The 52,354-nt window shown below is 32.5% G+C and overlaps 8 protein-coding genes and 1 pseudogene across 9 annotated transcripts; 1 reads left to right on the forward strand and 8 right to left on the reverse strand.

Annotated features, from left to right (window-relative positions):
* Positions 1 to 1,872: 1,872 nt before the first annotated feature.
* On the reverse strand, positions 1,873 to 3,353 carry LOC114401175 (heat stress transcription factor B-4b-like). Its single transcript, XM_028363623.1, has 2 exons — positions 2,966 to 3,353; positions 1,873 to 2,663 (listed from the first exon to the last, which is right to left on the reverse strand). Exons 1-2 carry the CDS (start codon positions 3,215 to 3,217, stop codon positions 2,094 to 2,096), a joined length of 822 nt encoding a protein of 273 aa, XP_028219424.1. The 5' UTR covers positions 3,218 to 3,353; the 3' UTR covers positions 1,873 to 2,093.
* Positions 3,354 to 9,844: 6,491 nt separating this feature from the next.
* LOC114401183 lies at positions 9,845 to 15,142 on the reverse strand. Of its 2 annotated transcripts, XM_028363635.1 has the most exons (9): positions 14,862 to 15,142; positions 14,686 to 14,777; positions 14,284 to 14,355; positions 14,067 to 14,173; positions 13,846 to 13,901; positions 13,144 to 13,318; positions 12,213 to 12,296; positions 11,288 to 11,578; positions 9,845 to 10,916 (listed from the first exon to the last, which is right to left on the reverse strand). In XM_028363635.1, exons 1-9 carry the CDS (start codon positions 15,045 to 15,047, stop codon positions 10,066 to 10,068), a joined length of 1,914 nt encoding a protein of 637 aa, XP_028219436.1. In that variant the 5' UTR covers positions 15,048 to 15,142; the 3' UTR covers positions 9,845 to 10,065. The 2 variants fall into 2 exon arrangements, with proteins under 2 accessions (XP_028219436.1, XP_028219446.1); XM_028363645.1 differs by lacking the exon at positions 12,213 to 12,296 and having other exon boundaries at positions 10,066 to 10,916; positions 14,862 to 15,062.
* A 1,185-nt stretch (positions 15,143 to 16,327) lies between these two features.
* Positions 16,328 to 21,199, reverse strand: LOC114401193 (dihydropyrimidinase-like). Its single transcript, XM_028363657.1, has 13 exons — positions 20,938 to 21,199; positions 20,445 to 20,582; positions 20,289 to 20,340; positions 19,543 to 19,812; positions 19,252 to 19,463; positions 18,704 to 18,824; positions 17,935 to 18,022; positions 17,758 to 17,836; positions 17,469 to 17,556; positions 17,336 to 17,376; positions 17,174 to 17,226; positions 16,882 to 17,038; positions 16,328 to 16,728 (listed from the first exon to the last, which is right to left on the reverse strand). Exons 1-13 carry the CDS (start codon positions 21,025 to 21,027, stop codon positions 16,537 to 16,539), a joined length of 1,581 nt encoding a protein of 526 aa, XP_028219458.1. The 5' UTR covers positions 21,028 to 21,199; the 3' UTR covers positions 16,328 to 16,536.
* A 1,201-nt stretch (positions 21,200 to 22,400) lies between these two features.
* On the reverse strand, positions 22,401 to 23,804 carry LOC114372081. The gene is made up of 3 exons (XM_028329473.1): positions 23,661 to 23,804; positions 22,961 to 23,212; positions 22,401 to 22,777 (listed from the first exon to the last, which is right to left on the reverse strand). Exons 1-3 carry the CDS (start codon positions 23,673 to 23,675, stop codon positions 22,715 to 22,717), a joined length of 330 nt encoding a protein of 109 aa, XP_028185274.1. The 5' UTR covers positions 23,676 to 23,804; the 3' UTR covers positions 22,401 to 22,714.
* A 1,266-nt stretch (positions 23,805 to 25,070) lies between these two features.
* Positions 25,071 to 25,815, forward strand: LOC114401231 (splicing factor 3B subunit 6-like protein). Its single transcript, XM_028363698.1, has one exon. It carries the CDS (start codon positions 25,157 to 25,159, stop codon positions 25,529 to 25,531), a length of 375 nt encoding a protein of 124 aa, XP_028219499.1. The 5' UTR covers positions 25,071 to 25,156; the 3' UTR covers positions 25,532 to 25,815.
* Positions 25,816 to 26,467: 652 nt separating this feature from the next.
* On the reverse strand, positions 26,468 to 33,679 carry LOC114401201 (calcium-dependent protein kinase 34-like). The gene is made up of 8 exons (XM_028363668.1): positions 32,844 to 33,679; positions 28,532 to 28,675; positions 28,257 to 28,409; positions 28,007 to 28,122; positions 27,665 to 27,832; positions 27,424 to 27,551; positions 27,231 to 27,330; positions 26,468 to 26,903 (listed from the first exon to the last, which is right to left on the reverse strand). Exons 1-8 carry the CDS (start codon positions 33,520 to 33,522, stop codon positions 26,808 to 26,810), a joined length of 1,584 nt encoding a protein of 527 aa, XP_028219469.1. The 5' UTR covers positions 33,523 to 33,679; the 3' UTR covers positions 26,468 to 26,807.
* Positions 33,680 to 35,989: 2,310 nt separating this feature from the next.
* On the reverse strand, positions 35,990 to 39,688 carry LOC114401212 (rhodanese-like/PpiC domain-containing protein 12, chloroplastic). The gene is made up of 8 exons (XM_028363678.1): positions 39,387 to 39,688; positions 38,922 to 39,050; positions 38,711 to 38,802; positions 38,220 to 38,320; positions 37,893 to 38,003; positions 37,385 to 37,493; positions 36,951 to 37,001; positions 35,990 to 36,422 (listed from the first exon to the last, which is right to left on the reverse strand). Exons 1-8 carry the CDS (start codon positions 39,589 to 39,591, stop codon positions 36,342 to 36,344), a joined length of 879 nt encoding a protein of 292 aa, XP_028219479.1. The 5' UTR covers positions 39,592 to 39,688; the 3' UTR covers positions 35,990 to 36,341.
* Positions 39,689 to 40,833: 1,145 nt separating this feature from the next.
* LOC114401222 lies at positions 40,834 to 46,358 on the reverse strand (annotated as a pseudogene).
* A 921-nt stretch (positions 46,359 to 47,279) lies between these two features.
* LOC114401241 (vesicle-associated membrane protein 711) lies at positions 47,280 to 50,824 on the reverse strand. The gene is made up of 4 exons (XM_028363710.1): positions 50,484 to 50,824; positions 50,189 to 50,379; positions 49,072 to 49,235; positions 47,280 to 47,981 (listed from the first exon to the last, which is right to left on the reverse strand). The coding sequence occupies exons 1-4, from the start codon at positions 50,698 to 50,700 to the stop codon at positions 47,894 to 47,896; spliced, it is 660 nt and encodes a 219-aa protein (XP_028219511.1). The 5' UTR covers positions 50,701 to 50,824; the 3' UTR covers positions 47,280 to 47,893.
* Positions 50,825 to 52,354: the final 1,530 nt, after the last annotated feature.

Consider the following 52,354-nt stretch of genomic DNA (forward strand, 5'->3'; position numbering starts at 1 on the left):
TTTCATAGTTTTTTAAAATCTATTTTTAAATATTCTTGCCTTTTTTATTTTTTTTTTAAATTTTAGACAAGTCAGCATAAATTAGTCATAAAAAATATTTTATCTAAAATATAAATAACTCATAAGCAGACTAAATTTGCATTAGAAAAATTTTCCTATTGAAGACGCAGACGATCTTAAAAAAATTCTGATGAATTTTAAAGAATCGAATGAGTTAACGCATTTTATTTTAAAGGTAGTTTATTTATAAATTTAATTGTGGGTTCTAACTTGGTAGTCGCACACAATGTTTTTTTAACGAATTCAAAAGGCTTCTTTATATTTTCTTTTTTTTTTTTTCTCCAGCGAGAGGGTTAAGCCAATTAACCAATATGAGCTAATCCCAGATTTTTATTTGAAAAAAATAGCCTTAATACTAAGTTTTAGACGTAGTTGTCAAAAGAAGAAAAAAAAAAGAATCTACAAAATTACTCCACAGATTCGAACTCGAAAATTCAGTATGAGAATTTAACCAGGTGAGCTACTGCGGATGTTATGATAAGCATTTGCAAATACTTTTATGTTTTCAAGTGTTAAATTCGAATCACCACACAGTACCTTTTTTAATATATCTCACACTCTTCTGGTTTTCTTTTCTCTTTATTTGATTCGCTTGCCTGATGAAGGATATATTTATTTGGTTTGGGGAATGAAATACATATAATTACTTGAGTTTAAAATATTAGCAATACAAAGCCGTTCTCACTCTCAGTGTAATTATATACAGATGTAAATACGTAAAAATTGCGCAAGTCATCAAACACTAGTTGTGGGTGTTATATATATATATAATGAGATGAATATATTATTCATAAAAAAATTTGTCTAAAACAAAGAAATTATCAATATATTTATCCATAAATATTAGTGTAGAGTGTTAACATATTTTAGCATGTGAATAAATTAGCAATCCACGTGTGTGTATATATATATATTTGCAAATTAAGAGACTAACTTTGCTACTTGACAAGCCATACACTGTTTACAACGGTTGAAAGAAGTATTGCCCCCCGTTAAGATTCCAAGATACAAATGCACCCCAATGAAGGAAGTCGGGTTCAAACAATTTTTTTTAAACATAAGAAAATTTAAATAGCATTATATCGTTAAATACTTAAATATGTTAGAATTAGAGTTTAATTTATTTATTTTTCGTGAAAGATTTTAATTTTTATACATAATTATTGTAAAATTTTATACTGGCAATTAATTAGAAAATATCATTATATAAATTTTAATTTATTAACTATTATAAAAAACAACAAACTTATTATATATTATAATTTAAGATTGAATAATAATAAAATATATTTTAGATGATCAATACGTATATTATTTACTCAATATATTATTCTTTTTCGTTTTTTTATTTCTTTTCTTATATATAAAAGATGTTGTGAGAAGATGTTATAAAAATAATATTACTTTATATAATTATTTGATCTTTCACTTTATCCTCATCTTCATATACACATGTCTCAAAAATTACACTTCAAAATCAAAGTGGAAAAATATTGTCGTCCATTTTTAATCATTTCCCCGGTTCAAATGTCTTTTCTTTTCTATCAGAGGAGCGTACTATAAAATCAGCATTGAAGTATTGGTATGATTAGTTGTCATTTTGTGGTCACTACTTTGGATCCTTTCTTCATGGAAGTGTTAGAATTGGTTCCCCGCTAAATTAATAATGTAACATGTTACATAAAAGGGGCAGCAACCTTAACATGTTGGTGGTTGTTATTATAGTAATTTTTTTTAATCAAGTACCAAGACTTATTCAAAAGAAAGAAGAAAATGTAGAGAAACTAAAAACAACAATGATGACAAAAAAGGTAAATAATTAGCTAGCTATTTTATTTTTAACTCCAAAATAAGCAAACAACTGCTTCTTCTAATAGAAAATTCCAAGGAAACAACAGTCTAGTTAATTAATCTGAATACAAGCCTCTTCTATACAATGCTTCTCTTCAAATGTCAACAAAATCATGAATAAGATCTATCCAATACAATAAGCTAATAATCATCATGTGAAGTTCTTCTAAGACTATCAAGTACTATTCTTGTTGAACAAGGTTACCTGGGTGCAATCTCTTTTTGCCACAAAGAGGAACACCAAAGAGCTTCACAGAACTATTATTAGGCTCATCACTAGAATTAGTCACCAAAGACTTCTCCATAATACGGCTCTTAGTTGGTCTTATAACATTTGGTGATGAATCCAATTCCACCATCTTCAGAATAGCACTTCTGCTTCTTTGTTCATCATAGGAAGCAGCAGGACTTACATGGTTTTGGATGAAGTATATGATGTCATTGTATAGGTTCTTCATGTGAGTGAGTTCTGATAAGAGCATGAAGTTCTTTCTCCTCAGTCTTTGGTTGTCCTCAGAAAGTGCTGCTAAGATGTCAGTGCCTGGCTTAGGAGATGGTAATGGAGGAGCATCAATCCAACACATGTTTTCATCTGGCTGAAGAAGCTGTGGTGGTTGGTCATGCATGTGGTAGTGTTGTTGATAGTGGTGAGGGGTTTTCCTCCTGTGGATTTCACATAGAAGGTGCTTTGCTCCTTTTCTGAAGTATTCATTTGCAAACTCCCACCTATCAGCAGCTACCTTCTTGAATCCCTGAGAAAAAAAAGAAAAGGAAAGGTATATATATATGTGTGTGTGTGTATGCTGTTTTACAAACATGAGTCAATCATGAAGCTTGTGTAGCTAGCTAGGTAATCATAAGTTAGCCTTATGGTTCAAATAGTGAAGGAAAATACTTTTCAAGTTTTTATACTACAGAGGATTCCTTTTCCTAACTCTTCTGAATTAGTAATATGATTAGGCTATAACTCTGTCAAGAAGTGTAGCACAAAAACAATAATGAAGGATAGATCAGAACAAAAAAAGTTATATATATAGAAGAGATGGATTCTCACATAGGTATTTAGCTGCCTAACAAAGCTTGAGAAGTTATTGTGCTTGAAATAGTTGGGAAGAAGATCTCTAGCAAACTCTGGGGGCCTCCTCACAACAAATGTAGTTTCATCATCACCCCAAGACACAATGTGGTCAGTGTGAGGGTCATCAACAAGTTGGTATGTCTTTGTCAGAAAGGGAGCAGGCACTGACTTGTGAGACTCCATAGTGAACACCATGCTATCTTCACACCTGTCTAGTGTGAAAGCCATCACTGAATTACTCAAGAGTGCTGCTAGCTGCTTCCAATATTATGCTTTGATATGGTACTCTCATCTTCATTCACTTTTTGCACACCACCAACTTTTAAAGAACCTCTCTCACTCTCTATCATATTATAATTTGAAAAATGATGCATGGACACTTATGTGCTACTAGACAACTAATTAAATAGTTAGAGAAAAAAGAGAGAAAAGTAAATATAATAGTTAATATTATATGATAAGAAAAGAAAATGAAAAAAATTAAAATTGTTAATTAAGTATATACACTAAGCAGATATGCATGCATCATTACTCTTATAATCTTACAACTTTTTGAAACAGAAACATATGACATATTACTTGAATAACTATTCTTTGTCCGACCCCGTCTATTATGTCTGTTGTTTACTAACTTTAAGAAGCATATGACCATGTCAGTAAAAACAATGTATTTTTCTAGGATAAGATATATGATAAGATTCAATGAGCTATTAATTAGCTATTGATTGTTCTTTCGGATGCAATAGTGATGGGTTGTGATGCCTCTAGAGATGTGAGCTACTTTCTATTTTATTTTGGAGGAAAAACAGGGGGATATATTTTTATAGGGGTAAATACTTATATTCTTCCTAAAAAGTGTAAGAGAGTGATAGATTGATTCTTAAAAGATAAAATAATTAAATTTAGGTTTTAAATGTGAAAAAATGTAACAAAATTTGTGAGATAATTTATTATTAAGTTATAATGTTTTAGGATCAATTTAATAATAAGTTGTATTTTTTAGAATCAATTTTATATTAAATTGTAAATTTTAGAAATCAATTTGTCATATTAATTTATTCGACTAATCTTTTACACTTTTTTTCATTCAAAGATTAAATTTAAATTTTTCATCTTTTTAAAACTAATTTATTACTGTGCCACACTTTCATGAATATTTACCTTTTATAGGATATTCTCCAAAGTTTGGAGAGGTGTATGGGGGTATATTAATCAAAACTTAAAATGTACTGAGATGGGGTTGTTAGATCATTTTCATTTGAGTTTGAAAGTTAAAAAAAATGTAAAGACTGCATAATGCAGTGATTTTTTACGGATACAAAGATCTCACGTCCTCCGCAAATTCCTAGAACAATAATTAAATTAAAAGGTGATATTTTAAGTATTTGTTTCTGTATACACATACTATTGTGTGGAACTGAAACTTGGAAGGTTGCGATAGTCCTCAAACTTAAAAAGAAAATACTTACTTTTATGTGTATTCATTTGCCCACTATTATATATGAATGTCAGAAGTTGTTCAATTTGTTGGTCCCTCCCTCTCCTCCACCCTCGTCTTTACTTGGAAACTAGAACCAAAGCCTGCTTTGCTACATATTTTTTTGTCCAATAAAAGAGGAGATATTCTCAACTCCTCATGCTTTTTGGCATCTGCAATAGAGAATTATTTTTTTAATTGGACTGATTTGTTTTGTATTAAATTTTAATCATATATACAAGTTCCCCTGAATGATACCTTTGTCAAATTTCCATCCAAAATGAATACCTAGAAGAAAGTACATGACTATATGGAAATTAACAAGCCATTTTATTTTTGAATAATGATTAATCTTTTTCATATGTTACTTGAATGTTGAACCACATTTATAACTCTACATTATAGATAGAAAAAAGAAGATAAACTCAGCTATAATAAAATAACACTAAAAGTTATATGAAACTAATTGTATGCATATAACACTATTTTTTAGTTTTCATAATCAAATATTCATATCTAGCAAGAACTCAAGATTATCATTTACACATAAGTGATGCTCAGTAGTACTGTTCTTGTTGGTTTAATCTCATCCATGCTTCAACAATCTCATTCAAATAAAGTACTAATAAGGATTGATGGGATAGAAACTTTCTTAGATCACCCAAATCATGACTTTTTGATTTCCAGCTTGAGAAAAGTAGTGTCTCAGAAACCAGAAAAGATAAACACTGTTGAAGAATTATGTGGTAGTAGTTTTTCTTTTTTTCCAGCTATCATGTGTATCCCGCCCTTTATTTTCTGAAGAAATACCTTTTCTTCTTTTATAGGGATATTTGTGGGGATCACTGTTGGGTTGTGATCACGAGGATCACCATTTTAAATCTTTTCCCACTACAGCTATATGTCAAAGTTTGCCTCCTGTACATAACTATAGAACATATAATAGAAATTAATAAGACTATTATATAGTAATTGTAAACACTCAAAGTGCTTTGTACCTAGTTTTCAAGGTAGAACATTCTGACCTTTATTCATTTTTGTACAATCCAAAGCACACCCGTGACCTAGACATATAGAAGATGTAGCTCCTTCTAGTCATCAATCATGGAATAATGTATTTATATATACACTGCACAATTATTATATAAGTGAATCTTCTGGCATTTGACTATAGATAAGGTATATATATTTAAATTTTCAATGCTATGCCTAATTACATTAGAGAAGGAAGAAAATGATGTTGTGCACAACCTTCTAGCTCTAGATTCCATTGTTGGAGGGGTCACATTCATCACTTTCTTTCTAGTTTGCTAATTTCTTTCTCTTCACACTCTTCTCTTCTTTCTCACTTTTGCTTTGAAAATGTATGTGTTGAAATTAAGTGGCACACTTTAGCTAGCTAGCTCCATCTTCTCATTTTAGCATCTCTTTTGAGTCTTGAATGAATTTTTGCATACTGTTTGGTGGTCAAAGTATAGCTAGGAAGCCTCTAAAATCTCTGCATCACACTGCTAAGAATCTGAAAGGTCCAAATAGAAATCTCAATAACGAGAAGATTCTATTCCAAGTTAATATTACCAACACCTACAGTTTCCAGTAAAAATGGGCAATATATGTTGTTGCATCACATGATCTATCTCCATCCATGTGACCCACTGCATGCCTTTTTAGAGAGAAAGAGAGAGAGTTTTGTCTTTTATGTATCATGCACAAATCTAAATGCATAACATGTGAAGATCAGCATGTGGTAACTAATTAAATTTTAAAAAATTAAAATAGAAAAGAAGATGCCTCCAAAAGCGACTATTATTGGATTAATTAACAAAAAGGGAAGGTTTGAAAGCTTAGTGGTTTTTGTAAAAGTTAACACCAATTGCATGATTTCTCCTTTGAAATTTGAAGAACAGAAACTGTGGCTCTTCTTAAATATATGTTCTTTGAAAGTTGAAGAGTTTTGAAGACCAACAACCATACTTTTTTGTTTGTTATTTTACACCGAGAATATCTCTCCAAAATATAGTCATAGACTAATTCCTTCAAGGTGTAAAAGTCACCGACGTGAATATTGTCTCTCCAAACATTTTATATATATATATATATATATATATATATATACTTGAGGAATTGAACCACTTATAACATGCACCAACAACTGACTTTTAACGGAGGGAATAAACAAATCCCTACAAAGAAAAATGGTAACTAGCTATAACCATCAACTTAATGCATAAAAAACCTTTGAAGTATATTTGCCCAAAATATGATTTGTTGAACAGGCTCGTTTGCATCAGTATAGTATTTGTACTTGTAGACACATGCATAATTAATTCTACTGAACTCAGCTTCATTATTTTTTCAAATTTTCAGTTAATAAACAAGACAAATTAGAAACTAATGATTTTAAGTTATTTATGATGTGGACGATGAAATCAAACGTTTGCTGAGGAAGTTACATCCATTTTTTTTCCCTTTGTTGTAACAAAATTAAGGAACTAAAAGAATAAAGATTAGTAGTTTACAGTATAGTTAAGAGGCTTCGAGTTATATATTCTTTGATATTATGAAATTTTGAATAATCAATTTTCTTTTCTGGTGAAGTTACTAAGGTAATTAACCATTCGCAAGAAGTGCAGATAATAGAATATTCATAATAAAATAGAAATGAAAAATAATGTGTCAATACATACTCCACCGGTTTTACTTATCCTCATCCTTAGTGGACGAGAAACTATTATTTTTTTGAAAAGAAAATCTTAGTGGGGAGGGGTTATGAGTTGTTGTTTCTACCTTAATAAAGTTAAATGAATAATATGTATGTGCTTCCTGCTAAGGAGTGCCTCATCAATACATGAAGAATTCACCACCCCATCTCAGCCAAATGATGAAAATTCACATGCGAAGGACAATGCAAGCAAGCTTTAGTCTATCAACCATTTATATGTAAAGTAATTGTTCCTATTACTTGGATTTTGGCATCATTACCTCTCATGCATTTGTCTCGTCAGTGGTGTTACGTTCACACTACTATATATCTCTCTCTTTTCCCATTATAATTAGGTCCCATGTATATAAACTATTATTTTATCGTGCATAACCTTCTTTACGTTGGATAATTATCCACTGGAAAATACTATGTGATTGATTATATATCATTATTCTTTTTATTTTACTGTTTTATTTTTTTAATTACATTGTATGCACATAGTTATTACATTCTTCACGTAAAAATGATGATAAAATTGGTGTAAGGCGGTAATGTAATAAAAATAAGATGGAACTAAGATTAACATTGTTTACAATATTATTGTTCTTTAATGAAAGTGGTTTTGGTTTAGAATATGACCAAATAATTGTCAGAAGCACTAATCAACACACCAAGCATTTTCCTTTCTCTTTTTCTCTGAAGAACTTTGTTATTTAGAGGATATACAAAAGGTGAAAAAGTGATGGATAGTGGAGAGAGGAGCTATTGAAAGACAAAATGCAAAGAGAGAGGAGCATGTCATTCTTTCTACCTAGGAAAGACAACAATTTAGGTCAAGCAGTGTGCAGAAGCAAATAGCATTAGAAAAATTCAGCCATGGTCGTGTATTTAAAAGTAAATGGAAAGGGCAATTTCAAAGGCCTTTCCAACCTTTCACTCTCTTCCATGTCTGCATGCATACATTTTGTTCTCTAATCTTTAGCAACTTATTAGGTACCCTTTGCTGCCTTTATTTTTTTCCTCGTGACAGTCAAAGTAATGCCGTAATGCATTTTTGCAATGCAAAGTAGGCATGCCATTCAATTCCTCGTGATTATCAATTGTTCGAATTTAGCTCCGATGCTAAGGTTTTGATTTTTGTACGTTTTTAATTTTATATTTAACAGTTTATAACAGATAAATACTTTATGGGCTACACCATTTGGAGACTGGATAAAACACTTGACTCCTTTTTTCCTTCCGTACATTTTTTTTTCTGAAACAACATTAGAGAGAAAAAGTGAATACAGTTCATAAAAAATGAATGATAATATATTAAGATCCTTTCCTTTTTATGTATTGATTATATTCTTCGTTTTCCTTTCTATCTACACCTTGTGTATTAACATAAAGTGCTCACTCTTTAGATTAAAATAATCTAATAGTGTATTATCATTAAATTTTTTACAAACATATCAATTTGTCAAAATAATATTAAAACAGTAAAATAGAGTGTCGAATTCATACTTTACTAAGAGTTTGTATATATTAAATTTTGAGTTAATCAATGATTAAAACTAAATATTTTTTGGAGTAATAGTATAGAAATATAAACTTCAATCGTAACAAAGGATAGAAAAACATAACAAAATGCTAAGAGATAAGAAAAAACAAACACCTGAAGGTGAAAAATGATCTTTGGTGCAGATTTTTATAGTGAAATTAGGTGAATTTTTAAAGACAACAATTCTTATCTTTTTAAGTCAAAAAAAACATTAAAAAAAAATTAGATAATTGTCATGTAATTTAAATGTACAAACTAAGTTTGCATAACAATTATCCATTACCTTTATATATATGATTTCATAACAAGGTTTTTCTTCTTTCAAATAAATTATACATGTTTCGTAACAAGGTTTTTTATTATTATTTTAAGATATATTTCTTAACTTTTACCTGAATTAATTATGCATATATCATTTATAATTTTAAATATTTTTCATTTACTTTTTAAATTTTGTCTATATTTAGATTATCTGTGTAATATAATATATTAACTAGTTAGTTCCTGTTGAAACAAACGCTTACTTTATGGAAAGTAAATTTATATTCTTGCGTACCTAAACTACAACCAATATTTGAAATCAAATTACACCTTTTTTTGGCTAAATATTTTTTTTGTTACGATTCAACCTTGGTTTTTTGACAAAGTGCATCGATATTTGTATTAAGCATTGACGTGTTAGCAACGGGAAGTTGTACTGCTACATAGCGTCTTAGATTTGTGTTAAAACCAGTAGTACAAAGTTGTACTCTTAACGGAACAGAGATCCCTTCATTTCTAATACAAGTACTTCGGTGTAGTACATCTAATAAGCCTAGAAGTACCTCGCTTGCAAAGGCTATATATCCACTGAATCAAATTGGATAAACTCATCACATTGATAAAACATCATTCAAAGTTCAATGTTCCACTTTAGGCGAAGACATTTCCAAAATATGCGGAGGTAGAGGAATTCTACAGGGTCGTCCTGAGACCACATGAAACAGATTCAAAATACAAGCATATTTGCTTGTGACCTTTTGTGACTCAGTTCATGTGTTCTCAGGTCGCCCCTGCTGAACTTTTCTCTACCACAATACAGCATTGGCGACCAATTCCAATCTATTGCGAATGAACTCAGCACAAATGAAATTGGAGCAAGGGCAAAAGAATGTAGAATGAAATTCTTATTGCATGAATGTGGTTCAGGTAATTAAGCTACAGGATTCTCTTATGTTTGTGGAATTGCATATTTTAAGGCCAGGCACCTGTATCTTATAGGTACCATACCTTCTAAAATAAATCAAACAAATAAGCATAAAAATAACTAACATGAATTAAATCTTGACAAGAACTAAGCAGTAAAGTATAAATTAAACTAAAATCCTTACAGAAGACTCAATGACTAGTAGCTCTTCTTCTGTAAGTTTCTTCCAAACTCCACCTACCACGAGACATCCTTTCTCCCCTTGCAATGGCAATTCATTGTTTAATTCACCAAATTCTTTGGTCTCCCTCATCTTCTTGACAGTTGAATTATCAAGTTGAAGAAGGTCTAAAGTGGCATCTCTCTTGGCACCATGTGGGGTCAATTTCCAATTCTCTTCCTTTTCTGATACTCGATTCTGTTTTTCATCATCGATAATGTCAACAACAGGAAGACAACAAGGCGATACTTGATTCTGTTTTTCACCATCAACAATGTTAAGAACAGGAAGACAACCAGATGACCCAACAGCACGGGGCAACATGCCAATTGGACACGGGTTCCATGATTTTGCCAAAGTCCAAGTCTGTGATTTTTTAGTGTCACAATCCATTGCCATTAGTTTTTTATTTTTCATTATCTGTTGTTTAACTAACTCTAGCTTTTTAGCGGCTTCAAGCATGGATTCCTCAAATTGGAAAATGTTCTTTGAAGTCAATAAAGGGCTTTCATCATCTGCACTCTCTAAATTGGACAAACTAATAAGAGAGAACTTTTGAACTTTCTCCATCAAGTAGCTGTCATTCATCAGCTCTGCAAGCTGAAGTGCTGAATCCAGGAGCTGCTTGTTGCAAAGTTGTGATACAAGGAGACATCTACGAAGAAGTTCATGCAAAACTCTTTTTGGCATAATTGCTGTTGCAGAAGGATCTTTACTGAGAATTCCAACAAGCCATGCAAACAAAGAAGAAAGCCGAAACTCTGTCCTCGAGTGTGAAACCCCCATATTTGGGTTATCTACCAAAATTAAAAAAGAAAACACACTATGAGAACAATAATGAAGAAACCTAGCGTGCTAAAGTCACGTGACATAAAATAATCCCAAACCAAAATGAAGGACAATAATTTTAAAACTCAATATCTGACTTCACGTTAGCTCAAGGCAGAAGCAATATTAAAAGGAATTCAATCGGAAAAGAATTTCCATTAGTAGTGCATTTAAGGCCCTAGAATGTATCTGGCATTTAATGAGTAAATAAATGGGGCATCAAATGACAAAAGCACACAAGAAAGATACATCCCAAATACCCCAAAACAGATATTAAATTTCAACCAGAAACTATACATAATGAGAAGGGATAATGTAGAAGGAAAGAATTGCTACCAACCTTCTTTATACTTCATATCTTCCTGAGTCTCAATCATATCAAGGATTTCCTTAAGAAGGTTCAGAAGTAATTCTGGTTCCTTATTGCACAACTTGAGTATGATAAGCTTCCAATCGGCCAAAACATTTTGAGTGGTTAGACCAATCGAAGCACCATCTGCATTCTCTTCCAACTCTGAGGAACTTAAAGCTTTCAACAAATACTCCAATAACACAGAAACAATCTCTGAGGAAAAGGAGGAATATAACTGAAGAACATATTTCAAGATCTTTGTAATTTGTTTCTTAGATCCTGAAAGTATCATGATTCACTAGTAATTAGTACATGAATACCCTGAAACATTATTTAAACTGAAGATACTCTACAACAAATTATTTCAGTTTCACTTATTTTTCAGAGTAAAATAAAAATATCCAATATCTCATATATTAGGAATCTCTCATTTATTTGGTCAATCAGCTTTAAGGAAACCCAACACTTGCATTTTTATGAAAGAAAAAAATTCACTATGAGAAAAAATAGAAACAAAAAAATATGAAATGGCCAGGAATCCTCTTAAAGCAGAACAACGACAATAAAGAAAGAAAGAACACCCACTAAACAAGTGAACCAATCTCTTAGCATAATCAACAAAGGAACTCCCACAAACCAACCTGTGATTTAAACCCACAAAGTGGCCAAGAAAACAACAGTATCCTGTAAGAGAGGTTAAGTAGACACAATTGGTGTTGCATCCTTTCTTTTCTCTTTTATTTTTTGTTATGTAGCCTTTAGACACAATTTACTTCTCTTTTAAAGGATGCCTTGCCACTCTTCCCTCTACACACCCTCTCCCTTTTACACACACGTGTGCGCACACACACAAAGGTATACTAAACAAACACAACAAGTTTTATTGTATTAAGAAATACAAACAATACAATACCTCCAGTTCGTGGTGTTTGACTCTTGCTAACTATAAGAGACAAGAGCTTATTACGCCCAAAAAGCAATTCACTATGCTTGACCCCTTTAAAAGAGAAAAAACACAACATAAGAATTGTAGGAAAAACATGCAGTTGAAAATCATCTTACCAACAAAATAACCCATACTGTCTAGACTTGAATATATCTGAATAGGATACTACACCATTAACTCTACATCTATTAATAATTGAAAAATGACTTGGCATGTGTTACCATTACTATATACTACATAAATTCATCCTTATATTCAAAGTAAAGTATGGTTCTCATGTTAAGAGGGGTGAATGGGAAAAGATAAAATAAGCCACAGGCGGAAATATAAGTTGGTATACAGTTTTTTATTTCCTTTTTCTTATTTTGTCAGGGACGGGGGATAAAATGTGATTATATAGCAATACACAAAAAAAAGTACAATTCAATCATCAACTACATGCAAAGTATATCATATTCTGAAAAAGAAGAAAAAGAAGCATGGACACCATTGTTTCTTCAATTTTTTAAAAATATTTCTTATTTCTGATGGGGGGAGGAATTGGATCAGCATATTAGAGAGTGGAGACTAGGATGAAAGGAGGCCTAATTATTTTATCAAGAAAAAAAAAAACTAGATCCAAAAGGCCAATAATGTGCAACCTAAAGACAGAATACAGGCTCCACAATATAATGGGCCAAAGGATTTCCAACCATCAAATTTTCAAATTGGGATTTTAACATTAAATTACATGCTTTCCCACGTGCACAAGTTTCATGTACATAAATATAACAGAAAATAGGAAAACACAAAATAGAACTTAATGAATAGGTGGAAGGAAGGTATTTGACATAAAATAAGCAAGTGTAAGACAATGATTAAAGTCACAATAGGATCAAAATGAACAAAGCTTACAGACGTTTTGCTTTTAGTAGTGAAGAACTAGACTGGGCACTCCCATTGACTTTCAAGCAGATAGCTAGTTCACGAATCTTAGACTTAATTTCTTTCTTGACATTTGCTATTCCTTCACCATGAAAAGGAATGGCTTTGCTCTGAGGTTCCCAATAATAAGATTTTAACCAATCAAGTGCCTGAAAATATTAGTAAAACATCAGATGAGTGTGGGAAGTGGGTTAAACATACTCAAGTGTGACAGGAATAGCCATACATGTCAAGAAGTTATGAAGAAATTGCCCATATTCAAATAGCTAAATCCACAAAAGAAAACCAGGATGCTTTCCATTTTTCTTTCCAGATACATTTTAACAACAAACTGAAATTTCATCAGAACAAAAAACGAATGTACGACAGTACGAGAGTAATCTAAAAGTTATCACAAACAGTGATTAATAACTGTTGCAAAATGGCATAGATTTCAGTGACTACCATGCATGTACTCTGTCCTTTGATACCATTAACAGAGAAACATGATTTATATTTCATATATTAAAAAATGTTACACAGACTTTGGGAAAGAAAAATTCAGTCCAATAATTTCCTGAATGCTAAGAATGTAACCCCAACCAAGGACCACACACACTTGCTAAGAACTTAATCACAAAAAAGCATAAAGATTGTTGAGACAGATGATCAAAAAACCGAAATGAGTCATATGTACCTTAACAGAAGCACTACGAACAATCTTAAGTGACGGAAGCTCACGATGTGATCCCTCTGCAATTACAGCAATAAGTAAGACAAAAAGCAGGGCACTCTAAACATAATAAAATAAGCAACTATGTGAACTTCTTTTACTACTAATGAAGATGGTGTCCCATTCTATCAGTCAGCAGCAAAACAAAAACAATAACTAACAAGAGTCAAAGGAAACTTGTTCACCGTGGCGAATATCAATCAGCATGCGCGGAATACCAATCGCATCGGCTGCCACTGCTATTGACGTCACTTCTTTCTTGCGTGTCTTCTCAACAACACCATTCACAAGCCTTCAAAAAGTAAAACAATTAAATACCGAAGAGAAAAATTCAAAAAATAAATATTAATGGAAGAAAAAAAAAGCATAAAAAAGGAAACATATAGTGAGCACTGAGCAGACCTCATGATAGCCATGCAATACAGCATAGCAAGCATCTCCTCCGAAAGAGAAGCGTCATTTGATTCATCCTGTCTACAATTAAATCAAACAAAATTGCTTTAATTTACATACAAACATACACTGCTTTAATTAATACATTACATATATTTTCTAGACCACAGGTATCCTCTCCCACTGGAGGCAATCCTGTTTGAACCGGGTAGGACCACTATGGGCAGCAAAGCTCTCCCTCCAAGTATTTGACGCAGCTGCATACCCGGGACCTAAACCCGAGACCTCTGGTTAAGTTGGAACAATTTCACGCCAGTTACGCCAGTTGATCCACAAGCTTGGTGGTATACATTACATTGTTTTAATTAATAAATACATACACACGAAAGTACGGAAAGGAGTTAGGGTTACCTGAAAAAGGGGTCTTTGAGTTGAATTTCGATGATGGAAGCAGTGACTTCGATGAGAACTGGCAAGGAACCTCGACTTCGCCAAGCAGATATCTGAAAGCGCAGAAAATATGGTTAGGTTAGGATTGCAGTTGCAGTACTATCCATATTATGAATTTGAATGGTTAAGAAAGTTACTCGTTTGAGAGCAGAGGAAACAGAGTGAGGGGAATCGGAGAAGAGAGCGTGTTTAACGAAGAGCCACTCATCCCAATTCAACCAAGGGACTAATCTATGTGCGCTTGATGACGATGATAATGATGATGATTCTGTAACCACCACCTTCGCCTCTTCTTCCAACCCTAATAACAATGCCGGCTCCATCCCAAACGTGCTTCCACTACAGAGTCAAACGGCGCCAAATCCCCTGAGCTCGAGGGTTTTGCGCTGTTTGTAGTCGTATCGTAAAAACCTTTTCTTTTGAATTTTTTTTTCAAGTTTTTACAATTTAGAAAATTGGTTCTGTACTAATAAATTTTGGATTAAATTGTAATTTTACTTCTCTATTTTTTATTTTTTAAAATCAAGATATTTAGTTTTTAAATTTTGTAAAATAAATAAATTTGACCCATCCGTTTTTAATTAAGTATCTAAAATCAAATGTTAATTTTAATGTGATATATTGATATTGATGTTATATAGCTAGTGAAATGATATTTATGTGAAAAAAAATTAAAAGAAATATATAAGAACTTATGATATATAGAAATTTATTTATGGATAAAAGATATGAGTTCAATTCTTATAATGATATTTTTCATTTTATTTAATATTTTTTTACATAAATATTATGTCAACAATTTATATAAAATTAATATATCATATCAAAGTTAATATTTGATTTTAAATGATCAATTTATCATCAATTGGAAGAAATATCAAAATTATTGTAAATAATATAATGACCAAAATTATAAATTTAAAATTAAAAAGAGATGAAAATTACAAATTAGCTCAAATTTTGTCTGACTTATTTCTAAAAAGTCTTTATTTTAATCCGTATATTAGCTATGTTTTAAACTTTTAGTCCTTGTACCTTATTTTATAACAGTTTTACATGGTAAAAAATTAACAATAGAGATTAAAACATAAAAAGAATTATATAAGGATTGAAATATAAAATACCTAGATATAGAGACTAAAATGCAAAGGTGAGACAAACTGTAAAAACCAAATGATTAGTTAAACATAAAAAAAAACATTTGGTTTGAAAATTTATATTTCGTTTTCAGAAAATAAAAATATTAAAATTTTTTTGGTTAAACTATTTTCAAAATTCATGAAATGTTTTTCATATAAAATTTACAAATATTTTTGTATAATAAGAATATATTGCTGACAAATTTATGAATAACTATATTTGTTATATATATATATATATATATATATATATATATATATATATATAAATTATGTTAATTATTATCAACATAATAAAAAAACAACTATGAAAAAATGCCAAATGCAATTATCTTTACATCTTAAATTATATGCCTTGATAAAAATAGCTCTATAACCAATGCTAACTTTCAAACATTTCATTAAACAATGAAACCAGCTTCAAAAAATGATGAGATATAACCAGGTGCATGCAAGAGAGATTCTATGTCATAACAAAGTAGAAAGTTATAAAACAGAAATTGGATGCTATCAGAATCTATGCAATTGCATGTACATTAGTGGAAAAGGTAATACGAAATATATTTATTAGAATATACATATTTTTCTTTATTTGCACAGAACTGGATTAACATCTTTGTTTTTCCACTCTATCAAATGTTGAAATTTGACTAGAAAGGATATCAGAAATTTTCTAAGTGCTGGCTTTGGCTCTCTTTACTGGGGCCTGAAGGGAATTTAGATAAATGGCATCCTTTTTGTCCAGTCCATCAAACAGATAACTATACGGTGGCATTTGGATGTATCTCCCAGTTCCAGGAGTGACCTTTAGTTCATTATTTTCCCAAACAACTCTTCCTCCCACAATAGTCACTTCAATTTTTCCCTGAGAAAAATTAGAGAGAGAAAAAAAAGACTCTGAATCTTGATATTGCATGCCAAGGCTTCAATTGTTGAACAATATACAAACAACCACATGTTGAACAGAACCATAGGACACAAACAAGGCATAAGGAATAGATTATAATTAAACCAGTACCTTTCCTCTTCTTCCCTCATAGACATTTGTGTCCAGTCTGGAGTGGTGGGACTTTGCACTCATCTCAAAGCTCGAATTTGGATTAAGGATGATAATATCTGCATCAGATCCTGGGAGAATAGCTCCTTTCCTTGGATATATATTGAAGATTTTAGCACTGAAATGATTGTAGAAACAAAAAGCATCAGTTATACAGTTATACTTTTGGTTTTTGGCATCTTTACCAAACAGTTTTCCTTTATAGTCATAAGAACTGAAAGATAATTTTCACTTTGATTAACTGAAAATATACCATTCAGTGCTTGTTATCCGGACATAGTCAGTGACAGATATTTGGCCAGATTCCTGTGACATAAATATATAAACCATAAGTTCTAGCAATAAGGTTATCCTGTTCACCATTTTACCCCAACCTGAAAGTAAGGGAGTGCTAAGCTGGAAATTGACATCTTACCACCATGATATCCCATACCAAATGCATTCTTTCTTCAATACCTACAGTTTGCAATGTATATCAGTATGAAAACATTTCAAAATCAGCAAGAATGTATTTAGGCCACAAATGTCCAAGACTTTCACGTGATTACCATTGACACCATTAGGCATTTTACGGAAGTCATCGATTCCACGAGCTTTTTGGGTGGAATTAAAGGCACAATGATCAGTTCCTACCAGCTGCAAATTTTAAAAGGTATCCTTTGGTCAAATAAACAATCTAAGTAAAACCAATAAAATTGAGCTGAGCCGCTGAGGGAATATTGATCAGAAATAATTGAAAATGCTAGGATGTATTTCACAGCTGAGACTATCCTAAGAAATTCAAACTATCATCTTTAAATTGTTTATTGAACATAAGCCTGAATCATAATGTGAAACCTGCAAAACTCCTGTTGAAAGGGCAGCTTGAAGGGCCTTATCATGTCCTCGTTTCCTAATAGGGGGGCTCATGACATACCTGAAACATGAGAATGAACAAGGCTTGTATGTTCTTAAAATTCAAGGCAATAAAAGAACAACAATAAAAAAAACGTTGAAACAAGTGAAGGCACTTGCTTTGCTGCAATGTCAAAGTCAGGATGCCAAAGCCAGGATTCATCAAGGGCTAACCCAGAGGCAATCGGCTCTCCAATTACCCTTTGTCCTGCAGCACAAGAACAGGTTACCTTACTATTACAAAAACAAAGTGATCAAGGAACAATAACACTTAAAAATTAAAATATCACAGTGGAAATGTATAAAGATCCTTTTGTTCATCTTCATATATTGAGATTCAGTCCATCAGTGAATTTTTTCCAGGACTGTATGGAAAGAGGGAAAGTACACCAGGGAGAGGATAAGTTCTCCTCCAAATCATAGAAGTACAAAACAAGGAGATAGAAAAAAAAAAGCAGCTAGGCAAGTCTCTTTGTATATCAAAAATAGAATCTTCCTCAGGAGGCTATTGTCATGAGTAGAAAATACAGAGAAAAAGGGTACATAAGTAACTGTGAACAGTAAAATAAAATAAAATCACAAGACATGAATCAGAATTAAGTCTCAGACTCTCAATTAAGTTCAAGTGACTTGAGTTGCCCTCTGTTTCTACACTCTATGATAGAGTAGAGACAACAGTAAAACTCAAGAGTGGATTGATAAATTGCTCTCAAGTTATAAATTCAAGTGAAATGTCTTCCTTTTGCAATTCTCTCTCAAAAAAGATTGCAAAAGTATTAGTTTTGCTTCAAAAGGATTTCTAATTTTATATGCTATAAATCATGTACTTTCTCTTAATGAATGCATACATTAATAAAAATTGAGACTAACACTAGAAATATTAAAGAACCTGATTTCCGGGCTTTTGCAATTTCTTCCATTGCATCAATGCTCATTACATGAACCACATATAAAGGAGTATTCACAAAATCTGCTAAACGAATGGCACGAGCAGTTGCCTCTCCTTCCAACTACACAGATAACAAAGTCAAATGGAAGAATGTCCTATCAATCACACAGACAGACATTTAAACTTTGCAGTAATCACAAGATATAAGAGGACAAAACCAGTGATCAAGATGATCAAATGCTGGCTAAACGTGGTTAATGAGTTTATCATAACAAATGAAAGCTGAACACAACAAATGCCAAACTAGGGTGGTCTCACAAGTAAACAAAAATTGATAGTAGCAACTTAAATTAGTTAATTTGGCTCAAGTACAGCCAGCACCTAAATCCAATGCACTATGCCAGGAGCCTAAGTTGAAAAGGGAAATTTTAAACATAGGAGTACAAATCACATTCACATATGCTATAGGTTGGTCAGACAATGAAGAAGAAGAAAAGAAACAAAAAATGTTCAATCATTTTCATTCCCTTATTCTGCAAATTCTTTACCACTGCAGGCCTTGAAAGAGCATGCCCTTCAGGACCAGTTATTCCAAGTTCTATCATTTTCTGTTGCCCTTCATACACAGCATCTCCATTTTCCGCATGGACCATGGCTACGGCACCAAGAGACTTGCATTTTTTAAATCCTTTCAGAAGAAGCTCATCATTGATCATAAGAATTCCTTTGTATGCCATGAAAAACTTAAAAGAGTTGATCCCTGCAATTACAAAACATAGATGTACCACCCAATCAACCAAATTATCAAAAATGCATCAAGGAAATAATAAAATAACAACCTTTCTCCTTAACCATGAGCTCCATTTCTCTGGAAACAGTTTCATCCCATTTGGTAATAGCCATATGAAAACCATAATCCATGCAAGACTTCTTTGCCTTCTTTTCATAGTCATCAAAACCAGCTGTCAAACTCCCATTAAGTGGTATAACGAAGTCAATATGCATTGTTGTCCCACCAGCCAATGCTGCTGCCTGACCACTGAAGAAGTCATCAACCGTTGCAGTAAAACCAACATCCATATCTAGATGGGTGTGAGGATCAATGCCCCCTGGTCAGTTAACAAAAGGACCATTCATAGAGTCCTTCGGGAACATAATAACAACAATAATAATGATGACGACGAGGACTATAATAATTTAATTTTTCATGCACTTTTTACGTTGCTTACCAATTAGAAATCATTCCACTTATGATTTTTAAATTAGCATACATGGCAATGGGTTGCTCCCTACTTATATATGTATATACTATTTTTGTCATATTGTTAGTCAATGTAACATGAAGTTTACAAAATTGGACATTTGTGAAGATCCGGCAATAGCCCGATATAGGGTGGTCCGATGCTATCTTAAAATTTGAGATTCAGACAATAGGATAAAAAATGTAACTATCCACACATTCTAATTTAATCTTTTTTTTTTAATCTTAAGAATCGAAGATAGATATCAAAGAGTTTATAACAACTCACGCATTCTAATTTAATTTAACAATAATAGGTGATGAATTAATTGAATAGGTTGAAACCTGGCAAGACATATTTGCCGGTGGCATCAATGACAGTGACATCATCTCCAACCTGGGAATGGAAATGAATCATAAGCAGAAAGTAACAAAAAGCGCAAGGTGTTAGAAAGCAAATTAAGCACTGCTACTGCTAGGGGATTTCAATTCATCAAATACCCTGAAGTTAGGATTAACTGCAACAATGATGCCATCTTCCACGTAAACATCAGCCATCTGTTGGTGGTGACCATTCACAACCGTGCCTCCCTTGATCAACAACTTGGATGATGGAATTTCAGTCCCAGCATCACAAAACTGAATCACTCGAAAAGGACAAACATGAATTAAACATAGAACTAGTGGAAATGAAAATCTCAGCTCAGTACTAATGATCATAGCTACTTAAAACAGTTAAGAATCGAAGCTCTAACTCTTGGAAAACGCAGAACGGGGTAAGTAAATTAGGTGAGCATAGGTCAACACATAAGAGAATTAGTAAATCAGTTGTAACGGACTCTACACTGACATTCACTTACAATTTTTGTATGTAGGATAAGTTTGTTGACTTTTCCAATAACTAAAAAACCATATCTATTCTGATTAAATTTTGTACATTGATATTGAATAATTGAAATATGTAGGAAAAAGAAGATAAGATAGAGAAGTGAACCTGGTTGGATTGTGAAAGTGAAGAGGTAATGATAAGGAAGAAGGTAAGAGAGAAGATATGAAGGAATTGTGATGTGATATTGAACTGCATAGCTTATTCTCTACTCACTGTTCCGACCTGACACACTCAGTCAACGAGGAACCTGTTTTGTTTGGATAGCTGCTGAAAAGAATAAAAAACAGAAAGTTGCAATGGCGATCCAATAATGGATTGTGCTTCCGAACACTTCGGTTAACAAAAGTTAAACTTTTTTTTCTTTTCTTTCTTTAATATGGTGAGAATGAGAAGTTTGTGTATTTTATCCGGAACAGACTTCTCATTCTCAGGTGAATCCTTTTTCTCACCAAAATCAAAGGTGAGTTTTTTTTTTTTCATTTTATGTTTTTAAATTTTCTTATAAGCAGTTTTTGTGTCTTTTAAAATTTTAGATATTCATATTTTTTATATGATATGAAAAAATGTTTTAGCTCCAAGATTTGGCTCTATTAGGAAAGGTGCTGGTTTAACTGTAATCTGATTCATCTAAGGATTGAGTTATTTGACTGCTCAGTGAAAGTATGAGTACGGCACAAATCTCCTTTGTTTTGGTTTATATAGATTTTCTCCAATATCTCTTCGGTTCTCTCTGGACTTTTGACATAATATGTGGGAGTTTCACTTAAAGTATTTGTTTTTTATTTTTATTTTTTTGGAAATAATTTTTTCTACTGTCAAGTCTGAATGTTCATAGATAGTTAGGTATAAGTGGTAGATTATGGAATACGATCTTGGGAGATACAGTTCTATTCAATTAAAGAAACTTATTCATATATGTTGCTGTATATATTGAGTTTGAATTAGGTAAGGCACTTTGGTTTTGCATTTGGTACAACAATTTTGTATATGTGTAACATTAGATGGTTAGAATTCATTACAACATTGGAAAGATTATTCATTTATAATTTATTTTGTTGGCTATCGATGAGAACAATTAATTATTCTTAAAAACTTGCTAGTATGCTAATTGTGACATTTCCCCCTTAGTATATCATTCTCTTTCTCTCTGTTCATTACCCTCTAGGCTTTAAGTATCGGCACTTATTATTTGATCTGTTCATGTTGTGTTCTTTTTGGCTTGTTAGTGTTCTCTATTCAACATGTTCTTGTTTGTATGTAATTCAATAATTGAAGCCTCGTCATGTAATATCAATATTCAAAGTGTTTCTTTCAAGGGAAAAATTAAAGTGACTGCTGCAAGAAGATGAGTTGTCTAGAAAAATAATGAATTGAAGGTTGCTTTTGGTACTTGGAGATATATAAAAATGTTACCCTTTTAGTTATATGTTCGATGGAATGGGCAAAAAGGATTTTTTTTATTTATCTAAATTTCCTTCAAGCCCCAGTAAATTGAGCCAAATCAAGCATTAAAGGTTTATCCTTTTAGTCAAATTTCAACATTTTACAAGGGGAGGAACAAATACGTATGTTAATCCAATTTGTTGTTTAAATAAAGTAAAATACGTATATACCTCCTCTGGAAAGCATCATACGTATATTACAATAGATAATTGATATGATTCATATTACCTTTTCCGCTCATTTATGTACATTGCTAATAGTCTAAAGCTCTCAGAGAAAAAGAGACAGTAGCTATAATAAGATATTGTACAATATGTAGCACACTCGGACTAGCTATGGAAGTTGTTGGTAAGGTTTCTATCAAACTTGTCTGATCTACATAAACATGTTAGATGTCATGGATCCATAGTGCTTTAATAGAATGCCATTGATTTGAAAATCAAGTAGCGGCTATGGTAGGCCTAATACAACAATTTATGTAGGTTAGAATCCTCTTTTTCCCCTGCAAGATAATAACCAACAAATGAATTAGAAATTGTATTACTTAATTAGACTCTAGATATGGGAGAGTAGTTACTCAGAAAAAGGTATTGTTTTGTGACAAGTTGAAACTCCTACCATGAAATTTGAAGCAATAAACATAAATAATTTTGTAACTGAAACTGAAGAAAGAAAATAGTCTTACCATGACAACATGATCCTCATGAGCATGAGAATGAGTATGACTGCGAACATGATGACGAGGGGCTCGACCATGATTGGAATTAACAAAGTCCCTTTCACTCCCAAAACTTTTCCTTCTTATTTCAATCAGATTGGCCTTTTGATGCTTTTTGTTTTCACGAGCTTGAGTGAACATCACTGTATAGTCGATAGCTCCTGGTTCATTTTGGTCCCACCCACCAAATTGTGGCACAGACATCACAGGAGGTCTAATCTGCGCAATGATAATTGATAATAGTATTAGTTAATACCTTAATTGTTGCAGAGTTTGTATAGAGGGATAATTGGAAGAACTTTCATCTTGAAGTTGTATTGGTTAATATACTCATGATGATTAATGCACACTAACCATTTCAAAATGTGATTTATTGAATAATCATTCTGAAACCAGTAGTAACTTATGAAACACCCAAATGGACATTAAACAATTATGAGGAACCTTTGAATTTTCAACTTGAAAAAAGAATGATGCTTATTAACAAATAGAACTACAATTATAACTATATATAGCATCGTGAATTTCCTTTTCTTATTCCATATACTTTTTTATTGATTCCTGCCATGGTTGAAGACTATTGCGGAACAAATCATTTTGACTACTCTAAAGGTAAAAAATTTATTTTTCCTTCTATCTTTTATGTAAATTTTAAGCTTAGAATTACCTCCTGTCGTTCCATGGACAAATGGAGAGGTGAGGGACCTTGGGAATATGGAGCTGCGACTACTATGCAAATTAAGATGTTTATTACTGATTCTTCTTCAAAATATAATGGGAGGGTGTCTGGATGTTCTAGTCATGGGGTATTTTAACTATGAGAAACTAAGATAAAATTAAAGTTTTTGTTATGCGTAGTACTCAAAATATCCTAGCTTCAAGGAGTGGATCAACAGAATTAACGTGTTTGTAGATATGAAATCTTGTTTTTAGAGCAAAAGTAGGACAAATAAATGTGGTTGTCCACTTACTACTTTTCTTCTGTTATGAGCGTGTGCAAATTAGAACATGTTCTCCAAGTTTAAGGAAAATATGATGGCTATTCTAAAACAGAAAAGATATTTATAAATAACTTTTCACTGAAGAAATGTAAGTTCACAAAAATAAAACCCAACATAACTTGCCAAGCTAATTTCTGGTACGCGCCACTTTTAGGTAGGTCAAAATTTTTCTCTTGTTGCTTTCTGCATAAGGTTCTATTTACTATTTTTTTTCCTATTCATTTACTTTAGAAAAATATATTTATTTTGAAAAATGTTGCTTATTTATCTATTTTCATTTTTAAATGTTTGTGTCCCATAAATTATTTTGACTTGTGTTGGGTTCTTAATAAATAAATGTAATATATGTGGTTAGTTCAAGAAAAATTGAATTTAAATTCTTTATATAAAATTTTAAAGTTCAACTCATATGGATAAAAAAAATAATTAAAATAAAAAATTATATTAAATATTATTATTCAATAAAAATTAATCGATAATAAAATTATTAAATAATAATATTTCGTGTACCAGTAACATAGTAATAAGAAAATAATATATTCGTGAAGTGAGATAAATAACCTAATTAAACTTATATTCATTTTCATTTATCCTCAAATTTATACCTAAAGAATAACTTCACTTCCCACCATGGATATTACTCTTCGAGTACCCATCAAATACAAATCAATTTTTCATCCTATGCGAGTTGTTTGTGAAGATAATATTTATATTTCAATACCTATTGTTTACCAATACAATTAAACTAAATATAATGCAAGGCCCATCATTAAATTAGTTTTAATAATTAATATGATTTTTTTAGTAATCTAAAATTATAAATGAAACCAAATTAAAAATCAAGAGTTTACTTTTTATATACTATGAATATAAAAAATTTTATATTATTAACTAATTAAAAATTACTATTAATTAATTTTTATACTATAATATAATTGTTCTATATACTGTTAATGCAAAGATTATTTAGTCTAAAATTAAATCTTAAATTTAAACTATTTTTATTTTTATATTTTTGTTGTGAAGGTTCTTAAACGAGTGGATATCTTCAACGCCACTATAAATAAACCGAGCCCAAGCCAAACAAAAATCTAAGTCAACAGTAAGGTTACTTATTCAGTAGTTCTTCTCTCTCGAATTTTCACTCACTTTCTGTGCATCAATGGCGGCGATAAGTCTCCGGAAGGGGAACACGCGGCTTCCGCCGGAGGTGAACCGCGTGCTGTACGTTCGGAACCTTCCCTTCAACATCACCAGCGAGGAGATGTACGACATCTTTGGCAAATACGGCGCCATTCGCCAGATCCGCATCGGCACCAACAAGGACACTCGCGGAACCGCTTTCGTCGTCTACGAGGACATCTACGACGCCAAAACCGCCGTCGACCACCTCTCCGGCTTCAACGTCGCCAACCGCTACCTCATCGTTCTCTATTATCAACAAGCGAAGATGAGCAAGAAGTTCGATCAGAAGAAGAAGGAGGACGAGATCGCGCGCATGCAGGAGAAGTACGGCGTCTCCACCAAAGATAAGTAAATGTAAAATACTTCGTTCCTTCTCGGAAGTGCCTAGGGTTAGGGTTTGGGTTTTCGAGACTCTGTTTGGTGGTTTTATTGTACTGTTATTGTTGGAGTAAGTATAAGTGAGTATGAATTCATGTTTACGATGTTATTTGTGAGAATGAAATCAAATATAAATTCATCGGAAGTGCCTTGTGGTTGTTGGTTAGGGTTTTTCGAGAAACTCGCCTCTGTATTTACTTTGGTTTAATTGTGTTGCCGTTCGAGTTGCTATTGAATAGTATAAACGGTTAAACTCAATGGTGACGATGTTTCCCACACACGTTTTGAGTGAATCGAATTGAACATTGCATTGACTCTACAATGTATTGTGCTAATCGCTGTTAATTTCCTTGATGCTACATTTGAATCTAGATACGCAGCTGAATTTGGCATTAGTTTCAACAGAAGAAAGCTTGTATAATGCTTTATTGTTTATGCTTCCGTCAGCGTGAGGGTTAGCAAAAAAAGAGAGGATACGGAAGATTTTTTTTTTAAAAAAAAATAGATAGAGAGAGAAGGAACAAAAACAGAGGGAGTTGGCAAAACAGGGATAATTTCTAGGTTATTTTTCTTTTGTATTTTCAAAAGTCTGAAATGGGGGGGGGGGACTCGAACGGTGTTGCTCCTGGCTTTTAGAAGGACTTTTGTCTTTGGTAAATTTAGGTTTTTTTCTGCGTTCTGTTTGTTGTCTATCTATTGAAAATGTTGAATGAGAATCATTGAAATTTGTTTCTGCAAGTCAAGTTATATGAGGTTTCTTCTTCTTTGAGGGTTTTTCCTTCTGTTTTCCTAATCTGAATTCATTTGGTTTGACATTGGCATTTGATGTGTTGAGCCTAGTGTAATAAAAAAATATAAACTTAATATCGAATGTATTTGAACCTTGTGTTGAAAAGGAATCAGTGCATAAATAAATAATTCTTTTGATTTGATTCCTAAGTGAGCAATGATTACAATACAAGATCTGTTGCAATTTTTCCCAGCAAAAGAAAAGGAAAAGGAAAAAACCAAAACCAACCAATCAAATACCTAGCATATGTTAACATTTCTCAGAGGTTGGTTTAAGTTCTTTTCCCCCTCTAATTGTTTTCCACCCTGACCTGACCCATTACCCACATATATCCCCAGTCCAACCAATCATTTACCATGCTGGACACTCCTTGATATTTCACTCATCATCATCTGCACCACCCAAAGACACGGCTTAAAGACATGATGATACCTGTTAAATATCTTTACATAGTCCCCAACTAATATACGGTTGAATCACGCCTCTTCTTGGTACCAACTTCTAGTGTTCCTTTGTTCATCATTGCAGCAAACTCATCATAGTTAATCCGGCCATCCTGCACAGACATACAAGTTTTTCAGAATTTTTCAGTCATGATTTAGATATGCTGTACAGTAGTATGCTAATTGTTAAGCACATATGTGATAGTAAGTTATTTGTATTAGAACTAGAGAAGTGTTAGCAACACACTCATGAAAATCACACGATTTTTTGGTCACATGATTTTCTGGGTCTCACAATTAATTTAATGAGTTTCATTTATGATTTTGTAGCTTTCAATAAATTTTGACCAATAATACTTTAATAGAAAATGTATTAGCAGGAGGGTGCAAACACTCCTCTTAGAATTATGAGTATTTAATTCATTCAGTATAGGACTTACATTATCTGAGTCAACTTCTGAAATGATTTCCTTCATGTCCCTGCCATCATGCATGTTAAACTCAACGAGTGCCTGCTCTAGTTCTTCAATGGTAATGTACCTGATTATGACAAAGCAATGAGATTAGAACCTTTAACAATCAATTTCCAAAGGGGAGGCTGATATATATTCAATCTAGTTGTTTTTTCTTTACCCGCTGTTATCTTTATCAAAGTATTGGAAAGCAGTATAAAGATGATCTTCTTTGTTCATTCGGTTCATGTGCATTGTTGCTGTAATGAATTCATCGTAATCTATGGTTCCATTGCCATCAGCATCTGCCTGTAATATACAGAAGGGAAAAAAGAAAATAGTCTAAGTAATGGCATCAGAAAAATTACTGCCGGGAAGCTATTTTGTCATATGCAGTATTTTGAAAAGGAGAGATAACTTACAGCTTCCATTAATTGCTTAACTTCTTGTTCCGTTAGTTTAGTCCCTTGTTTTGCAAGCCCTTGCTTGAGCTCTTCAATTGTAATGGTTCCACTGTTGTCAGTATCCATCCCCCTGAACATCTGCTTCAATCCCATGATTTCTTCCTCTGATAGGCAGCCCGCAATGACCTATATTCATATGTAGATTTAACATCATATTAGTTTTGGATTTTAAAAACTCAGTTTTTTTAGTTCAATTTATTATAGTCTGTGACTTGCATCAGGATAATTAGTTTGTTTTTCCACTTCTAACTAGAATGTAAATATGCACGAAGAATGAAGAGAAAGCTAAAATAGCATTACCCTTAGAGCAACTTTCTTGAATTCGTTCATTGCTCTGAACTGTTTGAGCCTATTCAGTACTGCGTTGTCAAGAGGTGTATCTGGTGCTTCTCCATCCTCCTTGATCCATGGATGATCTGTTTTTCACATAAAGTAAAATGTGCTTTATTAGAATTGCATTGAACCAATCTGCCCGGGCTATAGTAAAATTAATATGTAAATCAAGAACATGTAGTCGAATTCATAGAAAGGAAGTCAATATTATACGTACTCAGAACTTCGTAGGCCGTCATCCTCTGCCTGGGATCCGAATGCAACATTTTCCTTACAAGATCTTTTGCTGCAGGTGAAATGGATGGCCATGGATCGCTTGTAAAGTCAACATGGCCTCGTAGGATTGCATTGAATATCCCATTTTCGGATTCTGTCAAACCATTTTTATGTTTTGGTTCAGTTTCAAGTTGTGCAGATATACCATCAATTTAAGAAGAATTATATTTTGTTGGTTATGAAGTAGCTTTAAGATTTGAGTAAATGAATACAAACCTGCCCAAAAGGGAGGAACACCGCATAGAAGAATGTATAACATGACACCAATACTCCAAATGTCAACTTCCGGTCCGTATTTTCTTTTTAAGACCTCGGGTGCAATGTAATATGCACTGCCAACAATGTCCTTAAACATCTCTCCTGTCAAAAGGGGATGAATTCCATATTATTAGAGTATGCTTCATTAGAATTTGAAAATTGTGCTATCATCCTAAGATTATATTGATAATTCTGTCCATTTCTTAAGCAGTCTCCCAGCTTGATGTTTAATCACACATTCAATCTTATAGCAGAAAACTCTAAATAAAAATTCTATTAAAACTGGTGGTATGATCAGTTCTTATCAATATCTACTACAAAGTTTTAAATTCCGGTCAAGGTTGTGATTTTGTCATAATGAAGGTTTTGAATTGTGGTTGTAGTTTTGTTGTGGTCCTTGATATTGTTAGAAATGACGGATAAATACAAAAGGTGCATTCAGATTATGGTTGCATAGAGCTCAAAAATCTTGACGCTGAAGCCGAAATTGCGTTCACATACTGTTTTTTAAAACCTATATGCATGATGAGATTTAATTTTTTTTAAAAAATAACAAAAGAGCCAATTATTAGTTCCATGAATCCATTCTAAAAAAATCTTTTCCATGACCCTAAAAAATAAACATGCCATGCACGTTCTTCCATGGTAATTAATTAAACTAACTCTCCTTTTCATTAAACCAAGCCTGATGACAAATCTATACTATTAACAAATTAAGGGTACTCAAATGGAAACTTTTAACAATTGGCATTCTAGCATTCATCAGACCAATCAGACCAAAATGACGTATTTAAATTTTAACTTAATTTGGAATTAGGACAATTAAGAATCCTGAATAAAAAAAAAATAAAAGAATTAAAAAATAAAGTGTTTAAAAGTGTAACTGTCTGTCTGATAAGAATGAACTGCAAAATTTCCTAAAATGGGGTCAAAGAAATGCAATGAAACGAAACAGAGAAGAGAAAAAACCTTCCCGTGTACTTCTCACATCCAAACCAGATGTAAACACCAAAGCAAACGCCACTAGCAGTTGGCATTAGGGAAGAGTGTTTTCACGTGAATGGTAATTCCTTCCACATCCAAAGCAAACCTGAATTCTAATAAGTCAAAAGAACTACATTTTGGCATTTGGGGAAGGGAAATCGAACAAAAGCATGCAAGCATGCAGCATAAGGTGGCTCTAGGACAAAGTGGTTTAACGAAAATGGAGATTTCTTGGAGGATCATATGGCAACATCATTTTCCATTATGTAGCTGCAAAAAAGGAGCGCAAAAATCGCCAAAATGGAAATGTAGCTCATAAACCCTTATCGTGAGGACAAGAGCTATGGTAATATTTAAATATTTTAAAATTTGAAATTTAAAATTTTTCGCTTTGGAGCTTTATTTCAGAGCCTTATACGCAAAGTCTGCATAACCTATAACTCTTATAAATATGTGATTTAGGGTTTTTCGATTTTGTGTGCTAATTGTCAAACCATAAAGAGAGTTTTTTTTATTAAGTTGTTGAGATTAATGCTGAGAAAGAGAGTTGGAGAATCATGGTTAGAGTTGTTCGTTTGTGAATGGTATATCATGTTTGAATCCACAAACAAACATCTACAAGCAAAATACCATTATCCATGGAGGTGGTGCTGGTGGACTCAAAGGTTTGCTCATTTTTGCATTTTTTTAATTTGTGATATTTTATATATTTTTACTCTGTTTTGAATGTAGGGAGATAGAGTGCATGATTTTGTTGAAGAAAACTCTCATTTATAAGTTTGAGAATAGTTAACAAGAAGGAAAAGTATATTCTATTTAGTTTTTTGGTGTTGCTGACAAGCAGTATTTATAGAACCACCCACCACAAACACAAAATTGTGTTTCAATACCCCATTAAGGTTGCATTTGGTAGATAATGCAACTGTTCCAAATTCTCTCTATGATTTTGTATCTGTGAGAGACATTATTGGAGGTGGTTATGATAGTGATTATTTAGTTGGTTGGTAAGGTTTTTATTCCTTGCAATCATAAAATTTTGTTAAATTTTTAAATTAAATATTATACTATGTGGTCAAGTTAAAATGATAAAATTTTTAATTTGCATATATGTCATGGATATTCTGATGGGTATTGGGACTGAGAGAGAAAATGAAAAAAATGGAAGGAGGACAAAAATGAATGTCATCCAAATAGAGGCTGAAGAGTAAGAGATATTTTTACTTTTTCTATTTAGTTCTATATGGTGTTTTATATGGTTTTTAATTTATTTAAGTCTTTGTTATTTTCCATATTTTGGAGAAAAAAAGGTTTAGCATAGAGTGTACTTTGTTTGGTCTATTTGTGGATGAACTTAATGCATTTCTTGCATATGGAGAAGTTAAAAATGTTGTTGTAATAGTCCATCTAGCCAAAGTGAAATATTTCCAAAGCACTTGAATTTTGTCTTCTAATTATTTAAGAGATATTGTTAAATAATATATGTCAACTGCGGTACGGTCATTGTTTACTTTTTAATTTAATATTTATTTGTTTTAAAATGTATACAAAATACATCTTCAAAATTGTATGTGTGGTACAAGGGTTGTGTTCAAAGCTGAATGTGAAGAAGTAAAGGAATTGGCAAAAAGGTGATGATATCGCAAAATGGTAAATAGAGTAATGTCAAAGTTTTTTATAGGCTGATTTTATTTATTCATGATTTTTTGAAGAACAACGCTCGAGTCACCCTCTCAAGGTCTGAGCCAATTAACTAATTTAGCTGCATTAAGTATGTTAGAGGGGATTTCTGTATAATACACCCAAGAAGACTACAAGTGCTCTTAAAGACTTTTTTGAGGTAAAAATTGTTGATATAAAATTAAAAAATGATATTATATATGTTATTTCTAATACTAATTTATTTTCAAATTATAGGATACCTCTTATGTAGTTTTCGATACTGCAAAACATGTCGTAGATGATAATGAAGGGTGATATAGTGCTTGCACATGCAACAAGTCTGTCTACCCTGATTCAAAGATGTTTTTTTGTGAAAAATGCAACATGTCACGAATGTGGCTTTAAGGTAATATTTGTGTCACTTATTTTCATGTTTTACCTTATCCTCTTATTTGACCCCTTATGTATTGTATTGTGTATATGTATATATGTATGGTATACAAATAAGAGTTTGAAAATCTATAAAATCTGAGGTAAATTAAGGTCAATACCAAAAAAATAGTCTTAGTGTTTTTTAAAAGAAGTTACATATGATGTGATTAATATGATAGGTTTGTTTCTACAATTTGTTGCAGGACCTTGTCTCAATATAAATTAACTTATATGCTATTTATATTATAGCCATGAAAGTAGTGTAAAGAGCACAAGTATAGATATTGAAGTTTCATGGGCCAGCAGTATTGCAAATGCAATTTTGAGGGACAAGATACAATGTGATGTTAGTTGAGTATGAAAAAATGACAATCTGTATTCATAAGAAGTTTATGGCATTATAATTTTTTGCACAATGTATGTTGCAAGTTTATGACAGCAGTACTAAAATTCTTCTGCACTATATGGTTGCTGAAGTTTTTTTTGGAGATTATGCTTCCTGTTTTTTAGAGATAATGCAGCCATCATGAGAGTAGTGATCTAATAGGAGAGTTAAGCTATACATTTATTAATAAATCAAGAATTCTTATAAATTGCAAAAATTATCTTCTTATTTACTCTCCCTCACCCTTAATATTTATTATTTATATGACCATTAATTTATTTTTTCTTTCTTCCTTCAACCTTCGTGTATTGAAGTTCTCAAACACTATATATTGTCACATATATAGACAAATGAGTAATAACTTTGTTTTTTCCTGCTCATTTGCTTTCAACTTACTCTTTTATTTATTTAATTTTTTTTTTGCATGTTGCAAAGTAAACTACCACATTATGTATAAATTATTTTCATGTTATTAATCATAAATGTTCAAGCAAATATTGAACCATGCGTAATTTGTTCATTTAAATTTTTTTATACCTTTAATTGAATAATAATGGTATGATAGTCAATTATTAAAATCAATAACTAAAATAATAAATTTTATCATATACAACCAGGTTAAAACTACGTTCAAATTCACATGCAACATATTTCAAATGTTAAATTGACAACAAATTAATGTTAGGAGGGTTAAATAAAAGGAAAAAGATTATGAAAATTATAAAATTATTTATTTAAAAGGTTGTTCATGGGAAGGTTTAAAATGTAATAAAGAAAGAAAGAAGAGCAGAAGAAGAGAGAAATATTGACCTTGCTTGTAAAAAACGGAGAGACCGAAATCAGTGGCCTTGAGGGGTGCATTCTCATCCTTGTTCAAGAGAAGGAAATTCTCAGGCTTAAGATCTCTATGAATGACTCCCATGGAATGGCAAGTGTGAACAATCTGCACAATGGTTCTCAACAATGAAGCCGCAGCACGTTCAGTGTAATGTCCCTTTGCAATGATGCGATCAAAGAGTTCGCCGCCTGCACACAACTCCATCACCAAATGAACAGATTGCTTGTCCTCATACACATTAACAAGTTCCACAATGTTAGCTTGCCCTGAGAGATGATGCATGATTTGCACCTCCCTCTTAACATCCTCTATATCCTCCTTGTTAACCAATTTTCTCTTCGCTATGGTCTTGCATGCATATTGCTTCCCTGTGCTCTTGTGTGTGCACAAATGTGTCACACCAAACTGCCCTCTCCCTAGCTCTTTCCCCATGCTATAAGTGCTTTTCACGTCCTCCATCGCCCTTCCGAGCACCGGCCCGATCGCAGCCGGCTTCGACTGCTTGGCCTTAGATGATGGTGGCGGGGTGGTGGCGGCTGCGGTTGCGGTTGCGGTTGCAGTCGCGCCTCCGCCTCCGTTGTCACTGGTTGGTTGGTTGGTTTCTCTTTTGTCCTCAGTGTCATTGGTGCCACCTGAGCAACAATTGCCCATGGTGGAATAGAAGGGAGAACAGGAACACAAGGGTTGAAGGGAGAGATATATATAGGTCAAGGTGGTGTGGTTTCAGGGAAGAACAACAATGTTTTTGTTGTTGTTGTTGTTGTTTTCTGGAGGGAAGGTGTTGGCATTAAGGAAAGAAAGTGTTTGACGTTGGGAGACGAAAAAATTGTCTAAAAAAAAGGAATGGGGAAATTTGAAAGGGTGTTTAAAAGGGTTGTGAAGAAAATTAATTAGAGGGAGGCATTAATTGGATTGAAGGAATTGGAAAGAGTCGCATTGGAAGGGTAAGGTTTAATACGAACAAGGGTGGGGAGGAGTTTTCGGAGAGGGAATAAAAATGGATTTTGGTCTGTTTTTTCATGTCAAAGGACGTGGAGGTCAAAAGATGTGGACACAATTTAGTTCCAAGGTGCAAGTTGTTACTAACATCGCATGCTAATGTATAGTTTTTGTTTTTAATTATAGTGAAAATGTGCCAAGTCTAAACTTAAACTTGTCTTGATCATGAGCAATAGTTAGTCTTGAATATATACCGTCTTCTTTTCAATTTGAGTCAATACAACTATGCTACTTATGATGTATTTCCCTCATTAACAATTTGTTTATTTTTATACATAAGAGAAATATGTGATAGGATAAATAATATATGATGGAAAGAGAAAAAAAAAAGAATGTGTTGTAGAAAAAATTAAGTAAGAATAAATCAAAGTCATATATTATTAGTCGCTCTAATATTGGTTTAATCTTATTATTACCTTCAATAAAAAGATTCATATATAAGTGAAACTCATAATGTAATGTCATATTAAAAGTATTATATGACTTTGTTAAAAGTTCTTATGAAGCTTATTCGGCCTTAACTCGTTATATAATAACTTGTGTTGAAAATTGAAAGTGTTTAGTTAAATTGAGGAAGGTAACTTATGATTTTCTTTTTGCAAGTTATTTTTAATAAATAAGATTATTTCAATACTCTCCATTGCAACAATTATTAAGAGCGCTCTTAATAATTAGATTATTTGCCGCGACGTGGCTTATTCTTTTCAATTCTTTTTAGTTTAAAATAAAATAATGGATCGGTATCTCAAAATAATATATAACCCTGACTAATTTAATTCAAAATCAGATGCGTTTGTCCCCATACCTGTTCTCTATTTTTGTTTTGGATGCTGCATCATTCATCAATAATACCAAATCCTTTACACGAAATTTCTCATAATAATTACAAAAGCTGTAATTAATTTGTTTGCACCATGTTGAATGGGGAGGATTACGCAGTGTATAAGCAATCAAATCAGCAAAATGCGAGATCAGGATGTGAGAGAGAAAGACAATTTAAAGATTTGGAAATTACTTAGCAAAACTCAAAAGGTTGAGAAAAACAGATTTTCCATAGATATTTTTTGTCAAATATTAAGCAGAAATCACCTTTCTCTCATAAAGTAATGAAACTAGTCTCTCTCTTTTTTTTTATACATAATTAGTCTTCCACGTAACAAAAAATGAATGAATTTGTATTCTATTTTCCTCATCTAAATTTACGAAATGTTCTTTTTTGTAAACTGAGCAAAAATGCAAATATTCTATTCCTAATAGAATCAAAGGAAATTATTCAATTGGAACTTATTTAATTTCTATTTGTACTTTACAAAGTTTGATTTCACGTTCTAAGCATTTGACAGAGCTTATTATATATTGTTCTTCTCTATATTGAGGTTGTGCATTTAGTTGCAAGAGAATGGGGAGCTGAAAATAAGCATTACGTGAGCCAAGGATGATAAATAAGAAAACAGGAATCCTAGTAACACTCTCTAACACTCTTTTTGAATACTTTTGTTTGATCGATTAAAATTTATTAAAAATTATTAATTTTAATAGATTTTATTTTTCATTTAATATAAATAAGAGAAAAATATTAATTAAGAAATAAAACCTATTAAAATTAATAATTTTTAATAAATTTTAATTAATCATAAAGAGAATATTCGGAAGAGAGTGTAACTAGCACTAATTGGATTTACTATGAAAAGATGAGTTCAATAATCAACTATAACTATTATCAGTTGTTATAATTAATTCCATAAAATAATTTTTATTCAGAATTATTAAGTGCTTTAACAATAATCTGTTTTGTTTAAATTATATAAAAATATTTTTTATACTGAAATGCACAAAAAGGGGGGAAATTATTTCTAATAATTGAGTTTGTTTTCAAAATACTCTACTGTGCTCAAATAAATTAGAATAAGAAAAGTTAATTACAATACAAATACTAATCTAAAAGCTTTTAACCAATAATGTCCAAAATTTTACGAATAAAAAAAAAGCTTTTTATCAACAAATAAGGTTCTTTTTATCACTTTGATAATTTTGTCAAGAAAAACAGCTTGTATGTTTTTTTTATCCGTAGAAATTGAAATAATTCACACATCCTACTCAATCAATTAAGCTAAACTCCTTAGTAAAAAAAATAAAATTAAAGGTACTCAATCAAGGAACCCTTAACCCAGCTATGATTCCAGCCAGGAATAGAGAGCCATAGTATTGAAACTTGGAAGGGAATTACACAGAAAAAAATATGATAAAACAAGTAACAATTACTTGCTGAGAAAATCATAAACCACCTCACAGCCAAGGCCAGCTTCACAAAAAATCTAGCACTTGATATGTAGCCTCTTACTCTTAATCCAAAATAAATACATGTCCGTACCAAGAGAATTCCAATTCCTAAAGGTAACATGGACATCCCACAAAATCTTGCTCTCATGTTCAAAGATAGAAAGAGGACAAGTAAAGGACTACATTGTAAATCAATATGTGGGAACTGATGGATCAACCTGGACAGCATAGGCATGGATTCCCCCAGAAAGATTGTATACTTTCCTAAAACCCTGAAAAGTTCAGCAATCAACAATTCCGACATACATTTCTTTTTTACATGAAAATAAAAAAAGGGGCAAGGGAAAATCAGAAATCATATGGAAAACAACCAGCGTGACATATAAAAAAACATTGTCATCCTACATTGACACCTTGTTCATTAAATTACAAAGAACAAACAATGACCACTTCACTGCAACTTGTGAAAATGAGAATTAATTCCTAAGTTGGTCAAATCCATTTCGAGATACGGACATTGGTGAGCAATAGGTATTAAAAACCATCATGAGATTTTCTTTGATCAAGTTGAAAGTTGAAACTGTTTATCCATTAGTTGTCTACAGTCAAAAGCATTTCTATCTTGAAAGCAACAAACGCATGCAACATGTCTAAAAGTCATACAATTTTACAGTATAACAATAATTGTCTGCATGGCTTGGAAGTTGCATTGTAATATCAGTAAGTAAAACAAATGATGAGGCAAAACACATACACACTTGAACTTGAAGGCCTGACAAAAAGTGGAGGAAAAAAAATACCTGTGACTGCAACCACTTGGCAACTTGTAATGACCGCATGCCATGATGACACTGCATTCAGAAGTCAAGTTATTGAATGCACAGACACACAAAAGAACAAGCCTTTCTAAAATCAGATCCAAATTTAATCATTTTGTGCATTGCAGCAACAAGTTAACTGTGCGGCCAGACAGAATACAATATTAAATATTAAATAGTAAACTATTCTGAAGAAAGATGGATGAATTTAAAATTCAAAATTATTGCTTTCTTAAATATCTCGAAAGAAAGGCCTCTAAAAATTCAAACTTGGACTGCAAAGGCAGGAACCTATTCAAAGAACTCCAGTTTCAATCAATCAATTTAGAGAACAGTAATCAATTGGCATTAGTGGTCTAGTTTCCTGGATATCTTCTAATAGAAATGACATCTTTTAGAAGAAAAACTGCACTTACCAGAACATAAGTATCCTTTTGAGGGTCAAATTTGGTAGTTATTTCAGGCCCCCAGCTTCCAAATTGTCGGAGGGGAAGAACGGTAAATCCTGGCAAAGATGCTTTGGCCCTGTGCATGTTGAGAATGTCATTTAAATGAAGAAAAAACAAATCAGCTACTAAATTAAAATTAAGCAACATAGGAAGATGATTCCAAAAACAACAGAACAAAAGAAAAATAGATGCAGGTAAGTGTAAGAGCTACTAAATGAATATCCCAACCAGTCAAATAAAAGTAGATCCCCTTGCCTTTGAGATGTCAAAAGAGCATAAATATTGAAAATTGAAATGCTCTCAAAACTTTCAATGAACTATATCTTATTTTCACTTTTTTTAAGCTTATTGCCAATCATATCAACTTATAATCAGTCACTTGGTCTATTTACAAATATTTAACCAAATGCTATCAGACAATAATTCATTTCAAGATTTTCAAAACTAATTATGGTTGAAGAAAATATGAGCATACACTTCTTCAGGCTCTCGCACATCAATTAACTGTGCCCCGTCAAAAAAGCTGGGATCTTGAATTTTCACATGCAGCTCATCAGGTTGAATGTCTTGAAGAATTGATTCTTCCCTATCAGGTAAAGTAGAAAATTTACAAGTCATAAGAACACATGTTGGAACTAATAACAACAATCACCAAGCATTATTCCACTAGGCGGTGTTGGCCAATTGGATCAAAACGACACCATTAGGCTCTATCGAAAGCTAAATATTCAATAAATTTTCATTGAAATTAAACACATTTAATCATCCAATTCAGAAGACAGAAACTTAAGCCTGGAAATACCTTTCAGATAAAACCTGAAGCAGGTGCCATCCAAATTTCGTTTTGCAACTTACCACTTTGTTTAAAGGTGCAGTAAATGCAGCCTCCTCAAATTCAGGAACCTGTCACATTTTCACCATCAGACATATTTTCAATCAATCACATAATTGCACTGTTGTAGTAAAATTAAAGGGAGAAAAAACAGCACTTCTAGTTCTGTGACTGTAACCAGATCACTACCTCATCTGCTTCCTCTACAGAATCATACCGCAAAATTATAATCAGTTAAGTTAAATGCAAGAAAAAGTATAATATCTAATTTGTCCCGTTTCTCACCTTCCCAAAGAAAGTTCACAGTAACTGTGTCTTTTCCTCTAACAGATAAAGACAGATTCATTTATCACTGATGAATACCATCTGAAAGCGGTAAAACCGCCTTCAAACAAAGCACAAAAGGTTGCAAATTCAAGTAAAGCCTAAAAACAAGGTTTAATTGAATCTTAAAAGCATACCATTTGTCCCTTTCTGACCCACCCAAGCATCCCTCCTTCTTCTTTGGATGGGCACAGTGAATATTCCACAGCAAGATCACTCAAATCTTCACCTGAACGCACAAAAACAGAGCCTTAAAAAGATAAACTGGAAATAAATAAATATCTTCCAAAACCTAACCCCCACACATCGGTAGGAGAAAAAGAACAGAATTCCCTCAGAGTCATTAACCTGAAGAGATTCTTTGCTGAATATCTAACAGAAGCTTCTGGTCATCTTCTTTGACCAACAAATGCTGCACCAATATCTCCCTTGGCCTATCACCTTCAGCAGCAGCACTAGCCCCAGTGCCATACGAAGCTGAAAAAACAGATTTTTTTTTAAATGAAAAACTACATCTTTTTATGAATTTCTTTTACCATCTTACAAAAAAAGTGTCGATACATAATCTAATGCTATCAGAAACAAAATTCACAAGAAGAAGCATTAAGGGGTTTGCAGAGCACCACTAACCCCAGTGCAATACGAAGCTGAAAAAAAGTTTAAAAAACAGTTTTTTTTTTTAATGAAAAATTACATCTTTTTATGAAATTTCTTTTACCATCTTACAAAAAAAGTGTTGATAGATAATATAATGCAATCATAAACAAAATTCAGAAAAAGAAGCATTAAGGGGGTTTGCAGAGAATGAGGGACCTGTTGCTTTGGGAGGCATGAAGGGCACAAAGGGTGAAAGAGGCAGTGAAGGTGGGTGGAAACGGAAGGTTCTGGGGAAAGATGTGAGAGTGAGAGTGTGAGTGTTGTGAGAGAGGGAAAAGGAGAATAAGATTGAGGGATGGAGGCAAGGTTTTTGGGTTGTGACTCCCACCCTTAACTGACAAACTGATCTCAACATTGACATTGCTGCTATTGCTATTGATATTTGCCTGGCAGAAACAATACACACAACTGGTTTTGACAGATTGATTATATAAACATCGTCTCGTGCTCAAGAGTCAAATGCTATGGACACTTAAATAGTCAAATGCTCAATTCATTTTTTTTTTCTCAGTTTTTTTTTAACTATGATATTGATATTGATAGTAAAAGTGATTAATTTTTTTTTCAGTGAAAACTGTTAGTAGCCAGCACACGGATGAGTATTCCATCTTCTAATACGGGTCTATTTTCTACTTTATTGTTCTATACTTATTGGCGTTCGAACCTTATATCATAGTCAAGAGATATAACTTATATCAATTGTTATCGATTCTTTGTGTATTTTTTATTATTAATCATAGTAATTATTAATGGCTTAATTATTATTTTTTCCTTTCAAATTAGGCTTATTTTTCTTTTTCCCCTAAATTTAATTTATTTTAGTCCCTCAATTTCAAAAAATCTTTTTTAGTTCTTCATTATAAAGAAAAAACCTTAAATTGATTTTGGGTTACTGGATCTTTATTTTTTTTTATGAAAACTATTAAAAGAGCATTTTTCGAAATCAAACGACTAAAAAATTTAAATTTGATAAACAAAAACAAAAACAAAAATGACTCAATATTATTAATCTTTCTTATTTTTTTATTTGCTTAGTCTCTCAAATTTATAATAAGTTTGGTTTTAAAATTAATCTTTTTAGTCATGTAATTTGAAAAAAAAAATCTGTTTTACTCCCTCATTCCAAATATCATTAGAGATTTGACTTACATGTCGTGTTCCTAAATAAAAAATTCTAGTCATTTACATTTTTTTGTCCTGGGTGAATTACTAGTCATTTACATGATAACTCATTCTAATTTTGCATTCTTATTATCCAACCACGTGTTTTTTCTTTTCAAAGTATCCATTGTGAAAGAATTTGGACAAATAACATTTGGGTAGAATGACTAAAACAATTTTTTTTAAAACAGTTACAGAGCCGAAAGGTATTTTTGAATTTTTCATACAATTTTTCTATACATTTTTTGGGTTATTATATTTCTTTTAACTATTATTACTCCTTTAAATTTATTTCATGGGAATTAAGTTCTGCCGGTTATTCCTCCAAAAAAAAAGTTCTACTAGTACGACTTAGTATTTTGGCAAAAAATATCACAAACTTGGCAGTGCTTTTTACCAATTTGTATATACTCAATCACTGTACTTAGTGGTTAAGAACATGTTGCATCCAAATGGTCCAATATCATTTCCCCAGTCAACAAAATGACTTTTATTCTCTATTTACTGTTTTCCTTAGCTTACATAAAAATTGAACTTGGGACCTGTTAGCTATACTCTAGATTCTTTCTTTCTCACTTGAGCTTAGCTCATAAAAAATGCTTACCAACAACTATTACAACTTACAAGAACAACCTATTCCTTTCTCCTTCTTATAGCCATCTCCTAAAAGTGAACCTAGATTAGTTCCTTGTGGTATTGTCCTGTATGCAATGACATGTCAACTCATTCATTCTAGCCTTCCTAGGTGGAAGTTGAGAAGGAAGCACCCGAGGAACCATTTGAAGGGGTACAAGCATAAATGAGTAAGCCCAAAATGAGGATGATGGCCCCAGCCATAAAGCCTGTTGGAAGAGAGGAGGCAACATGTTAGGTGCAGAATTGAAGCTGGCTTCGAGGGCCAGTACCTCCAGAAGCTTAAGAGAAAGAAGAGAGAATTACGCAAGGGAAGTCTTATTTCTTGTGCTTGATTGATTATTTACATGGCTATTTATAAGAGTTCCTAGTAACAGAATTTGTACTCTTCTGACTACAGGAATATTCTATACGGTTATACTTGTCTAGCTAAGGGGGACAAGGTACAATCAACCTGAGTATGGTGTATGGTGTCAAGCTGAGCTGATGTTGTTTCCCAGATTACCCTTACGCGTAGTCCTTCAGGTATGTAGGCCTAGTAACCTTTCTTTTGGGCTTCTCTGCTATCTGTACCTGTTGATCCTGCTTCTGCACCTCTTGATCTTGCTTCTGCTCCTTAATGCCCTTGCTTCCTGGTGTTATGTTTGCTGTTCCTGATATGCTATCACAACACCAAGGTATGGCAATTGCATGGTGAACACATAGATGGATATTGGGACTGCCACAAAGCCAAATTGCATTAGTTGGGTATGTCTCATAATTTCGCATTAGCATGTATTTGTATTGGGGGAAAATAACAAATATTTCATCATAACTCTCCTCCCTTGGTTTCCCAAATTCCAGAGCAAGGTGGGAATATAAACAAGAAATTCTTATATGGTTTTGAATGACCATGTGTTCATGGTTTCAATCAATCTTCACTTGACACACAGTTTAGTTTCATTAAATCTTTCCTGTAAATTGAAAAATTCGGCTATATATATCATGTAGAAATTAGTGGGGACCATGGATACTTCCATGATTCCGGCCAATCTTATCATAACATGTAACCAAGTTTCATTAACTCTTTCTAATAAATTGAAAATTTCGAATACTAGTCACATAAAGATTAGTTAGGACCATGGACATATGTTGGTCGAAGACCATTCAATAATTGCACCAATATGAACTTCAGTACAGTTATTCTCGGTGAAACAATTCGCATACCTGAAAATGTGGAAGCAAGACAAGATACAACAGCTGAAGAGATCTTCAGGAGATGAAGCAATGCAATATTGAAACCTATGTTTACAATAATAAACAGCAGAGGAAGCAGAGGGGCACCATCACATCCTGGAACCATAAATCAGTTTCTTTCATTACAATTATCATTAAACTAAGAATAGAAAATGGGAATTTTAAGTCAACTCATCAAACAGGTAATTGCACTTCTTCTAGAAATTTTACATGCAGGCAATCTTGCCTTGTATAAGAGACAGATGATCTAGGTAATCTTGCCAGTATGGTAACGTGCTTAAAATTGGGAGTGAAATATTTAGGAATGACTTTTCACACAATTTTTTTCATAGCTCATTCCTGAAATTTTCACCCTCATTTTTAAGTGGACACCAAACTTACCACTAGACGATATGACAATATGAAAAGGAAATATAGCTTACCGCTTGTTAATGTACCAACATCTAGGAAGCAGGCTGCACCATCTTTAAGGTAGTTTGGTAGTTGACTGAGGGGATGCCCCATAATTTTGACAAGAAGGGAAGAAGAAGGCATACGAATAGTGCCTACACTAAGCATATATTCTTGCATTTAGACGACTAAAATGCATTTATATAGTAAACACTTAATTGTAATCCAAAAGATGAATATATTTCATGAAAGATTGCAGGACACCTACTTGGAAAGCGGATCCGTATGAATTGACAACAAAAAGGTCCATACAACAACCTCCCTATTTCAGATAATATTGAATACTGATTAGTATATTCCATGTCAGGAAAAAAATGTCAGGTTTAAATAGGACTAGTTTAGCAGCATGCATCTGAAAAGTGTGGTTTGGAAGCACAATTAAGTGAAAGTTTTACGTATACTACAATTCAGTAATATTGTTCTCTGCATTATAGTTTGAGACACATGTGCTTGTGAGTGCAGCAGAAGTGTTATTGCATAATTCAGGTTGTCAAATGGCCTAAGAAGAGCATTGAAAGCCATAATTATCATAGACATGAATTAAAACAATTCACTATTGTGCGAACCTTCAGTTTTCGGGATGAATCCAAAAAGATTATTTCCTGCAAAGTATGAAAAGGGCAGTGTAACTGTAGAGAAATAGTTTGAAAGTTGGGGGGAATAGAAAAACTCAAAATGTTGGAAGGCGAATTGATTCTCAACATACAAATAATGAACAGATAAAACAAATTAAACCATGATAACCATCAGCACGGTTTCAGCCGCTTGGAGGAAAAATGAAACTATCATCAAAAGACTCCAAAACATACCACCTTCCTTTAATGAATTCCCAGCACCAGCTCCACTACAATAGTAAACAAAGGTACAAATAAGAAGGCCTTAGAAAGTTAACACAAATATCATATAGCTTGTACCAGACTCAGATACTTTATAATAGTAACATACATTTACAATGTTTATTCAACATGCCTTAGGAGAGAATTCTGTCAGTCCAAGAATTTTGACGTTGTTGTCCAGCATGAAACATGTAATTAACTTATTAACATTTGAAATCATTATGTTATATTTCATGTTTAAAATCATTAGGATTAAGTGAAGTTGTCTCGTAAGTATTTGAACAATACCTCATTAATTAAGGTATGTCACATGAGACTTTCCAATAAAGTAGTTTTTTTACCAACAAGCAACAATTTCTTAGACTTCAGAGTTTAAAGAAGGTTAAAATATATTTTTCATCTCCATAAATATGAAAATGTTCAGACTTCATTTCTATAAAAAATTTAGTCCGTTTTTATCCTTACAAAATTGAAATGTTCCTTTTTTGGTCGGGAACAAGATTTGGACAGCAAAACCTACATGCATTATTTTTTTACATCAGTTATATGCACAATCAATATAAAAAGTCACATTTACATCAATTATAAGCTTAACCAATGTAAAAAATCATTATCGTAAGTTCGAATTTATCCAAACCTACTTTTGGGTCAAAAAATGACACCTCAATTTTGTGAGGACAAAAAACATAATAAAAACTTTACAAAGACAAATTTCAAATATTTTTATATTTACGAGTAAAAAAACATATTTTAACCTTTGAAAAACAAACCTAATAGAGTAATAGTATCATTAAATCCATTTGTTTGACTACTAATAATAATTGTGACAAGATGCCTAGACTTTCAGAATTAGTTTGTTGACAAAATCGTTTGTAGACCATGTTCATTACTGTAGCATCATGGTTCAACAATGCATCCTTTTTGACACTCATAACCTGAGTCACCATGGTCTAAGATCTTTAATAAAATTAGATGTACTACTGACCTTGCTTCAGTAACAACTACACCAATGGTTACAAGAAAGCATCCGAGTAATTGGTTGACTTCATATCTTCTCCCAAGAAAAATAAATAATTGACAGGAGTATTTGTCACACTAGAAAAGTCTGCAAAAGAATAGGTTAAAAGTGTGTTTGGACGAGGAAATTTAAAATTCTGATAAATTTTAAATTCTAAAAATTCTAAATACTTCAATTGAAATTTTTTTATTTTCAAAATTTTGTGTTTGAATAAAAAAAATTAAAATTGTGAGAATGAAAGAAAATGAATGCAAAGAGAAGAGAAGATATGATTGGTTTGCTTCCAAAGAAAAGAATATTGATGCGGCATGGGAAGTTGTAGGGAGACCGGGACACCACGGCTTACACGACCACACCCGACAACATTCAGTCAATAGCGCAAGACGTGACCCAGACCCTTCGTTGCGTGATGGATAGCAACGCCTGCTCTCCTGACTGGCGGGTGCAATTCTACGTGTTCCCATACGCCTACACTCGGTCGATGCTCCACAAGTTCAGACGGTGTTTCTTGCATATGAGGATTATCGATGTGAGGGAAACGTCACGAATTCAAGAATGACATTTCGAAACTTTCAGGTGTAAGAGAAAATGAAGGTTAAAAAGAAAATAAGCTAACATTTTAAAAGATTCTTCTGTTAAGAAGATAATTTTAATTTATTACCTTTTAGAAGGAAATTGAAATTTCACATTTTTAGTTGTTTAAAATTTTGTTTTAAAATTCCAAAAATTCAAATTTTTCATAAAAAAACATCCATGAATTTTAGATCACAGAAATTTAAATTCTCTGATAAATTAATTTTCTCGGTAAAAATTCTCTATCCAAACACACTCTAAATTAATTACCCAACTTTATTTTACATTTTACTAAACACCTACACAAGTTGTAAATATATGAGCTAAACACATATTATCATCCTCTAGAGCAATCACGCAGATGCAAGAGTAACAGGAATTAAGAATATATGTATGCCAGATTCAGACTCTGACCATTATCGTGGAGAAATAAAATTACACAACTAAAAGATAATATATATTCTTAGCATCTCTAACTATAGCAGTCCAAGGTGCATTACCCTCCAGCATCAGCATCATTATTTATGCTGTACATTGTCAACACTGAAAGTATAAGCATTGTAGAGACTATAACAATTTATTACAAAATAATGAGATATTAAATAAGAGTATTTTAGTCTACTTCTATGAAATATTCTTTAATCAATGTTACACAGTTGCAGTCTGAGTATACACATTCCACTCTAAATCTATGAAGCAAACTAACACCAACAAAATTTCCATTAACGGCCTACTGTATACTATATAGTATGAATATCATATCAGTGCATCATCGCAAAATAAAACAAACTTGATGTAGTGATGGAAGAAATTAGAATGAGTTGAAAATGTGATTCAAAAGGGTGCAAAGTTAGTTACCTCCTGCGGCCATTCCAGTGGCAGCAGCAAGAGCCTCCAACAGACCAACAACTATAAATGGAGCCTTCGGAGTATCTAACATCTCATCAGTAACTATGCCCGCATGGTGTCGAATATACAAAATCGCAAAGTACACTATTACATATCTGTAATAAACAATAATATACAACATCAATCATTCAGTGCTTAATGTTTCGAATTCAATTCCCTTTCTTGTTGCCTACATTTCATATTGAGATTAATTTAGATATACTTTTCAATTAAGTCTGTCGCAATCACCCAAATCAACATTTGACCATAAAATCACCTTCAAAAAAAGGAAACAATTCTTGGACACGGAGTGCCCAAAAGGTTTGCACAAAACCATGTGATGATTTTGCCCAAAAAAATTACACAACAAAGAGAGAATTAAAAATGAGAAATAAAATAATTAACGTGACCAAAAAAGATAAAAAAATATATAAAAAGTATAAATAATATAAATTTTATATTTTATTCACCATACTAAAAAGAAAGCTTTGGCCAATACATCTCCAGGGAAGGGTTTACAAGTAATAACAAGAAAGCTACATTTAACTATTTAATTGTCAACATTTATAGATTCCACTAGCAAAAAAAATATTTATAGACTCCATGACAATAAATAAACTATATAAGTGATTTTGATATCAAATTTAATTCAAAATCTTAAAAAACATTAAATTTGTTGATCATTTTTACTTCCTTACTCAATATGTTGATTTTTATTTAATGTAAGACTCTTCTCGCTCACTTATCATTTTATGGAAATGGGATTACAGTAGATAGTTATAAAAAAGAAATGGACTAGCATTAGCATAATGTTACCTGTCTATTACCATCCCAAACACCATTCACTAAAAGTGCATTACCAGACGTACAAGTAGAGCAGGTACTTTTTCTTTCCAGTAAAAAAAAAAAGTAGAGCATGTACAATATGTCATACAGAATGAATTTCCATTCTCAGAAACAATATAATTAATAACTTTTAAGTTTCAGATTATCTATTTCTTAAAACATATTTTGCGGAATATTTTTTTACTAAATTGGTCCTAACTGCTATTCATATAGTCCATGTTTGGTTCAACTTGTTTTAATAATTTTTATGTAATATTGTGTAATAACTTTTGAAAAAGGAATTATTTCCTCAAAATTAAGTTAAACTAACTTGCAAGTTGCAATACGAAGACAAAAATGACATAAATTACTAAAACCATAGATCAGATTATCAGAAACGTTGTTGCTGATTATAATGGCATGGGTCTCTCACATCACAATCACTTTTCTTTGGACCATTTCAGAATCACCAACCCGAAGAGAAAACAAAGTCACGAACCTTAATACTTCACAGTTAACACTTGACGCATAAAAAAGGTTAAAACAGAAAAAGATAAATTTAAGAATATATACATTAAGCTTATGCGGTTCACATGCATCAACTGGACAAGAGAACCTGGCCGAGCAGTATAAAATCTCCCTTCACTAAGCTATGAAGGGACAAATGGAATTTAAGGTTTACCCTTCTCCCTCTTGAACAAGAGAACATCCATGACACGTTGACAACCTCACGCTGCAACACTATACATCAATCAAAATCTCAGCCATTTTCTGGTTCAATCCAAATCTTTGGGCTGGTAGGAGAATACAATAAATAACATGATACAATAGTTTTTTTTTTGCCCCTCAAGTCTCATAATGAAAAATACAACCCAAAACACTTGAATCTATTACAAGAAATTTACTAGCACAAAAGTGGACAACCCAGAAATTAAGTTGAAGAAATGGGAGTCTGCATAACAATGGCAGATAAAAAAGAAGTGACCTCTGCAAGCTGAAGAAGACAAGAAAGCACACATAAAATTCACTTGCCAATCCTTCACTTAAAAACAAGATGGTAGCGCAGGCCCATGGCAAACAAATGCCAATACAACATAAACTATCACTAGTAGGACGACTATAAGTGCAATCCTGCAACATGCAATCAATTTAGTCAGTGAGACCCAAAAAACTGAGCATAATCATAGCTAAAGATTGATTAATTGTATTATGAAGTTGTATGAAGGAAACAAGTTTGTTGCCTACTATTTGAAATTATTCTAAAAGTACGATAGTAGAGATAATTCAAATTTTACTTAATTGAACTCTCTCACCACACAAATACTTACATTAATTAATACTATTGACATGTTGTAAGTTAGAAATCCTCACATAGCCCTTCCACTTAAGGGTGTTCAAGTAAGGGCCCATTTGTTATTTTGTTGGATAGAATTGATTTTGAACCATTGGACATAATTGGAATATGTCCAAATTAATAACCATAGAATTATATTGGTACACGTGTTTTTGTTAGAAAGTGCATGACATGAGTTTCCAACACCAAAACAGAGGCTATATCTAAGTTTGAAACTGTCTCATTTATTTCTCCATTACTCAGGTGTGCAATAGTTTCTGAATAAACTTTTTGGTAATTTTGGTGAGAAATGGGTGTGTTCTAGTGTTGCAGTACAAGTGTGAGGTGAAGTTCTACATCGAATAAAAGTGAAAAAATTGAGTACCATATAAGTGAGGAGAAAACCCATAAACCTAGGCCTTAAGGTTTTGGATTAAAGTGTGATATCAAGTTCCCTTATGTAGTTGCTCATGGTTCATTGGTGTAAATCTTCCTCCAACCTTCTTCACTTCTACATCTTCTAGTCTTCCTTTCTCTAATAATTTTTCTTCTTTTATAATTTAATAAAAATTTAACAGTGGAATTATTCTATCAAGAAAAATGTTTTGGCACATTGGGAAGTTTTTGCCAACACTTCAAGTTCCAACCTAGAACCTCTACCTTAATCCCCACACAACCAACAACCTAAGTTTAAACCCAGGTGGTTTCCATCAGAATCCTATCAAATAATTATCTATTTACTCTAGATGATTCCAAGGGTATTGGCACATATTCCATTTATTTATGAATATAAAAAGGATGGAGAAAAGGTTTCAGATTCATTCAAGAGACTGCATTTTTTCCTTATAAGTTCAACTAATAAGACTGAGGTTTAGATCAAGAATATACGTAAGCTTGACATTTCTCCACCAAACAGTGCTTCTGAAGCGACGAGCTTGTTTCCTGAAGCGAAATGTGTTTCCTTGCATATTAGCAGTTTTATCGACCAGCAATTCCAACCGATCACCTCTATCTAAAACTTTGTCAATATTTTCTATCATGACATTCCGTACCTGTTAAAGAACCCAAAAGAAAATAGAACACCCATGAGAACAGCACAAGTGAATCAAACAAACATAAGGCCCAATTCGGATAAACTTCTCAACAAACACTTATGAGAGAAGAAAATAAGGAGGTAAAATAAATCAAGCTTCTCCCACAAGTTAAAATGAACTTATAGTCTGATACACCTTAACTTTTAAAAGCTCTCTTATAATATCTTCTCTAAAAGCTAAAGTGCGTGACTAGATTTTAACTTGAAGGAGAAGTTTGGTTTATTTTATTTCTTAAATCTTTGCCTGCTATGCAAGAGTATAGCAAATTACAAATTCTGTCTTAGTAGAGCATGTATTTTATTACTATTAAATTGAAGTAGTTAATGGTGGGGTTACCATTATCTTTTTTGGTAACAAATATGTGTTCCTAAGAAAAGCAATTTGTCCATTTTTTCGGGGTCTGGAAGGGGCGTGGAAACACATAAGAACTCTTGAATTGAAATGGAAAAATAGATGTAACTCCAATTATTTCGGAAATGGTAAGATCTTTGGCACAAGAACGCAAGAGGAGGGGTTGATCCGTATCATCTTGACTTGGTGCCTATTTCTTCTCTTATTAAAGTGCTTATATAAAAGCTTATCCAAACATCCAAACTAGACACAAGTATAAAATGTAAAATTCAAAGTGTATATCAAATAGAAATGCTTCTCATTAGTCATTATTAGATGTATTTGTCCCATTACTTATAAATTTAATGTCTATATTACATTTCTAAGGAACAATTATCTTGTTCATTGAACTTAGGCAGTGTTTGAATAGCTGAAAAAGTAAGAACAGAACTGAAGTTGAATTAAATGCAATTATACTAGTTATTAACTTATTAATTATCATTGTTAGGATTGTTCAGCCACACACTCACCGGCGCAATTAGTTCTCAATTTTCAATTACAACATAAAATCGATACGATACCTGAGACATTTCACCTTTGAGACGATTGATCCTATCGGCGTTAGGATCACTGGAGTAATACTCCATTTGCTGACTCAAAACCCTAGAGAACTCCTCGTTCATCCCGTAAGGCTGAGCGGAGTGAACGGCGCGTCCGTAAGTCCGCACGAACTTCTGATGAATATCCTCAAGAAACGCAAAAGGAATTCGCCCTAAAGAAAAATCAGTTCAAAAACAAAAAACGAAAAAATTAGGAATTAAAACGATTAGGAATTGAGCTGAAGAGAAGAGAATAGAACGGATCGGGAAAACGAACTTCCGGCGGTGTCGTCGGCCATGCAGAGAACGGTGAGTCCATCGGTGCGTTTAACATGGAAGATGTAGCGATCCTGAGAGTAAGAAACGTGCGTGTCGTTGTTGCCGGGGATTTTTTCAAGGATCTGACGCGCGATTGCGCTGGCGTTGGTGGTGGTGCCGCTGAACTCCGCCAGCACCACCGATCCACGACCAACCAGCGCGTACAGAATCCCCATTCGGTTTCGGATCGGAGATTAATTGAAGGAAGGAACTATCCACTTCGACACACACAAAACCCTTTTCTTCTTCTTCTTCTGTTCATCCACTGTCACTTTCTTCTTTACTTTTTTCCTTTTACCGCCACTAATCATTCCAATTTAATTTTTCACTTTGGATTTTAAAATTGCCTTCACACCGCCTTTCTAATAACCAAAAACTGCTTTCCCCCGCAACTACAATTTACTCTTCAAAATTTACATTAAAAAAAAATTACTCTTCAAAATTGTTAATTTAATGTTGATTTAATATTTTCTTCTTTTTTTTTCTTACCAATACTCTTCAAAATTTACAAATCACTGTGTATGTAATCACTAATATACTAGTAGAAATCCTTATTAGTTTCCTCCCGTTTTCACAAGATGAATGAATCCCTATTAGTAGAAATCTATATTTTTCTTGCAAAATTTGTAATGTTCGAATAATGTTTTCAAAATTTTCAGTAACTTAAACATGGAGACCAACTAGATTCCGGAGCAATACGGCGTGAAGACTTTTCATTCGGGCCAAAAAAAAAGGAAAATCAAATTGGATTGGAATCACACTACCACAAATGAAAGGAATGGGCTTTTCGGAAAACTATGGGTGCAACAAGAAGCAATGATAGGAGTGTACGAAGCTTTAATCCAAATAAAACAGGATTCAGGACTTTCGGACAACTTTTTTAAAAATAGTTTTTGCTAAATCCACTCCCTTTTTATGCTAAGTACATTTCCGTTTCTTTTGATTTTTTTATTTTTATATATACCTTTTATACCCATAACGTTCATACATAACCGTTATTTCAGAATGTACTTTTAGGAACAATTTTTGTTTTTAACATTCTGGAAAAGTACTTTTTAAAATATATTTTTTGTGTTTTGAAAAGTACTTTCTAAAATGTTAAAAATAAATATGTGTTTTGAAAAGTACTTTCCAAAATATTTTTTTGTGTTTCAAAAAGTATTTTATATATGACACTTTTTATAAAATGATGAAAGTTTAAATTTAGTAGGTACTAGCTTTTAAGTTTATATATGTCAACAAAGAGAAAAAAAAATCAATTTTATAAATTTATTGGGCTTAAGTAGAAAATAGAAATACTAACCCCTCTTCCCCAGGAAAACTAAAACTCAAATATAGTTGAGTTTGGATCCACTAGTGGATTCAATATGATAGGAATAAGAGACAAAAAAAAAAAACTTATAATACTTGCTTGTAATTTTTGGTGAAGTGAGAGGCAAGAGGGAACATTTGCTCTCCCTCACATGTGAATGGGTTTTCTAGTGAATTCAACTTTACCTAACCACTTCTTCTTATAGAGCACTTGTTTTTCCATATATATATGGTCATATATTGAGTCTCCTCCTTGCTGGTTCAAAAATCTTGAGCAAGGGTTAGGGAATTTTATTTCGAGTTCCGATTTCTATATATGAAATGAAATTGCCAATCTTACAATTATACTTGAATGAGGCATGATCCAATTGTAAGATTGTAAAGAATCAGCTTGATTAAAAGCTGTATTGATGAATCACTCAATCTCTTAACAACGGCTTAGAGAAAGGACAGTTAACTCATTCGTGCCTCCTATGGCTTTAAACATTTAAGGGATGACACTTTCACATGATTGTGGCA

The sequence above is a fragment of the Glycine soja genome, chromosome 2 (genome assembly GCF_004193775.1).
Source record: "Glycine soja cultivar W05 chromosome 2, ASM419377v2, whole genome shotgun sequence".
In the NCBI taxonomy this organism is placed as follows: Eukaryota; Viridiplantae; Streptophyta; class Magnoliopsida; order Fabales; family Fabaceae; genus Glycine; species Glycine soja.

Excerpts from the sequence above, each read along its gene's own strand:
- LOC114401175 (XM_028363623.1), bottom strand. The coding sequence starts at position 3,217 with ATGGCTTTCACACTAGACAGGTGTGAAGATAGCATGGTGTTCACTATG. Across the intron at positions 2,664-2,965 it reads TTAGGCAGCTAAATACCTAT|GGATTCAAGAAGGTAGCTGC; the intron begins GTGAGAATCCAT and ends TTTTTTTCTCAG.
- LOC114401183 (XM_028363635.1), bottom strand. The coding sequence starts at position 15,047 with ATGGAGCCGGCATTGTTATTAGGGTTGGAAGAAGAGGCGAAGGTGGTG. Across the intron at positions 14,778-14,861 it reads TTTCCTCTGCTCTCAAACGA|ATATCTGCTTGGCGAAGTCG; the intron begins GTAACTTTCTTA and ends CTGCGCTTTCAG. Across the intron at positions 14,174-14,283 it reads TATTGCATGGCTATCATGAG|GCTTGTGAATGGTGTTGTTG; the intron begins GTCTGCTCAGTG and ends TACTTTTTGAAG.
- LOC114401193 (XM_028363657.1), bottom strand. The coding sequence starts at position 21,027 with ATGCAGTTCAATATCACATCACAATTCCTTCATATCTTCTCTCTTACC. Across the intron at positions 20,341-20,444 it reads CAGTTAATCCTAACTTCAGG|GTTGGAGATGATGTCACTGT; the intron begins GTATTTGATGAA and ends TTCCATTCCCAG. Across the intron at positions 18,825-19,251 it reads CTCTTTCAAGGCCTGCAGTG|TTGGAAGGAGAGGCAACTGC; the intron begins GTAAAGAATTTG and ends TTATCTGTGTAG.
- LOC114372081 (XM_028329473.1), bottom strand. Across the intron at positions 22,778-22,960 it reads ATGAGGATCATGTTGTCATG|GGGAAAAAGAGGATTCTAAC; the intron begins GTAAGACTATTT and ends ATTATCTTGCAG.
- LOC114401231 (XM_028363698.1), top strand. The coding sequence starts at position 25,157 with ATGGCGGCGATAAGTCTCCGGAAGGGGAACACGCGGCTTCCGCCGGAG.
- LOC114401201 (XM_028363668.1), bottom strand. The coding sequence starts at position 33,522 with ATGGGCAATTGTTGCTCAGGTGGCACCAATGACACTGAGGACAAAAGA. Across the intron at positions 27,833-28,006 it reads TCAAGAAAGTTGCTCTAAGG|GTCATTGCGGGCTGCCTATC; the intron begins GTAATGCTATTT and ends ATATGAATATAG. Across the intron at positions 27,552-27,664 it reads TTAAGCAATTAATGGAAGCT|GCAGATGCTGATGGCAATGG; the intron begins GTAAGTTATCTC and ends TGTATATTACAG.
- LOC114401212 (XM_028363678.1), bottom strand. The coding sequence starts at position 39,591 with ATGTCAATGTTGAGATCAGTTTGTCAGTTAAGGGTGGGAGTCACAACC. Across the intron at positions 38,321-38,710 it reads GGGTCAGAAAGGGACAAATG|GTTCCTGAATTTGAGGAGGC; the intron begins GTATGCTTTTAA and ends AAAATGTGACAG. Across the intron at positions 37,002-37,384 it reads AAAAGGATACTTATGTTCTG|TGTCATCATGGCATGCGGTC; the intron begins GTAAGTGCAGTT and ends TTCTGAATGCAG.
- LOC114401241 (XM_028363710.1), bottom strand. The coding sequence starts at position 50,700 with ATGGGGATTCTGTACGCGCTGGTTGGTCGTGGATCGGTGGTGCTGGCG. Across the intron at positions 49,236-50,188 it reads TCAAAGGTGAAATGTCTCAG|GTACGGAATGTCATGATAGA; the intron begins GTATCGTATCGA and ends GTTCTTTAACAG. Across the intron at positions 47,982-49,071 it reads TGGAGAAATGTCAAGCTTAC|GATTGCACTTATAGTCGTCC; the intron begins GTATATTCTTGA and ends TGCATGTTGCAG.